We start from the raw sequence: 64,635 nt of genomic DNA, 5'->3' as shown, positions 1-64,635 counted from the left end.
CGGTACGCGGGCCTCTCACTGTTGTGGCCTCTCCCGTTGCGGAGCACAGGCTCCGGACGCGCAGGCTCAGCGGCCATGGCTCACGGGCCCAGCCGCTCCGCGGCATGTGGAATCTTCCCGGACCGGGGCACGAACCCACGTCCCCTGCATCAGCAGGCGGACTCTCAACCGCTGCACCACCAGGGAAGCCCTAAATAATGTTTGCTTTTTTTTTTTTGCCTGCTGCTAAATTTAATAATACCCTGAAAAAGTCCCTTTCAAAATTATTTTTGTTGTAGGTAAACTGTTTCGTTTTGTCTTCTCTCTGGAAGCTTTTAGGATTTTTTCTTTATACTTTGGAGTTCTAAAATTTCTCCAAGGTGTGTCTAAGTCTGAGCTTTTCCCTTCATTCTGCCTGGCTTACAGTCAGACTTTTTAATATGAAGATCCAAGTTTCCTTAGGCTCAGGGAAACTTCATCATTTCCTTGCATTTCTATATCTAGACCAGTTGTTTCCATTTGTTCATCCAGTCGTTTTATCTTTGACGTTTTATTCATTTTGGGTCACCTTTAGTTGATCCTTCCACATTTATGAATGAAAGTTCCTGTCTATGATCTGGCTTGGGATTCATCTGTAGTTATATAGATTTCTTTACATAGAAAGGCACAGAGAGAAAAACTTGACCTTGAGGCATTCACAGTCTCGTGAGGGAGGATAATGAGTAAACCAAAAATTCTGTCAGAGGGTCAAAATGCCTATAGTGCCGCTTAAGCAGAAAGAAAAGGTGGTGGTATCAGTTTGTGTGCCAGGAGATTCCAAGTGTGCCCCTCATACAACTTCAGTAGCTGCCTCTGGCTCTTCCTGGGTCGGGCTGGAAATGGAGGGGCTGGCAGAGAAAAGGTAAGGGTAGAAAGGTCAGACTTAAGAGCAACGGTTGGTGGCATGGTTCTCTGGACAAGAAGAAAGTTCAAGCCTTATTCTTTATCCCAAAGGATACTGTAAACAAAGAATGATGTCCACCATTCCAGTTCTACAGGGGTTAAGCCGTTAGCCACTGCAGTCGCCCTTAGGGGAATTCAGGATGGAGAAAAACAGGAAATATTCTGTGCTTTGGTATACTAGCCCTAGATAGTTAAGATGCACATCTAAGGAATAATTTCAATGAACCCAGCTTCTTGCACCTTCCCATACATAGAAAAGCACTAAAATCATTAATCTGAGATGTCTGTTCTTTGTGAATAGCAATAACCTTTTGACATTTGACTACATGTTTTTTTACAGCAAAAACCCTCATATATATCCTGGTTCCTCCTTTACCTCTTCAGAGCAATTCCTCAAGGCTGTCTGAGAGGCTGTTTCCTGGGCTATAGTCCTCAGTAAGGTCCATGAATGAAACTTAACTCATAACTTTTATGTTGTATGTTTCCATTTCAGTAGACAATACATATCTGAATTTCTCAAAGATTTATCACCGAGAATCTTTATCTACAACATTTGTGGCATGGGCAATGCTTTTTCTTAGAACTTTCACTTACCACTTGTAGCCTCTGAGTACTTGGTGGTTCATTCTACACAGATTCTTTTTGTTTGGGGTCCCCTCTCTCTCCCAAGTAGTCCTCTTAAGCAGACAAAAATTTAACCCAGGCCTGGTCCTTCTTCATGGACCACATTTGGTCCAGAGAAACATTTGTTCATCCTTGCATCTGTGGACATGCATTTCTCATTGCTCTGCTGTAGGTAAACTGCTCCGGCCACTACCGTGGGCCTTAATTTCTCAAGGATGAGTCAAACACCCGGGAGTCTTCAACTTCTCATAGGTCCTGGACGTAGGTAGTGAACTAAGGCTTGTAAAACTGGAGTCTGAGCACCTCCTTTGCAAGCTCTACAGAGACTATAAGCACCTTACTTTGGAAGTGGGAAAACTTGACACATTTAACTTTGTTCTCAGTTTTTGGGATCTCAGCTGAAAGGAAAGAGAAAAAGTCTCACTGTAAAAGCTTGTTTCATGCCTAGAAGAAAAGTGTAGGAGTGATGAAATATGGAATCTTCCATGCTGCTTCTAGAAAGCAGTGGGCCAGCTCCCATGATTGACTTTATTGCAACAAAGGTATGTGCCAGACAACCGCTTTAAGCCAGTTTGTGGGTCTCAAGCAGTAAACAAAACAAAACAAAATATTGGTTCTCCTGAGCAGCTGAATGGAACCAGTTGAATGTGTATCACTATGAGAAAGAACTGCCCGGCAGAGAGAGAAGTTTAGAAACATTTTTACACTAAATCTTTTACACAGAATGACCATTGAAGTCAGACAGACCTGGAGTTTATTAGCTGTGTGACCACGGGCAGACAGTTTGTCACTCTAAGCCCTTGGTTTTCTGACTTGTAAAAGGGAAATAATAGCTAACTTGAAGGATGGCTGTAGAGATCAAATGAAATGTATGTAAAAGACTGTGAAACAGACGGCCCTCTACGTGTTATCGCCACCATCACCATCCTTCCTCAGCCTAGAACTCCTTCCTCCTTCTCCCTGCCCCATTAATTCCCACTCTTCCTTAAAGATAGCTCAGAGGGCTTCCCATGGTGGCTTCCATGGCGCAGTGGTTGAGAGTCCGCCTGCCGATGCAGGGGACGCGGGTTCGTGCCCCGGTCTGGGAGGATCCCACATGCTGCGGAACGGCTGGGCCCATGAGCCATGGCCGCTGAGCCTGTGCGTCTGGAGCCTGTGCTCCACAGCGGGAGAGGCCACAGCAGTGAAAAAGATAGCTCAGAGTCAGTCACCCTTTCCAGGAGGCTTTCATGGACTCCCTTTCCCCCTCATTATGGTATAGGTGCTTCCAAAGCATCTTGTGATATCCATATTTTGGCACTAACCACACTTCACTGAAACTGTAAAGTCGCTTCCCCCATTAGAACTGTGGGCTCCTTGAATACAGAGAACACTGTACTTCTGCGAGTACAGCTCTCAGGACAGGGCCTGGAAGAACAGTCATCAATGACCTGACATTTATGACATATGTGGGCACCATCCAACCTCCGAGATAGGGCAAGAGCAGCCTATGTCACTGATTCCCTCCCTTGGGAGAAAACATATCCAATCAATCAAAATTGAGATGGCAGATCCCTGATTCCCAGTCTGGTTCTTTGAACCATATAACTCTAAGGCAGGTTTTTCCTTTAGAGAGTGCCTCATCATGGTGGGAGGGGGGAATATCTCGAGGAGCTTGTGTGCCTTAAAACATGTATTCGACATGATAAGATTATATTTGGAAAAGTCAAAGAGGGACTTCACTTCGTTGTGTTTTGGAATGGAAAACCCAAAAACCCTTGGTTGGTGGGGATATTTACACATCAGTCATATCATGGGGAAGGCAATCAGAACTGGGGCAGGGAAACATGAGGTATCTGTATCTATCAAAAGGAGGCAGGCATTACTGAAGTCTGACAAACGCTGATCTATTTTCAACCATTTATTTGCGTACATATGAGGAAACTGAGGCCCAGGGGCATAAAGAGGTGTGTCCAAGGAGACACAGCTTGTAGGCAGCAGAGGCAGGATTTGTGACCCCCAGATTAGTGTTCCCCCACTACATCTCAGCCTCACCATGGCCTTGTGTGATGAAGAAGTGGCACAGCCCTAGGGCAGGAGGACCACTGGGTTAAGGACTGAGAGGTGGAAGGCATGTGATCCTGGGAAAGCCAGTGGTCATATGCTCACATACAAAATGGGGAAGGTAATGTTCTATCACACAGGGCTGCTGAAGGGTCAAAGGAGAAGAGAAATTCCTTTATAAACTGCAAAACATTATTTAAAAGTGGCCTTTCTGGCATTTAAATCATCCACCTTGTAAAAGAACAGCACACTAAAGCTATAAATATGGACTCTCCATCACTTCAGTATAACCACAAACAAGGATTTCCAGACAAGTAGGAAAATTAATGCTAATCAAAACTTCCTGAGCACTTTTTTTTTTTTAATTATTTATTTTTGGCTGTGTTGTGTCTTCGCCGCTGTGTGCAGGCTCTCTCCAGTTGCGGCGAGCGGGGGCCACTCCTCGTCGCGATGCATGGGCTTCTCACTGCGGTGGCCTCTCCCGTTGTGGAGCACGGGCTCCAGGTGCGTGGGCTTCAGTAGTTGTGGCTCGCGGGCTCTAGAGCTCAGGCTCAGTAGCTGTGTTGCACGGGCCCAGTTGCTCCGCGGCATGTGGGATCCTCCCAGACCAGGGCTCGAACCCGTGTCCCCTGCACTGGCAGGCGGGTTCTCAACCACTGCACCACCAGGGAAGCCCAAAACTTCCTGAGCACTTTTTAATCAGGGGTAATGGTATAAATGGGTAGCCACATGGGGGAAAAAAAGGTAAAATTACATCTACTTCTCAAATTGTAAACCAGGATAAATTCTAAATAGAACAGAGACCTAAATTTTAAAAATAAAACCGTACAAGCACTAGAAGAAAACATGAATGAATTCTTGTATAACCTGGAAAAAGGGAAAACTTTCCCAACCTTGACTCAAAAATTCTGAAACAATGAGGAAAGGATTAGGATTCAATTGCAGAAAAATAATACTTCAACAAGATAAAACAAAAAATACCATAAATATAAGGAAAAGATTCAAATTAAAAAGAAAATGTGCAACTTATATCATAGGCAAGAGTTTAATAGCCTTAATATAGAGTGAGCTTCTAAAATTAAAGAATAAGGAACTTCCCTGGTGGTCCAGTGGTAAAGAATCCACCTTCCAACACAGGGGACGTGGGTTCGATCCCTGGTTGGGGAACTAAGATCCCACATGCTGCACAGCAACTAAGCTCGCACACCACAACTACTGAGCTCACGCGCCTCACCTAGAGCCTGCGTGCCACAAACTACAGAGCCCACACACTCTGGAGCCTGCGCCACAACTAGAGAAAAGCCCGTGCACCACAACGAAGAGCCCGCGTGCAGCACCTAAGACCTGACGCAGCCAAAAATAAACAACTTTTAAAAAAAGAAAGAATAAAAAGACCAAGAATCCCATATACATCCTAGAGATATAAACAAGCAGCCCACAGAAAAAGAAATGCAAATGGTCTTTAACTTATTACACTCAACCTCACTCATAAGAGAAATGCAAATTAAACTATCCTGAAAACAATGTCTTACCCATCAGACAAAAATACCCAAACTGGACGACAAAATCTGTTAGTGAGTCCATGGACATTTCCATATGTTGCTGGTGGGAAGGCCAGCAGGAGGGTAAAATGGTAAAACCCTCATGGAGGAAAATTTGGCAATATATAGTGAAATTATACATTCATTTATCTTTTGACCTAAGAATCTCACTTCTGGAAATCCACTCCAAAGATGTGATGGCAACAATACGAAAAGGCATGTGCATGAGGCTAATTGCAGCACTATTTATAGTAGCAAAAGCTTGGAACAACTCAAATGCCCATCCGTGGAGAACTGGTTGGATAAAGTTCAGTGCATCCACGTGGGAGCGATGACTCCACAATACTATTAAGTGAAATAAAAGTAATGTGTAGAAAAGTGAGTACAGTAAGCTATCATTTAACTAATGGTGCATATCTTTTTGAAAATGGATGGAGGATTCCCTGGTGGTGCAGTGGTTAAGAATCCATCTGCCAGTGCAGGGGACACGGGTTCGAGCCCTGGTTGGAGAAGATCCCACATGCTGCGGAGCAACTAAGCCCGTGTGCCAAAACTGCTGAGCCTGCGCTCTAGAGCCCACGAGCCACAACTACTGAGCCTGCGCGCCACAACTACTGAAGCCTGCATGCCTAAAGCCCATGCTTCTCAACAAGAGAAGCCACCGCAATGAGAAGCCCACGCACCGCAACGAAGAGTAGTCCCCACTTGGCGCAACTAGAGAAAGCCCAGGCGCAGCAACGAAGACCCAACGCAGCCAAAAAAAAAAGGACAGATAAACCAAAATATCCTTTTTAAATAGCTACCTGTAAGAGAAGGGATGAAACTGAATGGAGGGGACTAATACAGGAGCTAGACTTCTTTAAACATACTTTGTTTTGGACTTTGGAAACTTGTAAATATTTTACAGAATTATAAAACATAAAAAGATTTTAAGCAAACTTTAAAAATCAAAACAAAAATGAAATAAATGAACCCGTGTATCAAGTCTGTGCCACAGCCATGGAGAGATGAATCATCTCCAGTGACTTTAAAACATAGGACTTTGTTCATTCCTAGTGGATATACCATAAGGACAAAAAGAACTGTGAAACAATCTTAAACTGTAAAGTATTATATTATAGGTAGTAATGCTGGTATTGCCTTTTTGAGACTATTATGTGTGGATAGTAAGGTAAAGCAAACGAGTACTGGTGTTGGTGTCACTGAAATTTTCAGCATGGAAAAAGGAAATATGTCTATGCAATAGATGAGGTAAAAACACTGTCATCCTGAATTTGAATTGGAAGCATCAGTATAAACTCATTAAGTATACTATACTGTCTTGAAAAACAAAAATATATTTCCTTTCTCTGTCCACTGAATATGTCTAGAAACAATGATCAAACCAGTAGCAATGAGCACCTCTGACACCTGGAACATGATCCAGAGCTCTTTAGAGAAATGGATGATTCCAGATCTGGGGAAGGAAATTTGGAAGAGCCTGGAACATGTTATCATGTCAGAAACCATGGAAGGAATAAAACACTACTGAGGTCATGTCAAAAAAAACCTCAGGAGCCAATTTGAAGAGGCTCTCATTGGTCAAAATGGAACCATTTGAGTCAATAAAAGTAATTACAATGGATTAGAACATACCAAATATTCAATACTTTTACACCATAGGTTCAGTATGACACTAAAATAAAACAAAACAAACAAAAAAACCAAAGAAACAAAACCCTCATTGATCACCTTTAGAAGCAATCTGCTTGGAGATTAACTTGAAAAGTAATACATAAAAGAAAAGAAGCACTTATCCTATCATTCTTATAGTTGTAGCTTGGGTTTGATGAGGGGCACTTCTTCTAGGGTATTTCAGCCCATAAATTTTAAAAGAATGATAGAGTATCACCATTTGGACATCTCTAGGGAAATAATGAACCTAGGCAGTGGTTTCAGTGGTACTAAGGTGACAAGAGGAAATCAAACATCATACACTTCTTAACAGATGTGCACAATGACACCTATAAGTATTCTAGCCCCCCCAAATCAAACTTCAGTCCAATATTTGGTCAAGCTTCTAGAACAAACTAGCAATTCACAGGAAACACAGTGGACACAGGAATATGTTAAATGACACTACTGAGGCTGGGAGGTGAGGAATCATGAAAATGCAGATTGTGGGAAATTCTACAGGGCAAATGACCCAGTTTGCTCAACAAATACATTGGGAAAGGAAGAGGGAGAGAGGGAGAGAGGCAGAGAGAGAGACAGAAACAGAGAGAAAAACTCTAGATTAAAGGAGGTTTAAGAGCCATTATTTAATTACAACCCTGAATTGCACAGTTAAAAAGTTATCTGGGGAAATTTAAACACTGACTTGACAATGAATAATATAAGAAAATATTGTTAATTTGTTATAGGTGTGATAATGGTATGGTAGTTAGCTTTAAAGAGTCCTTATCTTTTAGATACTAAAGTTTAGAGAAACAAACAGAAGTTTATGGGTGAAATGATATGTTGGGAATTTGCTTTAAAATAATCTGGGCGTGTGGGGAGTAGATAGGAGCACAGAGTAAATAAGTTTTCTCTTTCTCCATAATAAATAAAAAGTTAAAAATAAACAAAAACAATAATGTTAAAAACAAGCCAATTTCCAGTTGATGCAGAGACCCTGTAAGGCAATCCGAGACTCTCTCAGCCCTTCAAAATAAACTTCCAAACTGTGAAGTCACCTGCCAAGAATGCCTAGTCTGAGATTCTCTGAATTTCTGAAATTTACCATAGACTAACAAAATACTTCACTATAATCATTCATTTAAAATGTCAGATCATGACACTTCTCTGCTAAAGTCTCTCAGTAGCTCCTCATAGAACTCAGAAAAATAGCTGAAGCCCTTTCAGTGGTCTACAAAGCTCCCCCTACTTGCCATCCCCTGTAGTAGCCAGCCTGAAGGTGACCCCAATGATCTCCACCTCCTGGTATGTGAACTCTTATGTAATCCCCTCCCACTCTGTTCCAAGGTAGCCCTGTGTGATCAATAGAATAAAGCAGAAGTGATGGCATGTTATTTCTGAGATTAGGTTATAGACACTGCAGTTGCCACCTTGGTTGCTTTCTCTCTCCCGTGAATCACTCATTCTGGGTAAAAACCAGCTGCCATGTCATGAACAGATCCATGTAGAGCCCACCTGGCAAGGAACTCAATTTTCCTACCAACAACCTCGGGAGGGAGCTTAGAAGCTGATCCTTGAGCTCCAGTTAAGCCTAAAAGGAAAGTTTTCCTTAAAGGGCCAGGCAGTAAATAGTTTGGTCCTTGCAGATCATATTGTCCCTACCGCAAACTACTCAACTCTACCTTTGTAAGCAAACAAAAAATAATGGGCATGGTTGTGTTCCAATACAACTTTATTTACAAAAAGAGGCAGTAGTTTGTTAACTTTTGCATGACTGCAGCCAGAGGCCCACAGCTTGACAGCAATATCGTGAAACCCTGAACGAGGACCACCCTGGTAAGCTGCTCCTTAGATTCCCGATCCTCAGAAACTGTAAGTTGACTGTTTTAATCTACTATGCTTGGCATAACGGAAATAACACACCCTCCCCTATCACCGCCCACCCCGCAACACACATACCCCTTCACCTTTCTAGTTTTACCTCATCCTTCTACTCTCCACCACACACTCAGCTCAGCAGCCCCTTTGTTGTTCCTTGAATGTAGCAGAGGCACTCCTGCCTCAGAGCCTTTGTTCTGTTATTGTGCCTGGATGCTTCTCCCCCAGGTATCTAGTTGGATCCACTAGCTCCTTCAGGTCTTTCCTCAATTGAGCCCTTCTCAGTAAAGCCTTTCCTGACCCTATAGACAAATTCAACATGCCTCCCTCCCTACATCCCTTATCTCTGATTTTCCTTCGTAACATTTACCACCATGTATCATACATTTTGCTTTGTCTTCCTCCACTGGAGTGTAAGCTTCACGAAGACAAATGTTTCTATTTTGTACTGCAGTATCCCCAATGCTAGCAAACAGTTGCTCTCAATAAATTTGTTAAATGAATGCGCTTGTCTCAACTAACCTGCCAACTCCTTAAAGGCATGCATATCTTACCTGGCATAGTGTACCCAGGTCCTAGCACACAACATCAAATGCTAAATTAACTGTTTCTGAAAGATTACTCTAGGGGAGAAATTAAGGAGGCAGCTGGTGTTTGCAACACTTGATCCTCACTCTGCGCTCTCCATAGGCGGCTTCACCCATGCCCACTGTTTAGTACTACCCGTGTGCACAAGACCAGCAGGCATCTTCACCTAGATCCTTCCTCTGAGCTCTAAAGCTACGCTATAGTCAACTTCATGCTTGACACCTTCTGGACCTCAAATTCAGCATGGCCTAAACCTACTCTTGCCTTCTTCCAATGTTACCAAACTTGGCAAATGCCACCATCTAAGCCCACTGTATGTCATCCTTGACATTTCTCCCTTTCCACCAATGTCCATCACCAAGTTCCACAAATTTTATCCTCTGAACAATCTCTAAAATCTATCTACTTCTCCCATCTCCAACACCTCTTACCTACCATCATGGATACAGCCATAAGCCTCCTGTCTCCCTGCATCCAATGACTGCCACTGAAAACCATTTTTCGTAACGCAGACACTGATCTTTTTCAAAACGCTCATCTCATTACACTCCACTTAAAATTCAGTAGCTTACCATTTCTCTCGATTCAAGGCAAGCATCAACTTCTGTCCTGCATGTGCTGGTTTCTGCTTACCTTTCCAGATTCTTCTCATAACCAATCATTCCATTCCAGATGCACTGGATGCCAACCAGATCCTCAATGTCCCAAGAATTTTACCTATGCTGTTCCCTCTGGCTAGAACACCCTTTTCTGTTTACCCAGAGATTACCTGGCCTGTTCTAGGTCAGCTCAAACACCCTCAGTTACTTTCCTTGACTGCATCAAATTCCTTTTTAAAACCCCTCTTCTTTGTTGTACTTTACATGATTATTTGGACAGTTTCCCTCACCATACCTGGAAACAGGCTGTTTTTTCTCCATTGCATCCACAATGCTCAAGAGCAAGCACATAGCAGGATGTCGGTAACTACTGGTGAAAAACATGAACAATTCAAATGGGGCAGAGTTAGGGAGTTGCTGTGTAATATTGGCGAGTACATAAAACAAGGTCTTAAGAGAATTAAACTTTTAACACTCCCAAAACCAATTATATTCATCTGTATTAGGTCGGTATACTCAAGATCTGGCAACAGGATTCTACTATCAGGACTCACAGCCCATGCCTGAGGTCCTAACACTACCTTGGGACCAATGGACAAGTAAACTCATACGGCTCCCATAATTCTCATCTACAATTTGGATTTTGACAAACCATGCTGCTTAGAGCTCTCAAAGGTTGCTTTACTTGGGATAAAGGGTCTATCTACTAAAAAGTTTTAAGCAACAGAAGACCACCATTTTTAGCATGATCAGGAGGGGGGTTGAGAGGAGAGAGAAGATTCCAACTGGCCAAGTGAATTATTATTCAGACAAGGAACACAGAAACAGTGTACTGGGCAAGATAATGAGTTCAGATTTGAAGGTTTTGAGTTTCTAGTGCCCACAGGCATCTGGACAGAGACCTCTAATAGGCAAGCTGGTTTAGAGCAGCACTATGCTCAACTCAGAGCCTTTAGGCTAATTAGGAAAGTTGCTCCTTTGAAGCAAAGGGCAGGAGTGATTCAATATTGAGCACCTATGTGCCAGAACTGTTCTAGGCACTCAGGATTTCATTTATAAACTGTACAACGATATTTGAGACTGTCAAGAGAATTTAAATACTTTATTATATAAAGTTATACCCAAAATTGTGCTTCATTTTTTCACTATATACTTTAACTCAAGGACATTTGTAAAAGTAGTACACTTCAGAAATCCTGGAAGAAATTCCACTAGCTATAGGCTATTTAAATACTGCTTACAGAAAGTATTAAAAACAACAACAGATGAGTACCAAAGAACTTGTTTACAAAACAGAAGTAGAGTAACAGATGTAGAAAACAAACTTATGGTTACCAGGGGATAAGGGCAGCGGGGGTGGGGATAAACTGGGAGATTGGGACTGACATGTACACACTACTACACATAAAACAGATAACTAATAAGAACCTGCTGTATAGCACAGGGAACTCTACTCAATACTCTGTAATGGCCTATATGGGAAAAGAATCTTAAAAAAGAAAAGGAGTGCATGTGTATAACCGATTCACTTTGCTGTACACCCGAAACCAACAAAACATTGTAAATCAACTATACTCCAATAAATTTTTTTAAAAAAAAGTATTAAAGGGGGCTTCCCTGGTGGCGCAGTGGTTGAGAGTCCACCTGCCGATGCAGGGGACACGGGTTTGTGCCCCAGTCTGGGAGGATCCCACGTGCCACGGAGCGGCTGGGAGCGGCTGGGCCCGTGGGCCATGGCCGCTGGGCCTGCGCAACTGGAGCATGCGGGAGGGGCCACAACAGTGAGAGGCCCGCGCCGAAGAAAAACAAACAAAAAAAAGTATTAAAGGAAAGCCAACACCATATAAACAGCATACACTTAAATCAAAGAGATGAATGCTTAACATACAGAGTAATGTTTTTTATTCACTGATAAACTGAAGGTCCATTTCCAGATGTTTCTCTTGTATACTTCATTTGTTTTGTTAGCAAGCAAAGCCCTGAAAGGGATGGCTTCATCTAGTCCTCAGACTCGGATCCATCTTCATCTTGACTAATCTGGAAGTAACGAAGTTCATAAGTCTCCTTGTCAGATGCAACCACACGAAGCCAATCACGAAGATTGTTCTTCTTAAGGTATTTCTTGGTGAGGTATTTCAAATACCTTTAAAATAAAGACATGAATTTCATAAAATACTGTGTAAAGGCTTATTATATAAAATATGCACTGTCATATTCGTCTTCTGTGTTCCCAGTTCCCTCCAAAATCTTTCCTTTCATTTGTATTAAGCATTAGCAAGGCTGCTAGGGATATAAATATGGCAGCATCTCAACCCCAATTAAAATCAGTTTATGCCCTATCAAAACCCTTATTTCTCCCCTCCCCAAATAAACTTTATGCTTAAGAGCGTAATAGTAGTTTCCTCTTCAGTCTTACTGCCACATTAGATTTTTTAAACAATATACGATCTTATTCTTCAAATGTTATGTACTAAAATGTCAACATTCTCTTCCTCACTATCAACCTCCCTAACCTTAATCCCACCTTGGATAAACAAGAGGCAACCCGTCAACAGCGCTGAATCCAATTCACAAGTTTAAGATTATCCAGTCTTGCAACTAGCATATGGTTCAGTCCTTATAAAAAAGCTTACAGCAGGCCTAATTTCACCATTCCAGCCATTCTCACCATTTACATTTTACAGCAATCCTGAACTCGCAAGCATTCGTCTCAAGCCTCCCTGCCCTTTGTTAACGTTGCTCCCTGTTAGAAATACTTCATTCCACTGGCAACGCTAAGCTTATTCTCAGGTTCTCTGCAAATTCTTGCTTTACCAATCTCTACCTTCAATGTAACAGTTACAGTACTGCATTTATAACAATTATCTGCATGTCTATAAGATCCTTGAAGACAGATACTTCATCTCCAAATACCTAGTGATTAATTCATGACCACAGCCAACATGCACTGCTACCACCTTAATCCAAGCCACCACTTCCTACCACAACAGGCTCCTAAGTCTTCAGTTTCCACCATCAATCTTCCTCAGCCACAACAATCAATTCCTTAATTTGCATGGCTCACTACTGCATTTCATTTAGATGAAGCTTCCCCTGACCACTTTATACATCAACCTTCTTTATGCACTTACACAGCACTTATCAACTACTTAATATTGCATTTCATTATCTCTCTTCTCCACTATAATTTAAGTTCCTTGGTAGTGGGTACTTAGTCTGCTTGGTTCACTGCTAGGCTACTCAGTCCTGCAACAGTGCTGCCATGCATTATTTACTATTTGCCAAGTAAGCTGAATAAACGAAAACTGGCTGCAACATCAACGTTAAAGACTTTACCTTTGATTGGCTGCTTCTACTAGACAACCAAAACTAAGAAAGTTGGGACGCTACTCCCAAGTTACACAACAGATATGTTTCTTCAAACGTATTCTAATATTAATGCACCCAACATTGTTAAAAAAAAAAATACCATGGAAAACAAATACCAACCTTTTAGAGAACTGTTTCTCAGAAGCAACTGTGATTTTACTCTTGAAGCGTTCAATGTGAACGACATTCCCAAGATTTCCAGTTTTTCCATTCACTTTAACCTTCTCCCGTAGAAACTGTTCCTATTTTAAAATGGAAAAAATGCCACACTAGGGAAGAAAACCCTAGATATTCACTAGGGAAGGTACCCTAGGAACAGAGCTTAGGTTAAAATCAAATATTACATACTCAATTCATTTTTAAGATGATAAAAAAACAAGCTGAGTAGAGTGATACTTACAAAATTTCCAGAATCAAAAATTCCATCTTCTACTGGATGAGTAAGGTCCAAATTAAACTTCCAGGTTGACTTCTTAGGCTTCTTGTCTTTCTTCTACAGAAAGTTAATATAATTATGGCTCTCTACAAGAATTTATTCACTTTATATACAAAATCAAAGATCTGTATCAGTGCAGTATTGTACAATGAGGCTGTATACATGAAATGGTGCAAAATTCTAAAGAAGTTGCTTAATACTTATCAGATATACCCTAACTTTTTTTTAACCAGGCTATGTGTAGGGGGAGTACACTCATTAACTTGGTTAAAATCAAGTTTCATGAAATCCGATGGAAATTTCCCGTTCGCCACATAAGTGCCTCACAAGTGCAAAGCTCAAGAAAGCGCAAAGTATATGCTGAGCTACTGCTAGTTTCCTTCATCAGAAGATTCCAAAGAATTCTATTTTGCAAATGGAAAAGAATAAGAGAATCAATCTACTTTCTACTACAAGTTAAAACTAAAAAATACAAGTTAAAACTAAAAAATACCCACCTAGCTTGGTTTGAACCGCTAACCAGGCCCATTTTGTTCAAGTTATCAAGACTTAAGTATTGTGGGCTTCTATTATTGATATTTTCCAGACCACAGATGTTCAATTTTAAATGACTAAAGGCACTACTTTAGTACTGCCATGCCCACTGCAGATGGGGAAACAGGTAGTGTACCATCTAGTCCAATCTCAGCTGCATGCCAGAATAGGATATTCTGCCCACTAATGTGTAGGGAATTCAATCCTTAATGCTGTTATGGGTGAGGAAAGGAGAAGGGAGAGATACCTTTAATCTGGTAATTTTTTTTAAAACATGTATTACTTAAGTTTTCCATACCCAAAACTTTTAGGCCAATACCGCGGAATAAGGCTACACGTAAAATCCAACCAAATGGATACCAAGCACTAAAGCCAGTTTGTTTTCTTAGGCAGTGGCATACTTTGTGCCAAAAAAATTTATCCCGAACTTACAACTGGTAAAAGAGAAGACTAGGAACTGGCCTTGCCTGGTTAATTTATACCTTTGTTGGGGCATCAGTTAACTTCAGAAAGGCAAGTAATTTATCTGGGGGGAGAGATAAGCCCAGAGGGCTTTGGACATTATCTACTTTCGTATTTAACCCAGCAATTTTACCCTAACATCAAATGTTCTTTGGACCGGCTTTAACATATTACTGGTTCCCTTATTAATAAATAAAGTCTCTGAAGCATGTTCCTTTTCTATTTAAGAGTCGTGGCTTTCACCTTTAAAAAAAAAACTCGTTATGAGATAATGAAGAAACTTCTTCCCCAACTTAGTTTTAAAGTTCTCTGAAACTTCTGCAACCGCGGCTATCCCGGGAGTTGAGTGTCTCGGGTCCCCCTCCGCCCTGGCAAGGCCATTCGACCGGGCCTGCCCAATTACCCACATTTGCTTCCTAGTGCAAATAAACAGGTTATCATCGGCGTTACCAGGCACGAGGGAGAAAAGCAATGGCCCAAATTCTGTCCCACTAGCCTCGTTCACCGTCGTGCCTCCTCCTTCCCTGCGCTCCCACGACCGCCCATCCTAACCCAATTCTGGGCCCAGCTCGAACTCCTCCGACCACATGGCAGTTGCCAGGAGTCAGAAACTTATAATCTTAACATCCTGGTTGTGTTCCTGACCCAAGTCTCCATTTTTATCCTCGACCTAGAGTTTGACGCTCCCAGCTCGCCAGCTGCAAAAATCATCTACATCGGAGTAATATTCTCCCAGCGAGACCAACGTCACTCACCACGGCCATCTTGCACGCCGGCAGCGCGATCAGAGAGAAAGCGAGGGCCGGCGGCATATATTTATAGCAAAGCGTGCTGCGTCACGCGCCGAGAACGTAAGATCGCCGCCTCCCGGAAGAGAACTTGGGAGGAGCGCGGAGGCTAGTAACCCAGGAAACCGGGGGCGTAGCCTGGAGGGCAGTAGGCAGTCACTTTTCCTGAGCGCCCACCAGCGGCGGTAGCTGAAACCATTCACGATTTTACGCTGGTGACGACAAACGCTGGTTGACCGCAGAGGTCTCTGCGGTTGCTTGCTGGGAGGCCGCTCCAGATGCACACACCCGAGGGATACAGGAAACATTTTTCACTAATCGCCTGGATCTTTTTTCCAATCAGGTCAAGGCAATGTCTCAGGTTCCTTTGGGATCTCCTGTCTTATGTTGCAATTATAATCTTCCAGCCAAAAAAAGTATTTCTGTATATATGTTTTTAAGTCTTGTTTTCTAAATGACTGTTGAGGGAAATCAGTGTTTCAGGGAGCCAAAACAAACTTGGTTCTTGAGGGGAAAAAAACCCCCAAAACCAAAAAACAACCCCAAAAAACCTTTCAGCGAAGAATACATAGTGCTCACTTGTTCACACATTGTGTGTAATTTATTCTATTTTATAGGTTTTAGAGTTAATCCTAGGACTCCTAACTTTCATCCAAAATGCCTCGCAGTTAATATTCAAGGAATATTTGCTGAGACCTAACTACTAAAATGTAAAAGACACACCAGGATGGATGTGCAGTGGTGATAGTCTTGATGACAAAAGGAAAAAAGAAGTAGTTTTTGAATTTTGAAGGATTGTAAGTTGACGTCGTTTCAGAAAAGTGGCATGCCTCTTAGCGTTTGCAATATTTTTTGGTGAGGTTAAACTGTCATGCGGGGGACCAGGGGTAGCAGATGGGGTGGACTTTTGTTGTTAATTTGGACGGTGACCCTAGAAAGCGACAGCTGTGTATTTCCTTTATGACACTGATTAGTAATAGTGAGAACTATACTTTAATGAAGCATACAACGTGTAGGTTCTAAAAAGAGGTGTTGAATTCCTAGAAGAAATACGTTTCAAGATTTTTTGCTTGTTTGCCTTAAGAACCACCATGACTTCATTTGTTTTCCAAACATTAAGGGGAAAGAAGAGCCATTGGCATTTTCTCCTTGAGGGCTGCCCAGGCTGAAAAGCAGAAATGATCCTTGTACTATTGGATGTTTTGAAAATAAGCCATTAATTGAGGCACTCATTACTTTGTTGCTTGTTTTTGGCAGGCTTCCATGTCATGACAAAAAAATCCTTGAGAACTATTAAGCCATTTGTACAGTGGGTATTAAAAACAACATGTGTTTCAAAATAACTAGTAATCCCAAAATAACTAAATGGAAGTTATAACTGAAAAAAAACCCTCTTAATTAAGAAAAAAAAAAACCTAAAAAATATATTAACCGGAAATATGCAGATAAGATAGTAAGGTTAAATATTGTAAATAACCAAATTTTACACAGAGTCTCTCTCCCTGTCTCTCTCTTTTTCTCTCTCTCTCCATGTATATATATGTATGTATATATGTATATACAATGCCTGTCAACACCCCATAGATATTTTTTATTTTGACAATAGATTCTAAAACATATGAAATAATAGGTGTCTAAAAAGAGCCAAGACAATTTAGAACAATGAAGGGAAGTTGTCTTTTCTGCAATTCAAATATAAGATCCTGTAATATATGATAGATACATTTCTGATATATTATAAACTTCAGTCATTGGATCTCTATGATAATGGAGCCTGAATAGAGCAGTAAAATAAAACATAGAAGGATATGGCAGATTAGATTCACAGGGAAACCCTCCCATATGTAGCCACCTTAAAAAACTGGCTAACATATAGTTTTATCAATAATTTCTAATGTATGGTTAAGTTGGTGGAAAAGTAAAAGAATTTTTTTGGAGACAGAAATGACCAGTCCTCATGCTCATACAAGTTTAGGGCTAGAATTAGGTCTGCTCAACTAGCATGAGAAAGCTCCAGCCTAAAAATGCAGTTTAAAAGTATGCTTGGCTTGGTAGTGCCAGGCAGAAGCAAATGCAAATAAGTATCTTTAATATATTTAAAAGCTAAAACTATTTAAAATACGATAAGGGAACCAGGGACAGTCGAAATTGGCCAGGAATTTTTTTTTAAAAAAAGAACAAAGTAGAACTTCTAGAAATTAAAAATAGAAGATCTTTAATTAGAAAAGTGGATGAGTTAAACAGGAGAGTAGACAACAACTGCAGAGAAAATTAGTGAATGGGAAATTACTTAGAATAAAACATAGAAAACCAAAGAGATAGAAAATATAACAGGCAGGTTAAGAGACAAGGATGTCAGAGTAAGAATGTTCCAGTTATGTCAAATGGGAGATCTAAAAGGACACGATAGAGAAAATGCGGGAAAGGGAAAATTTAGAGAAATAACAGCTGAATTCTTAGATTCAGGAAGCGCAATAGACCTCAAGCAGGATGACTGAAAAGAAACGCACACCTAAACACATTGTAGTGAAACTTCAAAACACAAATGCAAAATTATTTTGAAAGCATCCCGAAAGTAAAACCAAAATATTTACTAACAGGGGTTATATAAACAGCTGACTTCACATAAGCAATAATGGAAGCCAGAAGCAGAGGATTATTATCTTCAAAGTGCTAAGAGAAAATAGCTGTCTCCCTAGAACTAAAAAGTATAAAACTATCTTTCAAGAGTAAAGATGCATTTAAGACATTTTTAGATAACACAACGGAAAATCTGCTATCAGCAGACCCCCAGGAAAGGAACTCTGAGAAATATACTTCAGGATAAAGGAAAAGAATCCTAGAAAGAAGGCCTATGGGCCAAAAGAAATAGTGAGCAAAGAAAATGGCTAACTTGTGAGTGAATCTAAACAAACACCTACTGTATAAAAAAATAACATGTTTATTTTGTGGGCTTAGGGTGCTAGTAATGTTCTGTTTCTTGATCTTGGTGGCGGTTATATGAGTGTGTGTAGTTTGTGAAAATTCATCAAGCTGTAAATTTATAATCTGTGTGCTTTTCTATATATGTATATTTTACATTACAATTAAAAATGAGAATAGTTTAAATTACTGTATGCCCAATTAGAAGAAATGAATACTGAAAAATACAACTTAGAATTTACACAAGAAAAAACACACTATCTGATAGTCCTCTATCTTTTAACTAAATTGAATTTGTAATTAAAACCTTCCCACAAGAAAAACACCCATATAGCTTCACCAGTGAGTGCTACCACACATCTGAGGAAAAAATGATGCTAATTTTAATAGACACCTTTTATGCCCAAACTCACATTTGGTCAGCTTCCCTTTTTTTTTTTTTTTTAACATCTTTATTGGGGTATAATTGCTTTACAATGGCAGCTTCCCTTTTAATCCAGAAGAGGGGAGCATTTATCCACAGTTTCCTGTCCCCCACTGGTCAATGGTTATACATGGGGTGTTAACTGCCTTGTATTTCCAGGTTGTACATGTGTAAATGAGTGTTAGTAGGGAGATTCCCACGCCTCTCCTCAGAGAAGCCATAGAGATAAAAGGTGGAAAATATATGGGGAGACACTGCCAAGTTACACCTGCCCCAAATTGCCGCTCCCTTCTTCTTTCTCTTGAGTGGACAGTTCAGAAGTACATTCTAGGGCTTCCCTGGTGGTGCAGTGGTTAAGAACCCACCTGCCAATGCAGGGCACACGGGTTCAAGCCCTGGTCCCGGAAGATCCCACATGCCGCGGAGCAACTAAGCCCGTGTGCCACAACTACTGAGTCTGCGCTCTGGAGCCCGTGAGCCACAACTACTGAAGCCCGCACACCCTAGAACCCATGCTCCACAACAGGCGAAGCGAAGCCACCGCGTTGAGAAGCCCACGCACCGCAACGAAGAGTAGGCCCCGCTCGCCGCAACTAGAGAAAGCCTGCGTTCAGAAACGAAGACCCAACGCAGCCAAAAATAAATAAATAAATAAATTAATTAATTAATTAAAAAAAAAAAAAGAAGTACATTCTACATCATTGCATGGAAGATCCCAGCAGGATTAAGCCTCACTTGTCCCCAGCACATTCCTTTTCGCTTTTGCTCTTTCCCACTTCCTGGTTCCTTATTTCTGTTACCTGGGATCATTTCCCCAAATAAACCAAATGTATGAAGGCTAAGACACCAAGTTTACACAAACTCTTTAAGTCATCAACTTGTTTATATTAGTAGAAATATTTATTTTAATATACTATAATCACAGATATATTATTAATAAAACCATATCTAGCAATCTTTTATGCAGCAAGTTGGGCCATTATTTCTAGTGGATATGCAATTGCATATGTACAAAATTTAAAATAATCTGCAGATAAATTATCAGAATTAATATGTGAATTTATCAGGATTGCTGGATACAAAGTTTAGGTATAAAACTCAATTGCATATCTATAAACCAGCAATACATTAGAAGATGAAAAGTAAAGAAGATATTTTCAATAACATAAATATATCAAATACCTATGAAAAAATAAAAAATGTACAAGACCTCTACACAGAACTATAAAATATAATTGAGAAAAATTAAAGAAGACTAAATAAGTAGACATTCATTGTGCCTTGACTGGAAGAACCAATATAATAAAGATGTCAATTCTCTCCAAACTGAATTATAGGTTCAATGTGATCACAAACAGTAGCTTAACAGATGTTTCTTTCCTTCCTTCCTTCCTTCCTTCCTTCCTTCCTCCCTCCCTCCCTCCTCTTTCTCTCTCCTTTTTCCCCTTCTTTCCGTCCATCCATCTATCCATCCTTCCTTCCCTCTCTCTTGAAACCAATTTGAAAATTTGTATGGAAACACAGATACCAGAATAGCCAGAATATACTTGAAGAAGGAAAAATAAAGTGGGAGGACTTGCTCTATAGATTAAGATTATTTTAAGGATACTATAATTAAAACAATTGGATATTGTTTCATGGTTAGACTTACAGACCAATAGAATAGAGAGCCCAGAAATAAGCACACACAAATGTGTGTTTTTGCCATTTATGACAAAATGGCACTTAAGAACAGTGGGGAAAAAGTTCTCACAACCATCATTTTTTTTCTAATTATTTTTCTAATATGCAAATCCATGTACACCTGCAAAAACATAAACCTTGCAGTCAACGTAAAACTTTAAAATCCACCCTAATATTTTGTACTGGAAAGATTTTAGATATTTTAATGAATGTTTGTAATAGTCTAATAAACATTTATCCATGTAAGTACCAATATGTATTTTGAACCACACACACACACACACACACACACACACACACACACACACAATGTTATGACATTTAGGCAAACAGGCTCTGAACAGAGTTTTCTGTCATGGTGCATTAGTATTTCACACATCTGCTTTTCCTGCAGCTCTGTGTCTGTACTGGGTTTGGGCATCACACAAAATATCTTACAGGATCAGATGGTGTACCTCAGTCTTACAGCGTTCTCTTTTGGAAGACCTCAGGACTGTTAACATCACAAAGGATCACACTGTAACATAGAAAGTAGACAGTATTCTGCATATCTGAAATTTACTTATTATTAAAACTCACTTTATTTGCTAGAAGCTTATTTATGAAACTGGAATCTGTAAATTTCCCTTTATCCAAACCTACCAGTATTCAATGTTACCACCATTCAAGCATTGTATTAAAAAAAAAAAAAAGATTTTGTATATGTAGGAAAAATACCATTTCATCGTTTTTTTTATGGAATTTTTTCTTTCTGCACCATGTGCTACAAAATGGAGCATGTTGAGTGTCATGAGGCATTGCACTACCCATCTCCAAAAAAAATCCTCAAATGACATTGCAGACAAACAGTCCTCTGGAAGTAAACTGCACAGCTTTGACAAAGGATGTGCTATAGCCCTTCTGTGCAAACAACAGTCAAGTGCTGAGGAGAAACTTATTACTACTGAAGAATATTGCTTCTAACTCCTCCAACTTAAGAATGTTCTTCGTTAGATACTCATAAATGAAAGTTAAGGGTATCAGGCAGGGGAAATAGGAACTGAAGTCGCTGCTTGCCCTTTACTAATTTGATAGGAAAGCATTAAAACCTATGATTAAAAAAATGTATACTTGCTTCAATTCATCTCTTCTCTCAGTATGTATTTAGAAAAACCTAAGTAATTTTTAAATTATTTTTAACAATTGCAGTTTCAGAAGTAAGATTTTCTCGTTACACAGTGCCACAGGAATTCTGAATAGTTGATCAGCCTTTAAAATGAGAGCAAGTATCTTTTTTCATTGCTTAATTTTATTACTTGTCATTTTTAGCTTAGTCATTCACCTGTTTGTGTCCATTTGGAGTATTTCCACTTTTCACTACTATAGACAATGCTTGAGGAACTTGTAAATAACAAAATTATTATCCTCTTATGCCGAAAGAAATGCTCATGAAAGGAAATATAGAGAAGCAAAAAAGATAATGCATAAAAATATCTAAAATCCCACCTGCTTAGAAATAGCTATTTAATGCTTTGGGGCTTGAATGTTTATGAATGTGTATTTGTATATCTATATCATTTGGATTACACAAGTAATTACATACATTTGTAAATATTGGTTGGTACTATACACAGTTTTTTGAAATTTAAAAAACTTTTTATTTATAAATTATTTCAAACTTACTGAAAACTGTAAAAATAGTTCAAAACGCACACACATACATTATAAACATATAAATATAAATGCATAAAAATCTGGATAAAGAATATATAAATATATATGTGTGTGTCTATATATCCTTTAGATTTTTACCTATTGTTAGCATTTTGCTCCATTTATTATTTTTTCTTTACAGTATATCTATATATCTATAAATCTTTTTATTATATCTGCAATTTCAGTCATAGTTGAAAAGAAGTCAAGTTATAGAGAAATTCACCCATACTGCCTTCTAGGACTTAGTTTATTGTTTCCATTTGGACCACTGCTTCATTTGGAGTTTATTCTTGTGTATGTTGTATGGAATTCATTTTATTTTTTCCAAATTTATTTTTTCCCAATTGTCCCAGCACAATTTAGCTAAATCAACATTTGTCCAGTGGTTTGCAATACCACTTTTATCAAATACTAAATTTCTGTATGTATTTGGGTCTATTTCTAGACTTTATATTCCACTCTATTGGTTTGCCTGTTCATTTGCCAGTACCTCACTCTTTGCATTATAGAGACTTTGTAGTAGTTTTAATTTCTGGTAATGCTAGTCCCCACTCATAGCTCTTTCTTTTCAGTATTTTCTTAGCTATTTCTTGCATGTTTATATTTCCATAAGAACTTTTTAGCAACTTGCTTAACTCCATAAAAATGCTTGTATTTTTGAGGGGGCTGCATTAAATTTATAAATCAAAAGAGGTAGAACTACCATCTCAATAACGTTGAAATATCAGCCAAGAATAAGGAATGTCTTTCCATTTGTTTAAGTCAACTTTGTGTCTTTCAGGAGTGTTTTATAGTTTTCCTCATATACGTTTTGAACATTTCTTTGTATGTTTCTTCATTATATTTCATCTTTTTGTTGCTACTGTAAATGAGGTTTTCCTTCCATTTTATCTTCTAATTGGTTATTTTTGTTTATAAAAACTATTGATTTTTGCATGTTAATCTTATATCCTGCTACTTTAATGAATAATTTTATTTTTTGAGTTTATCATTGATTACCTGGGATTTTCCAGGTATACTATCAGATCATCTGAAAATAGAAGTTTTTTCTCTTACTTTTACAAGTCTAATGTGTCTTAACTGTTTTCTATTAGTTTTCTATTACTGTTTTCTTAACTGTCCGATAGTATTGGCTAATACTTTCAGAACAATATGATAGTGGTCAAGATAGTGGGCATTCTTGCCTAGCTAGTTCTTGACCTTACTGAGAATGCCTTTAGTGTTTTTCCATTAGGTAAAAGGCTAGCTTTTACAATTTTACAAACACACACACACGTGGGCATGCACACACATACACACATAAAATGTTATATATACCATATTATCATGTATAAACGTAGATATATTTATGTTATTCATCCACCTGCTTTTTTTTTTTGTTTTTGCGGTTCGCGGGCCTCTCACTGTTGTGGCCTCTCCCATTGCGGAGCACAGGCTCCGGACGTGCAGGCTCAGCGGCCATGGCTCACGGGCCTAGCCGCTCCGCGGCATGTGGGATCTTCCCGGACCGGGGCACGAATCCGTGTCCCCTGCATCGGCAGGCGGACTCTCAACCACTGCGCCACCAGGGAAGCCCCACCTGTTGTTTTTTGTTCCTTGTTTTCCGAGAGATGTTTTAAGGATGGGTATTGTTTTGTCCAGTTTTTTTCAGTATTTATGGAGAAAATAATATGACCTATCTCTGTAGACTCATAATATAGTGAATACTATTAAGAGAGATTTCCTAGATATTAACTTGTTTCTACGGGAGTGAATTAATAGATTTCATAATATTGAGTTATTCTTGCATCTCTGATATAAACTCCATGTGGGCATGGTATCATTTTCTTCATGTGGGGTTTGAGTCTATCACTACTAGTATAGTATATTAGGATATTTGCATAAGCATTCGTATTTATTTTGGTTAACTTTATCAAGTTTAGGTATCAATGGTATATTTGTTTTGTAAAAATAATTTAGAAGTTCTGATTTTCTATGCTCTAAAACAATCTATGTAACTTTGAAACCATCTGGTCTCCAAAAGTTTGGTAAAATTCTCCAGTGAAACAATTTGCCTGGTTTTGGTTTTTGGCTGTTGGTTTGTTTTTTGTGAACAGTTTCTCTATTTCTTTTATTAAAATTGTTCTGTTTAAACTTTGTTTCTACTGAGGTTGATTCTAATAACCATATTTTCCTTAAAAATTATATCATTTAGGTTTTCAAATTTATCTGCATAGAATTTTTTATTTTCTCTGCATTAGTCACTCCTTGTCATTTCTCATTTTTTACATTTGTGTTTTCTTCCTTTATTTACCTTAAATTAGCCAGTGGTTTGTTAATTTTTCAAGAAACCAGAATTTTATTTTTTTAATTTGCTATTTTTCTATTCACCTAATTCTGTTTTTATCATTTCTTCCCTTGTGCTCCCTTTTGGTTTATTTTGCTGTTTTTTTTCCTAGTTATTTGATTTAGGAATTTAATTCATTTATGTTCATTCTTTCATTTTTATTGATATAGGTGTTAAGGCTACAAATTTTCATCTATACTGCTTTACATGGATTCTGATATATAGTGTTTTCATTATCTTTCAGGAATTCTTTGTTTGTAGTACCCCTTTCATCATAGAATTACATAATAGGTTTTAAAATTTCCAGGTAGAAGAGTCTTTTTATTTTCTAGTTTTTTTTTACTTTAAAATATTTTGAAATAAATTTAACAAGGTACAAAACCTACATCTAGTTTTGTTTTTAATTTCACTTAGGACTGGTATCAGGGTGTTATTTTTAATATTTCCACTTTATAGAAACTGTTTTGTGTCCTAAATGTCCTTTTTTTTCTGAAGGTTCCATGTATATATTTTTTTCTCCAAGATTTACCTCACTGAATGTATAGGAATTACAACGAACTAGAGTGACAATAATTTAAGTGAAACACACACATAAACTGTGAACCAAAAAAGGCAGACACACTATCATTATTAGGTAGATAAACCTCCATTCTCCCAGTTAGGATCTTTGTTGCGAATCTGATAGCAAATGTGGTTGCCGAGCCTTTGGGGCCCTCCTAAACACTGGAACACAAGTCATTGTGATGCCAGGTAGTACCCGTGGGTGGCAGGAAATTATTTTGAATGGACTCAGAAATAACTCTCAAATTGGAAAATGGATTGATAAAACCTTGTAGGTGGGTTCTTTTGAGCTGATACACATCCAGTGATTGTAACTGATCCTGCTGAATGTACTGTGGCAATGGATACTTTAAGCTCCCAGTGGAACACACACTTTAGACAAGCAGTAGGGTTTTTAAAGTGGCAATTCCATAGGACACCTCCTGTTTGGATAGAATGTTTAAATATGAGGTTGGGGTGGTGGGAAGAAGAAACTCAGACAGGCTGATACATAACATACAATTAGTCCCTTTTCACTCTTCCTTTACCCTTCTCATGCCTACTTCTGGGAAACAAGCTACTGGTATTTGCAAGTGGCAAAAAAGAGTGGGGCTGACGGGTGGAAGACTTTAATTTGGTGCTTCTCCCACTGCCCAATTATGCTTGCTGGATATGGAAGATTATGGGTAACAGTGATACTGATCATGGATACGAGGTGACAACTACACTGGAAGTCTTGGTATGGTCCACAAGTCAGGAAGTGACAGAGATGTTCTAGAATAGTACAGTGTGTAAAAGGAAGAAACTGCTGAGCCCCTGAGGATGAATCTGTCCAGATGGTGTTGATTAGATATGGTGAGGATTGGGAAAAGGGTGAAGAGTTTGCTTCAGGGACTCATCACACCATTCACATCGCTGTGGAAAGAGAACAGCAACTCTCGTAAAGAAGGAACACTTCAGATCCTGGGAGATCAGGGGTGGGGAAGGGACCACTAAACTCTCTTGCATTGTATATCTCTGGAAGAATGCACAGAAAGAGGACGAAGATGGGAAGATGCATTTATTCTTGTACCTATAGAATTTTGAACCATGTATTTTATGTATTCTTAAAAACTATTAAAAATTTAAAGATTAAAAGAAGTGTACCTAAATCTGGAACTAAAATCTAGAAATTAACATTCCCAGCTGTAAAGCTAGGGTGCTGTATAGTAAGAACCTAAAATATAAAAAAAATAAAAATACAAGTTAGATTTTCTTTTAACAGTAATATACAAATTAATTTCTAGTATGAAAATGTTTCTAGGAATGTATATATACAAGAATAGTGTAAGCTGTTAAATTAACTTTATTTTTATTTAATATAACTGATGATGTTAACAGACAAATATATTTTAATGTAACAAAAATTATAATTGCTAAGTTTACCATCTATATTTTAAAGGATTTCACAATTATTTTAATATAGACAAAGGCTTAATATTTTAATTTTACCCATTTTTGAAATGTAAAATACATGATTATAATAATACCCATACTACATATCTTACAGTTTTAAAGTTTTAGCTAAAACATATAAGTCTCTGCAGGTAAAAGCATAAGTTCTCTTATACCTATGACAAATAAAATGTATTACTAATAAAGTGCCACTGGATTAGACAATGCCATTTCAACTATTTTCTTTTTGGAGAGGAGGACAAAAACAGTATAGAGCTAGTAATTTGCACTATACTTTGTAACAAGCACAAGAGTGCTTATTTATAGTAGATATTAACCACAATAAAGAATTCCTTTCAAGAATGGTCACAACTATGACTTATGACAAGCTGTATAGTCATCACTGAATAAAGTTTATATCCAGAGCTTTAAAAATGTGCAATCTTGAACTAAGATAAACTTAAGTCTACCAATATCAAGACACAGTTTTAGGGACTTTATATAAATAAAGCAATCTCTCTCAATTGTAAAATAGGTTTCGACCTGTTCTAAGGAGACAGAGATAGTGGTGGATGGTAAAGTTTGGCAAGTATGTTTTTAGGTGAAAGCCTGATATGCATTGCTATAAGATGCATCTTTCATGAAAGGAAAACATGCTAATTAGATGTATACAGCACTTTTCAGGCACTTGACCTCACTTGGTAGTTACCTTGATGTTCAGATGGTTATTTAATGAAAAAACATTATATAGAACTTCAAGTCATGTTCCCACAGAACATCTGTGTTCCGTAAGCTAAATCCAAATGTTCCCTGCTAAAATCAAATAATGCCATATACCCAATTCAGAGAAAAAAATTTAATAAAGTTAATAGATTGAATTTTCTCAATTTTAAGATTTTCCACAATAAATTTTTCTTAAGCTTTTGTTGCCTGTTACTTGTCTGAATGGTAGGGAAAAAAAAAGGCTTGAAAACTATAAAGTACTCTGCTTAGATGATATCAGAAAATTTTAAACTGTTGACCAGTTCAATATAATATACTGTTTATGGAAATATGCTTATAGTTCACACATTTTCTGCTTAAGAGCCATATTTTCTCATAATAAATTTGTTCCTAGGTCGTATTACAGAATTCAATATGTAAACATTTTAGTGTACCCAAAAAAGTACTATGAATTTTTGTTCTGTTGTCCCTAAATATGTTTGAGAATCACATCAAAGTTTGGCTCTAAAACTATCTCTGGGTTCTGGGCCAAAGGAATGCTTTCAGATATATCATTAAGGATAAGGGTCTAAGATAAGACTACCAAATTCTTTTCTAAAATGAAAAAAAATATGGCAAGATTCCAGTATAGATGTTACTAATGTTCTCATTTTTTTCTTGAATATTTAGTATATGGTTTAAGTATGTTGATATTATGGATTTTTGTTTGTATGTATCACTCTATTATAATTTGGAAAAAATTTGTAATATACTTTCAGGCAGTTAGCTTTGAAATAATGAAACTTCAGCACTTAGCACAAAGAGCCCTGAGAACAATGCATTCAAATTACAGTTCAACTAGAAATAATCTAATTGAGAAACTTTAAAGTACAAAAACAAATTCTGGAAAAGCTGTAAATTAAAAAAAAAAAACAGTTACCAACATTTGAGGCAGTACTAGACTACAGTACTTTTAAGAGTTGGAATGACGTTGTAAAAAGAACAAACATACAAAGCTATGTGTGCACATGCACACTAATTGTGCTATAATGAAAAGTTGTGTCCCCAAATTTTATAGCCTAAACATTTTATTGCAGCATCTCCTATTAAAGATTTCATGCTCTGGCTGCGGGAGAGTTCTGATAATTGTTATAAAGCATTGGTACAGAATTTTGTACCATAAATGGAAACGTATTCAAGAGCTTGGTTAGCAATAATTTCAAGTGACTGACAGCCCTTGGAGGGGAGCATAAAAGAAACATCATAATTATGTTTATGATGCAAATGCTAAGTCAAAGTAGCAATAATTTGATCTATTTCAGAGGGTATACAACTTTGTAGCAAATAAGGTAAAACAAAGTCTTCACAGTAGAAATAAAATATGTTGTTCTAGAAAGAAACAAATATTCCACTTGTTACTATAATATTGTATATAAATTGGTGAAATGCCTACAGACAAAAAGGTATCACTGTATAATCTATCAATGTGACAGTCTACATTCTATATATGGTAACTTTGACATTTAACACATTTGCTACAAAAAAGTACAACAAATACTAGGAATCAACTTTTAACATTTCTGATGTCAAAAAAGAATGAAGTCACTTCTGTTCTGTTAAAAAATATGTTTCCTGCTTCCTTTTAATACAATTTATAAAGCTTTTCTAAATGAAATATATTGTTCTAGAGAAACATGTACTGACTTATGTGAAAATAAACAGTCCCATATCTTTAAAATCTATACTTATAATTAATTATATGACAGAAGAGTATTTATACTCATTATAGTAATTAAAATGAAATATTTAAGCATAAATAGCTTTTGCCATTCAAGATATGAAGGTACAGATGCATTATTATAATTTATATACACTTACCTCACAATTGAAAATATATTTATGTGAAGTTTGACAAATTATGAAGAACAAGGGCATGCCAATCCAGAATTAATACTAAACCAGAACATCAGTGTGGTTAACTGAGGTCATATGAATGACCAGCAAGTAACACAGACTGATAACTTTTTGGAGCTCCTGTGGGTAACAATGCCAACCAGTCCCAAGTAAGATACATATTACAGAGTACTAAAAAACTAGAGCAGTATGTAGTAGATACTTAAATGGAATACTGGAAAGAATTTAGTCTAGTTACTAACTGTGCTTTGGATGGGAAAAACTAAAATGTTACACTAAAAATGATTAACTACAACCTCAATATTTCTTGTGCTTTAGAATTCCTCTTGCATTTCCTTAAAGTATCTTGCTTCTTCTCCAAATGGGTTTGCTGAGGCCAATACAAGATTTAAAAGTGTGTGCAAACTAAGTAACTAAAACTTTGGGATCTTCTGTTCCTAATGCTATTTCCAGTCACTGAGTAGACCAGTTACAGCATCATACATATTTTCCTCTAGATGATAGGTACAAAGGCCTTTTAGAAGTCAAAGTATGATGGGAGAGGTCTCATAATGAGTCTTAGAGAATGAAGTTATTACTGAAATGGTGATTTTGTTCTAAGTTTCACTGCAATATAATGACTGGTATTGAGTCAAAGGTCCTCACAAACCCTGTGACAATGCCTAGAATTCTGGAAATATAGATATATGATCCAAAAGACTAAACAGAAATGTAGCAGAATCACCTAAAATACTTTTTAAAATAATTGTTTATAGAATTCTTTCCTAGATATATTTCACACCAGTAACTGAATTAAGTCACATGACAATCAGATAAAATACATATACTTCTTAAGTTAAATAATAATTATCACATAAAGTGACTTTTCTTCTATGATTCACTTTCATGTTAGAAAAAATATACATAAATTTAACAAATGTTCCAAATCAATTTAAAGTAAGAATTTCCAGTTTTGTCTAACAAATATTTTGATGTCAAAAAAGTCTACTTAAAAATGGCTGAAAAGGAGTGACTACTACAAATACCAACATTTATTCGACATAATTGATAAAAAGTGCTACATAGTAACCTGTAAAGCAGGTCACTCCCTTTAATAAAGAGAGAAAACAAGAGTTAAAGGCAAAAACACAAATGGAAACTTCCTATTTTTATGTTGAATACAAAGGCCACAAATAAAAACCTATAGTTTTAACCAACATCCTTTGCCACTGTCCTTTGTGTCTTCCTTACAATATGACTTGCTAACTATCACAAAACAGTTTAATGCCTCTGTCAACCACAAGAAAGTACTAAAATCCCCATAATATAGGTTATATTAAGTCTACCAGCAATTTGGCAAAGAACAGAATGACTGAGGTAATACAGGTGGGCTGCACATGGTTACTAAGATAGCTGGCACTCTTTGATAACATGATTTTTGTTTAAGGATCTGTACTTGCCACACCCATGCTGAAACTGACAATTCCAATCCATAATCTACTTATTCTATGATATTAAGTTCGAAATTAATGCAGAGCAATTCAACTTAAATGTGGTGCTTCCATACCACTAGATGCTACATTGTTTGATTTAAAACCCTGGTTTATTTATCATTTAACTAAAATTTAGGAACGATTTGCTCAGACAAATCACATCTGCTGAAGCTATCTTGTCTGTTTCTTAGACTTACATACTGAAAACCACAGGAAAGTTATAGGAAAGACACCTACAAAATTTAAAAAAAAGAATTATACATCTTGATCATTTTTTTAAATTACGAATTGCCTGCAAAACTAACTCAGCACAATTTCAAAACAATTAAAAAAGAAATGAGGTTGCTTATGAACGCCATAGCTTTGGTGACAACTTAGAACCAAACTTTAGATCTGCAGTTGATCCAGACCTAAACATTTTGCTCATGCCTGATGTTCCCGTTTATTTGCAGGGCTTTATGGCTACAGCACATTCTTCACTCATTGCACACATGACAGACACCTAGAAGGAAAAAAATGCAGGTAAAAATGTATTCAAAAGGCAATACATATATAAGATATAGTTAATTCATCATACATTGGATATTTGTGGATATTTTATACATTCTGATTTTGTAAAGAGGTATTCCAAGATCAAATAATCTACCTTTTTTTACAGTTTTCTAAAGCTAAATTTCTCAAATTGTGGTTTTTAAGAAAACTTTCAGGGAACAGGAGAATAAGAACTATAAATGTTTCAATACTTATTAGACGTTATACTTCTGAGAGTTACAACAAGATAAAGTAAGCCACCTTCACTCTTTAGTATTCCCATAACATCCTTTCTCATCCTTAAGAATAGTTCAGGCTGATCTTCAAAACAAATTTGGGATTGACAGTGTCTATGTAGTAAAAAATGAACTTTGATACTTTCTTTGGTAATGGCCATGGTAAAAGGTATCATGGGAAAACTGCCTAGTTCTAGAGATCATTTTCAACATTTCAGCAGTATTTAAAAGCTGTATTTCACATATAGTATTTTATGCTAACTAGTTTAGGTCAAAGTTTTTATAAAATGATTTAAAAAAACAATCTCTCCATAAGTCTTTACCTGTACATCTTCACCTGCATTATATTTTCCTTCTATTTCTTTGCCTAGTTCACCTTCTGGCAGCTTAAGATCCTCACGAACTTCACCAGTTTCTGTCAGCAGGGAAAGGTAACCATCCTGAATGCATATCAGCTATTGAAAGAAATTATATCATTTGCACTGATTAGATTACACCCACTCCTTTGTAATTTTTACATAAATTGCCAATTATATTAATTTTTATCAGTACACAGTAATACATTAATACATTTTGGTGCTTAAGAATGCTACACATACAAAAGCATAAAATAGGTACAGACAAAAAATATAAGTTCATTCCTTCCTGCACTCTCCCCTCCCGCAAATCTCTAGGTTATTAAACAGTTTAGGCTTTTTTATAGAGTATCCTGAAGTTATGTACACAATATATAGTTGCTTTAAAAAATAAATGAGATATTACAAGTATTTTTCAGCAAGTTGTTTTCACTTAATATATCTTAGAAATCTTTCCGTTTTGGAAAATATGGACCTACCTTAGTCTCTCTAATCACTTCACAACTGCAAAGTTATACTGTAACTGATTTAACCATTTTTTGTATTAGTGGGCATAAAAGCTATTTTCAGTTTTTCATGATTACAAACAATGTGTTTTATAATTTGATTATGAACAAACTGAAGTGGAAAATTTTTGGTCTCCAGCTCACTGCTAACAACACTAGATTTTTTAAAAAAGAAAAACATTAGCTTGCTGATGACATTAATGAAACAAAACCAGTCATCAACCTAACCTGCAAAAAAGCACAGTATTGATATCACTGAATTTCTTTCATTACAGGTATGAGGAAACAGCCAGGCCACATTAATTTATTCTAAAAGCATGTACACCATCAGTGTGCCTAGAATTTTAAGGTTTTTTTTTTAAAATTGGGGTATTATTGCTTTACCATGTTGTGTTAGTTTCTACTACACAACGAAGTGGAGTTCCCTGTGCTATACAGCAGGTTCTCAGTAGTTACCTATTTTATACATATTAGTTAGTGTATATATGTCAATCCCAATCTCCCAATTCATCCCACCTGCCCTTTCCCCACTTGGTGTCCGTACATTTGTTCTCTACATCTGTGTCTCTATTTCTGTCTTGCAAACAGGTTCATCTGTACCATTTTTCTAGATTCCACATATATGCGTTAATATATGATATTTAGTTTTCTCTTTCTGACTTATTTCACTCTGTATGACAGTCTCTAGGTCCATCCACATCTCTACAAATGACCCAATTTCGTTCCTTTCTGTGGCTGAGTAATATTCCATTGTATATACGTACCACATCTTCTTCATCCATTCGTCTGTCAATGGGCCTTTAGGTTGCTTCCATGACCTGGCTATTGTAAATAGGGCTGCAATGAACATTGGGGTGCATGTGTCTTTTTGAGTTATAGTTTTCTCTGGGTATATGCCCAGTAGTGGGATTGCTGGGTCATATGGTAATTTTATTTTTAGTTTTTTAAGGAACCTCCATACTGTTCTCCATAGTGGCTGTATCAATTTACACTCCCACCAACAGTGCAAGAGGGTTCCCCTTTCTCCACACCCTCTCTGGCATTTATTGTTTGTAGATTTTGTGATGATGGCCATTTTGACCAGTGTGAGGTGATACCTCACTGTAGTTTTGATTTGCTTTTCTCTAATAATTAGCGATGTTGAGCATCTTTTCATGTGCCTCTTGGCCATCTGTATGTCTTCTTTGGAGAAATGTCTATTTAGGTCTTCTGCCCATTTTTTGATTGCATTGTTTGTTTTTGTGATATTGAGCTGCATGAGCTGTTTGTATATTTTGGAGATTAATCCTTTGTCTGTTGATTCGTTTGCAATTATTTTCTCCCGTTCTGGGAGTGGTCTTTTTTTTTTTTTTTTCTGGGAGTTGTTTTTTTGTCTTGTTTATGGTTTCCTTTGCTGTGCAGAAGCTTTTAAGTTTCATTAGGTCCCATTTGTCTAACAGGTTTTATAAAAGGCAATCACCCAGCATACCAGATGCTACCATTGACATACACAAAAAGAGTTAAAGACATGGTCCCTGGTCCCCTTTAGCCCCTATGACATAACACAGGCATACCACAGAGGTAGAGTTTCAAAGCTCTCCTCTATGGCACTACCAACTCTGGCAATGGCTTTCCACAGAAACCCCACCTACCACCGGAGATTTCAGTTTTTACACATGTCTACAATCTCAAAAACAAAAAACCATCCTACTGAGCCACCACAAACACTTTTAATTAATCTTTTGGTCACTCAAACATTTGTGAGGTAGTTGGCAGAAAAGCGGGAAGCAAGGAGGTTGAGTTGAGACAGAAGTGTAATTTTTAAACAATTAACCACAGGCTCATCTTTTTTTATTTCAGCTCTTTTAACAATTCCCTGAAGTAGAACTTGTCAATTTCAAGAGTTAAAGGTTCCCACTCCACTAGTGACTGAACCACATAAACCAAATAATAATACTGATATTTTGGTATTTATATGGTATTTTATTTTTTAAAGGGAATTAATAAAATAAGCCATGGGATGAAATATAAAGCATTTCAAATACAAAAAGATACAGACATATTATAAAACATCTAAAATATATATTTATAAATATTAAATATTAAAATAAATTGCTATAAGAAATAAAATTTAAAATTTCAAAAATAAGCTAAGCTACAGAAAAGTAAAATTAAATAATAAAAATGAATTATTTGATCTTAAATGAATTTAAAATTTTTCAGATATTGAGAAAAGTTGCAAAAATAATGCAATAAAATCCTTTATCTTTTACCTAGATTTACTCTTTGTTAACATTTAACCACATGTGCTGTTTTTCCCTCTCTGTATATATGGAATATATAAAATGCATACCATACACATTCTTATTCTTTTCTTATTTTTGCTGAACCATTTGAGAGTAAGTTTCAAACATCATGACTCTTCAGCAATAATATTTCAGTGTGTTCTTCCCAAGAACAAGGACATATTCTTACATAGCCACAGTTTATTTTTCAAAATCAGGAAATTCAATATTGCTAACATATTATTCAATATATAGTCCATATTCAAATTTGCCAATTGTCCCAATATTGTCTTCGATAACAATTTTTCCCTTTCAACTCCAGGATCATGCCTTGTATTTATTTGGCTGTCATGTCAGTTTAGTCTCTTAATTTGGAACAGTTCCTGACCCTTTGTGTTGCATGACATTGACATTTTTGACGAGTACAGGTTTACTGTATTATAGAATGTTGCTCAGTTTGAGTTTGTTTTCTAATGAGTCAGCTAGCGCATTTTTGGAAGGATTACTACATATATGATGTGTCCTCAGAGTATCACATCAAGAGACAAATTATGTCACTATGTCCTATTACTGGTGATATTAACTTTGATCACCTGGCTAAGGTAGTATCTGCAAGACTTTTCCTCTCTCAAGGTATCACTTCCCCTTTTGTAATTTTCAATCTTGAAAAAAAAAGCTAACGGTGTCATTTTTTTGTTTCAAGCATATTTTTGTGCAACTTTTTCAATCTTCCCTCAAAGCCCTCTCTGACGCTGTAGAGCTGGAAGGAGAGGATGGTAAGAAAACAGTTATAAGTCAATTCTAAATATTTCCTTCTGATTCTTCACCTGTAAGCAATCTACTTATTTGATAACTTTGAGATGTTTATGAACAATTTTTTTTTTGGTAGAGAGAGTAATCATTTTGCTAATAGAAAGCAAGGAGACAGGAGAGGGCAGAGTCAGAAAACTTGTAATAGAGGATTCAGGCATGCAGTGGTGTAGCAAGCTGCTGAATGACATTTGAAATTATACCATACACCCAAAATAGTAGTACCAGAATGTGGTATCTGTCATTTCCTACTAAAAGAATCCAATGTATGGTGCTATTTCTCTCCATAGGGCTCCTGGGAAAATGGATAATTCCAGGTCCACAGTAGGAAGTATACAAGATCAGAAAGCATGGTGCTATTAAAGACCACTAGGTCCATATCAAAGGGATTCAGGAGCTAACCAGAATAAGGTCTGGAATAAAGAAAGAACAATTTGATAATCAATAATGATAATAACTACAATGGATTGAAACATAAATGTGTTTAAATGCTTGAGTTCATAGTGAAAAAAAAATTTCACTGGTCATCTTCAGTAGATACCAGGAAACCAACTAATTTTGAAAACTGGTACTTAAAGGGAAAGAATCAAGTATTTATATTGGCTTTCCTATTATACACTGTACCACAGGGTAAACAAAAAAGCTGAAGGAAACCTTCTCTTATAGAAGTGTTCTGGCTTTTAAAGAAAAAAAAAGTAACAGATGATTACTTTGTCTCCTTTAATAAATTAATGGATTAAGGCAATTATATATCTAATAACATCACACAAAAAAAAAACCATCAGGGGCTTCCCTCATGGTGCAGTGGTTAAGAATCTGCCTGCCAGTGCAGGGGACATGGGTTTGAGCCCTGGTCCAGGAAGGTCTCACATGCTGCAGAGCAACTAAGCCCTTGTGCCACAACTACTGAGCCTGCGCTTTAGAGCCCACAAGCCACAACTACTGAGCCCACGTGCCACAACTACTGATGCCCGTGCGCCTAGAGCCTGTGCTCTGCAACAAGAGCAGCCACAACGAGAAGCCTGCGCACAGCAACGCAGAGTAGCCTCCGCTCACCACAACTAGAGAAAGCCCACACACAGCAACGAAGACTCAATGCAGCCAAAAATAAATTTAAAAAAATTAAAAAAAAAAAAAGACACCATCAGACTCATTTACTTGATGGTTGCACAGAATATCACCTATGGAGTAATTTTTGTTAAAGAAAAGAAGAAGAAAATAAAAATCTAAACTGGATCTGATCAAGTCTGTACATCTAATTATCAATTTTCAGGAAATACGTGGGACAAAGGAAATGCAATTAGCAAAATACAGACTGCGTGAAAGTCTACAGAACAACTTATCTAGTTTCTTCATCAAAAATGGAGGGGAAGAGAGAGAGAGAGAGGGAGAAAGAAGGGAGGAAAGAGAGGGAAGAGAGGCTCAAATGCATGTCTGAGAGAGGAGAACCTATAAAGTAGATTTAAGAGATACCTCAACCAATTTCAATGCGTGGACTTTTATTTAGGTCCTGATTTAGAAAAACTGTAAAACAAAAACAGTAACTATCACATCTGAAAAAGCAAAACGCAAACAAAAAAACAAAGACAATTAGGAAAATGTAGATATTGATTGGATATTTGAAGATATTAAGGAATTACTAATTTTGGGGGTGCCACAGTATGCTGTTTTTTACAGCCCATACCTTTTAAAAATGTGTAGCAAAATATTTGCAGATGAAATGATAAATGATATAATATCTGGGATTAGCATCAAAATAACCAAGAGGTAGAGGGTACAGCAAATAAAAATAGATGGTGGGGTACAGATGAAACAAGATTGGTTATGTACTGATAATTGTGGAAGGTGGATGATGGGTACGTGAGGTTCATCAGATTTTGAAAATGTTCACAATAAAAAGTAAAAAAGAAAAATGCTATAGTATATCAGAATTCTAGAAAGAGCACTGTAACCACTAAATAGTGGGGGGTACAGGGAGCTGAGGAAGCAAAGCATGAACTGAAAGGAAGGATATGGGGAGAGTAAGTGACTGCAGATTCTATCCATGATGTGGTCTGGTAAGAAAGAACATGAAAAAGGAGAATTATGGGGGAACTTTTTTGCTTGTATTTGTATTATTGGTATACAACAGAAGAAGGCTGGAGAAGGAATAGCATCATTACAGGTGGCTTAGCCCTAATTTCTGAATTTAATTTTATTTCTCAATCTATTTCAAAACAGTCAGACTTTTAGGTGAGACCTCCTCCTTTCTCCTTCTTCCTTTTCCTCTTCCGGCAGCACTCTTAAACTACTTCTTTAGAGCTGCTGGTCCCTGGGGGGAACTGAATGTTTGATCATTGTTATCAGACAACACAAGGAAATAACACTATCATCAACTAGAGTGTTATCTGACACACCAAGCCATAAAGTTGGGTATGCACAGCAGCACTCCATCATTAAGTAGAAGCTGCATATGTGAGATCAACTTGAGCAGCTCCTGAAAGCACCAACAAGTTGTATGAGACTTGGAAGCACCTTCTTCTGCAACATCCACAATTTCTCCCTCAACTTGTACCGATGACTTTGTGGGGAGTTCCCTATTACCACCTGACTGAAAAACAAAATTCAGAATGGTTTCTAGATGGTTATGCGTAGTCTGATGAAACTATTCAGAGGTGGCCCTGAAAGACAGTGGGGATGAGAACTTCATGTACTGGACTTGAAAGAAGAGAGAACCAAAGGTTTGGATTTACACTGATTATGGGCAAGGGCTAAGAGTATGGATGGAAGGTCAACAAAACTGAAAGAAAAAGATGGGAAAATTGCTGACAATAAGGTCTGGGAAAGTGGTACGCGGAGGGTCCTCTCCAAATAGTTAGAGAATGTGTCCATATAAATGCTTACCAAGGGGACATGCTACTGAGGAGGCAGACAATTAGGTGACAAGATGATTCTACCTGTGAATGTCATTCAGCTTCTTTTTGTAGTCTTCCCAGTCCTTGTTCAATTGGCTCACGAACAACTGGCCACAGTGGCATGGGCTCGATGACACCGGTTTTCTCTCACCAAGGCTGATCTGACTACAGCCACTGCTGGTACCTCATAGCAGAGACCAATACAGAGTCCCTGATACGGCACCATTTCCCCGGGGGAAGAGCCAGCTACCTGGTAACATCGTACTCCCTCCCTCATGGAAGAGGCAGCAGTTTGTGCTCACTGTAATAGATCCTTACTCCACATATAAACTTGCCTTTGCTGCCTGCAGTGCTTCTGCTAAAATCTCATGTGTGGATTTGTAAACTGTCACATTACTGTCAGTACCTCACATAGTATCATTTCTGGCTAAAAAATTCATTTAACAGGCAAAATAAAAAGACAACAGGACAATGCTCAGAGAATTCACTGGTCCACGTCCTCCATCATTCTAAGACAGTTTGCCTGTGTGCATTTGCCTATTGAAGACTCATCTTTGCCTCCTGCTGAATGACACACTCTGGGCCTGGGTGCTATTTTACAGGTTAAATATATTCCAATATATGGTACTATTTCTCCCATAGGTAGAATACACAGGTCTAGGAACCAAAGGTAGGAGACTCTTCTCACTATTACCCTCAATGATACTGTAGCAAAATATCTGTTTCTTGTCCCTGCAGTACTGGGATCTGCTGGTTTACAGGTTTTCTACTCCAAAGAAAGACTGCTTTTACCAGGGAACACAAAGATTCCACAGAACAGGTATAAATTATAAAAAGACTTTAGGCACAAGGAATTCATAGCATCATTATTTTCTTTGTTGTTCTATTTTAGTTGCAACAACAAAATTCAACTCCATATCCAAAAGACATACCACTTATTTGAAGAATATACTAGGATTTAATATTCACAGTTTTGGCAATTCATCAATAATCCAAAGATGCACAATATACACTTTAACATGTCCTGTAGTGATTAGTTTTCCTTCTGAAAAGTGGTCTTTAAATGACAGGTTAAACTTTAGTAAATGCAGAAAAGGCATTCAACTTGTGTTGTAGTGCACAGGAACACAGAACTTTCTAAAGAAATATGACTCAAGTGTGTACCAGAGTTTGAACAAGTGTTTCTATATTTAAGAGTCTGGGGATTCCCAAAGGTGTCTGGGTGTATTTGTATTTTACACCATCAGTGAGCCCCAGATAACCATAACTACTTTGGGGAGAAGTGATGGAAATTAGCAATTCCAATCCAAGCTACATCTTGGAATGGAATTCAGGAGACAATTTTCCTTTCATTCTGAACTTATGTTAAAATATGTAAAATTAAAATTGTAAATATTGATACATTTCTTTTCCTAAACAAAGACTTACTTTTTAATTATTATAATGAACAGATATATATATTTCACTTTAGCTGTCAAACTGGCACTTGAAATACTGAATTCAGCAAATACAAAGGACTACATGTAGCTAAATAATAAGTAGAAATTTAATCAAGGCACTTGGAAAGGTGAGTGAAGACCACCATAGGACAATAAATATAACTGGAAAGGCTCATGGCTAAAAAAAGGCTAATTTTTTTTAATGAACAGAAATAAGTATTCTATGGTGACTTGATAATGAAGGGATGTGATCACTGAGTGCTCACTCTGCAAGGCACTATTCTACGAATTAACTAATTAAACCTCACAGTGATTCCATGAGGAGTTTATTATTCTTATCCTTATTTTATAAAGAAAGGCAGGTGAGAGATTAAATAACTTGCCAACCAAGGTCATGCAGTTAGTAAGTGCCAAAGCAAGGATCTGGACCCAGACTGTTAGGCTTGAGTCATTCTCTGATCCGCTCTGGAACACAGACTACATACCAAAGGCTGGGACTACGGCGAGGCAAGTGAGGCACTTGTCTTGGGTACAAAATTTAAGGTGGCACGCGCACACACACACACACACCCCTCAGTGATCAGGTTAATGTAATATTTTTAAAAATTAGAATTAATGCATAAATTCTATAATGAACAAAATATCAGACAGGATCAGGCCCCTGTGTGGCTTGGCATTGTTTCTGGTACTGTCTTTATTTAAAATTTTATGCTTGAGGCAAGGGCCTCACTCATCTTATACCCCTCATCCTAGTCCAGGTCCTGCTTTATCTCAAAATAAAACCCAAACCAAAATTTTCCTTTATGTTAAATCTTGAGCTCCAATCAATGACTGGCTAATTTGATCACTGTAGTAGTCATCTGAACTACTTATACCATCTTTCTGAAACACTCAAGGGTAAAAGCTTTGTATATTGAATGAATATTAATGAATATTGAATATTCAAAGCATTCACACGTTAAGGATGAAAACAGAAATCTATTTTTGGCAAAAGAAAATTCTATGCTTAGCTTTAGTTGGCTGTACTATCTTTACCTCATTGAGTAATCATGTATGCATTTAACAAACGTTTATTGAGCATCCACTATATGCCATGTCTAAATTAGGTGCTCCAAGAATAATGGAATGATTAAGTGAAGTTTTTATACAGAAAAAGGGGAAGCAGAAAAAAAAAACTACTTTGAGGGAATTATGGAGTACATTTTCTCATTAATCTTCATATTATCCCTCCTTTGTAGATGAGAAGACTGAGGCTCAGAGAGGTTGCATAATTTGTCCAACATCACCCAGCTTGAAAGTGGCAGAACTAGATCAAAACTCAGATCTGCCTGACTTAAAAAAAATCTTGCTATTATTATACTAAGACAATTCAAATTTCTATGAAGACTTCAAAGCAACCTAGAAAACATTTGTAGGTGGGAAAATGAAAACATAAAACTGCTTACTAGATTAAAACTGTGCAAAAATATGTTTACATTTGGACAAAAAGTAAAAGGAAATCATTGGATAATTGCAGTTAATGGTGACATTCTTTAAAAATTATACAACACAATATGAGGTATAGAAAGGAACAAGTTTAAATTGGGTAAAACGAATTCGAGTGTCACACTTGTATTTTTCACTATGTAAAATGAAAAGAGTTCTATATATAATATGCTTGATAAAGAAATTGCAGACTTTCAAGAAAGACTTTAGTTGTGATTAATCTGAGCTCCCACATTCTATGAGGTCAGTGGTTTGGTTACCATCAATACTCCAAACAAGAAAATGCTATCATTAAACATGACTTATCCAAATGCATAATTGGAACTAAAACTTGCAGTTTATATCTATAATTTAACAAAAGGTCACAGCATGGTCACTGAATACGAATAAAACAATTACGAAGTTTTTGTATTTTCTTCACCATATTCAGTGACCATACACTTTATCCTTTGTATTTATGGCTTTCAACTTATTTCCCTATTTAAGAATACCAAATTCTGACACACATTCACTAATACACACAAATTTGGTTGGTGGAACATGAATTCCAACAATTTCTTGAGTCTTAGGTCTGGTAAGGGAAAAGAAATACCTGGAAAGTATTTACAACAAAGAGAAATAATTTACAACATGGAAAATAGTAATTTTACTAAACATTGGACTCACAATATGGAGTCACTTGATTTGAGAAATAATAAGTGTTCAAGTTTTTTAAAATGCAAGAATGTTAAAAAGTGGCAAACTAGCAGTCATCCTAGATAAGGTACCAAGTGTTAAATAGCACTATCTATTTCTCCAATTTCGAAAATAAGTGGTACTTAACAATTGGTTAGAAAAACCTACAAAACTACTTGTGGGTTTTATTAAATTACAATGGACAGTAGAAAGTATTTGCACCTTCAGGAAACAAGCAGCATTCTAAAGGAAATTAGTACTTACTTGATAATCATTTCTCTTAATATTTGGAACATCCATGTTGTGAGTAGAAGGGCAAATATCTTCATATTTTTTGCCCGTGAAAATATCAATTCCAACAAGGTGAACCTAACAGAGACGGGAGAACAGGAAACTGTTTAATCTTTGCCAAGATATCACTCATTACATACACAGACGCATAATACTAAAGCTGATTATGACAGATTCTTTCTCCTTCCAAGGTCATCTAATTTTACTTTCTTAAAAAAAAAATGTAGTGGTCATACAACTGAGAAGCAGTGAACAACCAAACAGTATCATGACATATCAAGACCCAATATCATATAGTCTAGTAATTCAATCATAAGAGTGATTAAGAACAATGAATTTAGGTTCGTTAGAATGTAGAACAGGTTTTCTCATTTGTAAACTGAATAGATTGTCTAAGTCACTAGGATTCAGGAAAGTTTCAGTTCCCAGTTAATGAAACATTATAAGGGCCCAAGAAGGAAATGTTACCTTTCAGTATTCAAATAGCTGATCACCCAGTAATTGTGGGAAGAAAAAAAAAAGTGTCATTATACACTTATAACTACAGAAACCTCATGTTCTGTAATGGAATACAAATGATCAAAACCCCAACACCAAGAAAGACCTGGAAGGGCATTTACCTTCGCATGACCGTGCTTTCCAGTTTTGGAAGTTGACATCTCCACTATTTTGCATGGTCGTCCTTTGAGCACCACGAAGCCGTTTTTGCGCAGGGCCGAACACTGCATAGGGTAAGTGCTGGAAGCCCCAGCATCTCCAGTAGTGAAATCAATTTCGTCCGCCATGGTGGGCTGGGGAGATGGTTGCTTTTCTGAGGGTACTATGCAAAAAGTTTGTTTGCTTTTTAACAACTGGCATGCAGGCAGGGAAACGCCTCATTTCGGAGAGGTTACGAGCCACGCATCATGGATCTATTATTTTTGCATTTATAGAACACCCACCCAGAATAGTGGGGACTTTCTAACTCCGGCCTTACAAACTTTTCCATCCTTCGGTGGGGAGGTGGGAGGGAAGTCGCAGAAGAGCTCGTTGAAGGGGGGGGAATACCCGCCCAGGGCGCTCACCCGCGCTGGGGGCAGCAAATCCCGGCCCCACCGTCCCACTGCAGGAGGAGCCGGTGACTTTCCCGCACCGCGCCGCGCCTCCCGGCCCTCCGCCGCCGCCCGGATCCTCACTGCGGGGGGCCCAGCCCAGGCCTCATGTCCCCACGAAGGATGGAGATAACAGGACCTGGCCAGCAGCACCTGGCCCTCGGGCAACGGGAGAGCACTTCTCCCCCCAGCCCGCAGCGCCGTCACTTCGACCTCTCAGACGCCCCCTGTCCTGCCGGCATCCCCGGCCCGGCCCGGCGCCTCACGGGCCTGAGCCTTGGCGGGTCCCCCGCTCGCCTCGGTCCCCCTTCCATCCTTCCTCCTCTCCACGGTCGGGGCTCGGCTCCGGCCGCCTTCCCCGGCCCTGCCTCGCTCCGGTCGCAGCCCCACCACCTTTTCCCAGAGTCTTCACCTTTCAGCAGGGAAAGAGCGCCTTTCGCCTGCGTAACCGCGCCAGTCTCCCACAGCTGCGGCGGCGGCAGCGGTGTCGACCTCGGCAGTTCCAAGACACGGGGCGGGGCCGCCACACTTCCCACACCCCGGCCTCCCCGCCCTTTCCCGCCCCCACATCAGCCCTACTTCCGGGATAGGTCCCGGCGCGTCATAGGCACCGCCCTCTCGCGCTACCATTGGCTACAAGGTTCCCGAGGCCCCTCCCAGTCACGTGAAGAGCGCCCTGGCAACCCCACGTGCTGCGGATTAGTGCACTTCCGGCGTGAAGAGCACTTTCTGGAGTTCGGTTGCTGAGGGTAAACTAGCCGGCAAGGAAACTTGCTCCCTCAAACTTTTAGGTTCGTTACGTTCAGGTCCCAGTCGAAGTTAATGGGAACCAAGCCACGCACTCGGTGGCCCTTGACGTCAGGTGCGTGGCGGTTGTCATGTGACGGCTGCCAGAACTCGCGACACATGGGCCTTCAACGGTTGTGCCTCGTGACTGTGGAGGGAACTTTGTGTTCCAACTTCTGGCCCAACTTGCAGCCATACTTGTCATTGAAAACCATGCTTGTTCCTCGAGGAAGAGCGCGAGTGCAGTATTTTATTACGTGGCTCCTGCTGTGGGTTTTGCGGGGGACCCTAGCCACCCATGATGAGATTCCAGCAGCCACTGCCGCTGCCGCTCCGCCAGGATCCACCACGCTCCCAGGGGTGGGAACTCCTGAGACGTCCACGACCTAAAAAGCAGCGGTGAAATGACCTAACTCACTCTTCACATCAGAGGCTGTTACGGAGTTTTGGAGGCGAATGGGTGTCTGACTCCTACTGCATTGTCCAGACGAAAGATGTTCTGCCAGACGCAGCTCTTCCTTCCTCCTGGCATTGGCATTCCTTTGAGTTTGAGGTATGTCCGTACCTCATTAGACCAGTTGGGTTGTCTTGGAATCAATGTGGAGCCAATAGCGACTTGAATAGGATCAGGATCAAGATTCTTAGAAAGAGATGCGTTCTCCTTTTCTCAGTGGTTTCACAACCCACCACATTCTCCTACCTTGGAGAGGTGACCTTTACCCCAGTTTATGTGGCCCTGTGACTTTGTATTGCTGTCTCATGAAAAATCCCATTTCTCACTTTCCTATGTGGCTCTAAGTTTTTTCACAGGTATTTCACACATGTTGTCTAATCTAACCTTTACAATAAGTAAGTGAACTCTCTAAACTGAGCTCAGCCTTTACCTAATATGTGAAAGAGCCAGATTAGAACCCTGGTTCATGAGTCCACTCTGCTTTTCCTTACACCACCTAACCTTTCCCTATTATTATTAGGACAGTTACAAATATTTAAAGAGTATTTATGTAAGCAGGTAGTGCATTATTCCTTTAATTTTGACTGTTACTCCTTTTTTAACTTCAAATTTACTAAGTTATAACTTATACAAAGTGGAATTTACCCTTTTTAGTTCTATGAGTTTTGAAAAACATAGGCAGCTAAGTAACTACCACTATAATCCTATAAACAAGATATAGGATATTTCCCTCATTTCAGAAGTTTCTTTGTGCCTCTTTGTGGTCAGTCCCCTCCCGCCACACCCAGCCCCTGGCAACCATTAGCAACTACTCTTTAGTCTACATTTTCAGTTGTGGAAAAAGGCAGAGAAAAGTTGAGTAATTTGCCCCAAATTACACAGCTAGCGAGTCAGAGAGCCAGGATTGAACTCTAAGGCAGTTTGGCTCCACAATCACTGCTACCACCGTATACTACCACTTGCTGCCTGTATACCACCATATATTGCATTCACACAAGATTTGGATTTGGTCGAATGATCCAGCGTCATTCATTCAATATAGCTGATTCTAGTAAAGTTGCTGGAACATTGAATTAGCAAATACTGCACTATTGCTACTAGAGGAAGTACATAGTACGTTCCTGTGAGCATGACAACATTTTGGTCAGCTAATATATAATCTTGCTTTATGTGTGTTTCTGTTTGAAGACACTTTATTTAATATATATTGGTTCATTAACATTTAACTTGCAGCCAACAGCACTGTAATTCATACCGAAAGGAAGCTTATCTAACACATATTTGTTCTTTGTAAGGCACATCACAGCCTTCACGTGCTTAGAAACACTAGACAGCACTTCAGTACTATGCTTGGGGACCATTTTATATAGCCAAGTCATCAACAGAAGTCACAAAAATGTGAAAAGTGGCACTAATAGACTGTGAAAAGAGCACTTGTTTACAGTTTGATAGCTCAAACAAGAAGGCACAGCATTGCCTTGTTTGACCTGGCTAGGAAAATGTGTATTGGATGACTCAAATCTTCTGCTATTCTGTGAATGTCCACAAATGACCACGAAAGCACAGTGAGTATTGATTTTGGGGTTACAAGTAAATTTTAGTGACTAGGCATATTCACAAATATGGAATCTATGAAAAATGAGGATTGACTTTTTATCTTAGCGCTCTCAGCACTGGAATTACTCTGTGGACCAAGATAGCCCCTTGTTCATTAGATGCTTGCCAACCAGTGCACGATACCATCTAGCAATTTTAACAGATAGAATACTGCTAAAGAAATAACTACAGGGTGCTGGAATAAAGGGCTTGGTCGTCCTCATCTGGTCTAGGTATTGTCCAATTGAAGTATAATGCAAGCAACATGTAATTTTGAGTTTTATTGTAGCCACATAAAAAAGTATAAAAGGTGAAATTAATTTCAATAATATATTTTATTTAAGCCAATACATTCAAAATATTATTTCACATATCACCAATATAAAAATTATTAATAAGATAATTTTACATTTCTTATACTAAGCCTTCAAAATCTGCTATAGATTACATCTCAATTAAGACTAGCCATATTCAAGTGCACAATAGCTATGTGTGACTGGTGGCTACCATATCGAACATCACAGGTCTAGAAGATTTAAAGATTACTTCTCTGGGGGTGATACCTTAATTTGAGATCTGAAAAATGAGTGAAAGCAATGAGGAGGAGTTTGGAAATGTCATTTTAGGCAAAAGGATTGGGAGTACAAAGGCCTATAGGTGTCAGAATTGTGGCATCATCCTGGACTGCATGTGGTTTAGTGTGACTGGTGTGTACTCTAAAAAGAAATGGGTGAATTTGGATTTTCTCCCAAAGGCAATAGAGAAACAGTGAAATGGTACATAAGAAAATGACAAGAACATATTTTTTATTTAGAAAGACCATTCTGATTGTGATAAGGTGAATTTTTAAGGAGGAGAAAATATTGGAAATATGAAACCAATTAGGAAGAAATAGTTAATGTTGGTGAACAAAGGTGGTGGCTATGAGAATATAGAGAAGACAGATTCAAGAGAATTGTAAGAGAAAATGGAAAGAATGTCATAATTAATTGAATGTTGAGGGTCAAAAGGGAAGGGAGACACAGGATGTGAAGAAGAGGAAAGAGTCAAATTAAAAACTGGAAAGATGGTGGCACCATTTGTTGAGATAGAAAATATAAGAGAAAAAACAAGTTTCCAGGGAAAATTGAGTTCACTTTTAGGTAGATCAAGTTTAAGGTTCCTGTGGGAGAGAGTTATATGTTAAATAGAGATGGACGTATGTGAATCATCAGTATATAGATGGTGATTAATGCTAAAGCAAGAGACTCACAGCTTTAAGGACACAGACTGAAAGTGAAGGGATGGAGAAAGATATTCCATGAAAATGGAAACCAAAATAAATCTGGGGTAGCTGTACTTAGACAAAATAGACTTTAAGACGAAGACTGTAATAAGAGGAAAAGAAAGTCATATAAGGATATCAGAGTCAATCCCAGAAAATGGATTAACGTTGGTAAATATTTATGCACCCAGCATGGGAGCACCTAAATATATAAGACAAATATTAACAGACCTAAAGGGAGGAGTAGACAGCAATACAATAATAGTAGGGGACTTCAATATCCCACTTTCACAGTGGATAGATGATCCAGACAGAAAACAAATAAGGAAACATTGGACTAAAACTACACGTTTGGGGCTTCCCTGGTGGCGCAGTGGTTGAGACTCTGCCTGTCGATGCAGGGGACACAGGTTCGTGACCCGGTCCAGGAGGATCCCACATGCCGCGGAGCGGCTGGGCCCGTGGGCCATGGCCGCTGAGCCTGCGCATCCGGAGCCTGTGCTCCGCAACGGGAGAGGCCACAACAGTGAGAGGCCCATGTACCACAAAAAAAACAAAACAAAAACAAAAAAAACTACATGTTGGACCCGATGGACTTAACAGTTACAAAACATTCCACCTGATAGCAGCAGAAAACACATTCTTCTCAAGAACACGTGGACCATTCCTCAGGATGGATAAACATATCCATCAAAGGCCACAAAACAAATCTTAATAAATTTAAAATTGAAATTATATCAAGCAACATTTCCAACCACAGTGGTATGAAACTAGAAATCAATTGCAGTAAAACTGGAAAATTCACAAGTATGTGGAGATTAAACATGCTACTGAACAACCAATGGATCACAGAAGAAATCGAAAGAAAAATAACAAATATCTTGAGGCAAATGAAAATGGAAACACAACATACCCAAACTTATGTCATGCCACAAGTGTAGTCCTAGGAAGGAAGTTATACTGATAAGTGCCTTAATTAAGAAGAAAAGAAGATCCCAAGTAAACAGCCTAAGTTTACACCTCAAGAATCCAGAAAAAAAACCCAAAGTTACTAGAGGGAGGAAATAACAGATTAGAGCAGAAATAAATGAAACAGAGGGTAGAAGGACAATAGAAAAGGTCAGTGAAAATAAGCAGGGTTTTTAAAGAAGATGAACAATATAGACAAAGCTTTAGCTACACTTACCAAGAAAAAGAGAGATAAAACTCAAAATTATAAGCAAAAGAGGAGACATTACAACTGATACCACAGAAATACAAAGGATCATGAGAGACTACTATGAACAGTTGTATGCCAACAAATTGGGCAACCTAGAAAAAATGGATGAATTACTGGAAACATACAACCTACCAAGACTGAATCATGAAAAATAGAAAATCTGAACAGATCAATTACTAGTAAGGAGATTAAATCAGTAATCAAAACCTCCCAACAAAGAAAAGTCCAGAACCAGATGGCTCCACTGGTGAAGTATACCAAACATTTAAGAAGAATTAATACCAATTCTTCATAAACTTTCCCAACATATTGAAGAGGAGGGATCACATCTAGACTCATTTTATGAGGCCTGCATTACTCTGATAACCAAAACCAGACAAGGACACTACAATAAAGGAAAATAACATAGTGCAAAAATCCTCCACAAAAATATTAGCAAGATGAATTCAGTACATTAGAAAGATCTATTCCAGGGGTGCAAGGATGGTTCAACATCTGCAAATCAATCTATGTGATACATCACATTAACAAAATGAAAGATAAAAATCATGTGATCATCTCAATAGGCACAGAGAAAGCATTTGACAAAATTCAACATCCATCATGATAAAAACTCTCAACAAACTGTTTATAGTGGGAATGTACCTCAATATAATAAAGGCCACATATGACAAACCCACAGTTAACATTATACTCAATGGTAAAAAGCTACAAGCTTTTCCTCTAAGATCAGGAACGAGACAAGGATGCCCACTCTTGCTACTTTTATTCGACATAGTACTGGAAGTTCTAACCAGAGAAATTAGGCAAGAAATAGAAATAAAAGACATTCAAATTGAAAAGGAAGAAGTAAAATTGTCTCTATTTGCAGGTGGCATTATATTACATGGAGAAAACCCTAAACTCCACCAAAAAAACTGTTAGAACTAGTAGACAAATTCAATAAAGTTGCAGGATGCATATTCAAAAACAGTTGTGTTTCTACACTCTAACAACGGACTATCAAAAAGGGAAACTAAAACAACAATCTCCAAAGCAACCCAGTGTCTGTCAACAGGTGGTTGAATTGAGACAATATGGCATTACACACACACACACACACACACACACACACACACACACACTGGAATGTTACACAGCTATAAAAATGAAATACTGCTATTTGCAGCAATATGGATGGACCTAGAGAATATTAATGCTTATTGAAATAAGTCAGACAGAGGAAGACAAATACTGTATAATATCACTTGTATATGGAATCTAAAAAAATAATACAAATTAATGTATATGCAAAACAGAAACAGACTCACATATAGAAAACAAACTTGTGGTTATCAAAGTGGTGGGGAAGGGACAAATTTGGGGTATGGGATTAACAGATTAAAAACTACTGTACATAAAATAGATAAGCAGCAAGGATATACTATATAGCACAGGGAATTATACCCATTACCTGTAATAATCTATAATGGAGTATAATCTGCCAAAATACTGAATCTGTGCTGTACACCTGAAACTAACATAATAATGTAAATCAGCTATACTTTAATAAAATAATAAAACAATCCCATTTATAATTGCATCAAAAAGAATAAAATTCTAAGGAATATATTTAACCAAGGAGATGAAAGACATGTACATGGAAAACTCTTAAGACTTTGAAATTGAAGAAGACACAGATAAAATATTTTCCATGCTCCTGGATTGGAAGAATTAATATTGTTAAAATGTCCATACTACCCAAACCAATCTGCAGATTCAATACAGTTCCTGTTAAAATTCCAATGGCATTTTTCACATAAATAGAAAATCCTAAAATTTGTGTGGAAATATCCCAAATAGCCAAAATAATCTAAAGAAAGAAGAACAAAGCCAGAGACATCATGTTTCCTGATTTCAAACCATATTACAAAGCTATAGTAATCCAAACGGTATGGTATTGGTACAAAAACAGACACATAGATCAATGGACTAGAAAAGTAGCCCAGAAAATAACCCATGCTATATGGCCAATTAAGTTATGACAGAGGAGCCAGGAATGTACAATGGGGAAAGGATAGTCTCTTCAATAAATGGTGTTGAAAAAACTGGATAGCCAGATGCAAAAGAATGGAATTAGACCCCTATCTTATACCATACACAAAAATCAACTCAAAATAGATTAAAGATGTGAACATAAGACCCAAAACCATAAAACTCCTAGAAGAAAACATAAGGGGTAAGCTTCTTGAAGTTGGTCTTGGCAATGATTGTTTTTGCATATTTCATCAAAAGCAAAAATAACAAAAGAAAAAATAAACAAGTAGGACTACATCAAACTAAAAAGCTTCTGGACAGCAAAGGAAACCATCAACAACATGAAAAGACAACCTGTGGGATGGAAGAAAATATGTATGCAAATTGTACATCTGATAAGGGGTTAGTATCCAAAATATATAAAGAATCCACACAATTCAATAGCAAAAAACCCAAACAATCTGATTTTAAAATAGGCAGAGGAACAGAATAGACAACGTGTGGGATGGAAAAAATATGTATGCAAATCATACATCTGTTAAGGGGTTAGTATCCAAAATATATAAAGAATCCACACAATTCCAAATTTGTAGTAAAACAAACAAACAAACAAACTAACTGATTTTAAAATAGGCAGAGGAACAGAATAGACACTTTTCCAAAGAAGACATACAGATGGCCCACAAGTACATAAAAAGGTTCTTAACATCACTGATCATCAGCGAAATGCAAGTCAGAATCACTAGAGTATCACCTCACACTTGTTAAAATGGCCATCATAAAAAAGACAAGAGATAACGAGTGTTAGCAGGATGTGGAGAAAAGGGAACCTTTGTGCACAGTTTTGGGGAATGTAAAATGGTGCAGCTGCTGTGGAAAACATCATGGAGGTGCCACAAAAAATTAAAAATGGAACTACCATGTGATCTAGTAATCCCACTTTTGTGGATATACCCAAAGGAAATGAAAACAGGATACTGAAGAGATATCTGCACTCCCATGTTCATTGCAGTATTATTCGCATATTCAAGGTATGGAAATAACCTAAGTGTTTGTCAGTGGGTGAATGGATAATGAATAAAATATTATTCAGTCATGCAAAAGAAGGATATCCTGCCACTTTTGACACATAGATAAACCTTGAGGGCATCATGCTAAGTGAAATAAGCCAGATGTAGAAAGAAAACTACTGCATTTAGGTTTCATTATACATGGAATATTAAAAAAAAAAAGATAAATGTATGACGTATGACATGATGGATGTGCCAATTAACTAGATGAAGGGAATCTTCTCACAACATATACATGTATCAAATCGTCATGATGGACACTTTAATTTTCTTACAACTTTGTCAATTATACCTCAATATAAAGTTTTTAGAAGAATGTAAAATATCTCATTAATAATTTCTTATACTGATTACATGTTGAAATGATATTTTGGATATGTTAGATTAAAAATATATTATCAGTGTCAAATAATTAGATAGGGCAAATAGAAAACAAATAGCAAAAAGAGAGAACTAAATTTAACCTTATCAATGATGACATTAAATATAAATGGATTAAACATTCCAGTTAAAAGGCAGCGATTGTAAGACTGGAGAATCACACAATACATGCTAACGACATTAAATATAAATGGATTAAATATTCCAGTTAAAAGGCAGAGATTGTCAGACTGGAGAATCACAAAATACATGCCATCTACAAGAAATACGTTAAAAATAAAGACACAGGGCTTCCCTGGTGGTGCAGTGGTTGAGAATCTACCTGCGTATGCAGGGGACACGGGTTCAAGCCCTGGTCTGGGAGGATCCCACATGCCGCGGAGCAACTAGGCCCGTGAGCCACAACTACTGAGCCTGTGCGTCTGGAGCCTGTGCTCTGCAACAAGAGAGGCTGCGATAGGAAGAGGCCCGCACACCACGATGAAGAGTGGCCCCGGCTCGCCACAACTAGAGAAAGCCCTCGCACAGCAACGAAGACCCAACACAGCCAAAAATAAATTAATTAATTAATAAACTCCTACCCCCAACATCTAAAAAAAAAAAAAAAAAAAGAAATGCTCTATTTAAAAATAAAGACACATACAGGTGAATGTAAAGGGATGAAAAACTAGATGCCATTCAGACAGTTAGCATTAAAATGTAGGAGTGACTATATTGATATCAGATAAAGTAGACCTCAAGACAAAAAGTATTACCAAAGGAAAAGAGACATTTCATAATGATAAAAGGATTGCATCTTTAGGAAAATCTGTAATTTAAGTGTGTATATGCCTAATAACAGAGCTTAAAAATCCATGAAGCAAAAACTAATAGAACTAAATGGAAACATAGACAGGTTCACAATCACAGTTGGGTATTTTTAAATACCTCTCACAGCAATTTGTGAGAGGTTGGCTAGATTTGTCCTGTGGGTTGTAGTTCACAAATCCATGATCTAGAGTAAGTAAAAGGCAGGAAAGAATAAATACAAACACAGGATCAATGAGGTACTTTAAAAATAGAGAAAATAGCCAATGCTGAACCCTAGATAGAGTTCTAAACAACAAAAAAAGAGAATACACAAATGACCAACATCAGGAATGAAAGAAGGGCTAGTGCCATAGATTCTTCAAAATAAATGGGTAATATAGACGTACAATGAACAACTTATGGCAATAATTTTAACAAATTAGGTGAAATGAACACATCCTTAAAACAATGCAACATGGATGCAAGGTGAAACAGAAAATCAGAATAACCCTACATCTATTTTTAAAAATTGAACTCATCATCAAAAATATTTCCAGAGGGCTTCCCTGGTGGCGCAGTGGTTGAGAGTCCACCTGCCGATGCAGGGGACACGGGTTCGTGCCCTGGTCCAGGAAGATCCCACATGCCGCAGAGCGGCTAGGCCCATAAGCCATGGCCGCTGAGCCAGCATGTCCAGAGCCTGTGCTCCGCAACGAGAGAGGCCACGACAGTGAGAGGCCCACATAACGCAAAAAAAAACAAAACAAAACAAAAAAAAAAATATTTCCAGAAAGAAATCCAGACGTTTTCTGCTGAATTCTATCAAAATTTTAAGAAAGAAATAGCACCAATTTCACACAAACTCTTTTAGATATTAGAGAAAAGTACATTCCACAAATCATTTTTTGAGGCCAGCATAATCCTGTTTCCAACTCCTGACAATTACAAGAAAATTATAATCTAATATTCCTTATGAAAATAGATGTCAAAATCCTTAACAAAATATTAGCAAGTTGAATTCACCATATATATACGAAAGGGTAATAACATCATGATCAAGAAGTCAAGAGGGTTTCACTTTGGGAATGCAAAGGCTGTTCAACATTTAAAAATCAACAAATGTAGGAGTAAATGGATTTTCATGACATTGAATTAGGTGATGGTTTCTTAGATGTGGCACCAACAGCACAAGGAATAAAAGAAAAAGAGACAGATAAATTGGACTTCATCAGTATTAAAAACATTTGTACTTCAAAGGACACCATCAAGAAAGTGAAAAGAAAACCATGCAATGGGAGAAAATATTTGCAAATCATATATTTGATAAGGGATTTGTATATGGAATATATAAAGATCACTTACAACTCAAAAATAAACAGACAAATAACCCAATTTTAAAAATTGACAAAATATTTCTCCAAAGAAGATATAAAGGGCTTCCCTGGTGGCGCAGTGGTTGAGAGTCCCCCTGCCGATGCAGGGGACGCGGGTTCGTGCCCCGGTCCGGGAAGATCCCACATGCCGCGGAGCGGCTGGGCCTTTGAGCCATGGCCGCTGAGCCTGCGCGTCCGGAGCCCGTGCCCCGCAATGGGAGAGGCCACAACAGTGAGAGGCCCGCATACCGCAAAAAAAAAAAAGATATAGAAATGGCCATTAAGCACATAAAAAGATTATCAACATCACTATTTATTAGGGAAATGCATATCAAAACCACAATGAGATACCACTTTATACCCACTAGGATGGCTGAAATAAAAATGCAGACAATAACAATTGTTGGCAAAGATGTAGAAAAATTGGAACCGTCATACATTGCTGGTGGGATAGTAAAGTAGCGCAGCTGCTTTGGAAAACAGTTTGGCAGTTTCTCAAAATATCAAACATAGAGACAGCATGTGACCTAACAGTTCTACATCTAGTTATATCCCCAAGAGAATTGAAAATGTACATCGCCCCCCAAAAACTTGTACATTAATGTTCATAACAGCATTATTCATCATAGTAAAAACTGTAAACAACTTAATTGTTCATCAGCTGATGAATGGATAAGCAAAATATGCTATTATATATAATGGAGTATTCAACAATAAAAAAGGAATGAAGTATTGGTTGGCCAAAACGTTCGTTCAGTTTTTTTCCATAAGATGGCTCTAGTAGCACTTAGTTGTCTTTAACTTCATTTGAAACAATTTTGTTAGACTGTATTGTGACAGCTGTCATATCAGCATGCATTAAAAAAAAAAAAACTGAAGAAAATTGGTGAATTTTTGAGTAGCCATTTTAATATTGAAGATGGAAGAAAAAAAAGCAATATTTTCAGCATATTGTGCTTTATTATTTTAAGAAAGGTAAAAATGCAACTGAAACGCAAAAAAAGATTTGTGCAGTGTGGGGAGAAGGTGCTGTGACTGATCGAACGTGTCAAAAGTTGTTTGAGAAGTTTTGTGCTGGAGATTTCTCACTGGATGATGCTCCACTGTCGGGTAGACAGGTGAAGTTGATAGTGATCAAATCAAGACATTAACTGAGAACAATCAGCGTTATACCATGTAGGAGATAGCCGACATACTCAAAATATCCAAATCGAGCATTGAAAATTGTTTGCACCAGCTTGGTTATATTAATTGCTTTGATGTTTGGGTTCCACATAAGTTAAACAAAAGAAACCTTCTTGACCGTATTTCCACATGCGATTTTCTACTTAAACGTAACGAAAACGTTCCATTTTTAAAACAAATTGTGATGGGCAGTGAAAAGTGGATACTGTACAATGCTGTGGAATGGAAGAGAACCACCACCAACCACACCAAAGGCTGGTCTTCATCTAAAGAAGGTAATGTTGTGTATATGGTGGGATTGGAAGGGAGTCGTCTATTATGAGCTCCTTCTGGAAAACCAAATGATTAATTCCAACAAGTACTGCTCCCAGTTAGACCAACTGAAGGCAGCACTTGATGAAAAACGTCCACAATTAGTCAACAGAAAATGCATAATCTTCCATCACTGTAACGCAAGACCCAATGTTTCTTTGATGACCAGGCAAAAACTGTTACAGCTTGGCTGGGAAGTTCTGATTCATCTGCTGTATTCACCAGACATTGCACCTTCGGATTTCCATTTATTTTGGTCTTTACCAAATTCTCTTGATGGAAAAAATTTCAATTCCCTGGAAGCTGTAAAAAAGCACCTGGCACAGTTCTTTGCTCAAAAAGATACAAAGTTTTGGGAAGATGGAATTATGAAGTTGCCTGAAAAATGGCAGAAGGTAGTGGAACAAAATGGTGAATATTTTGTTCCATAAACTTCCTGGTGAAAATGAAAAATATGTCTTTTATTTTTACTTAAAAAGAAGGAACTTTTTGATCAACCCAATATAAATAGTAAATGTGGATAAGCCTTAAAGATTTGCTACATGAAAAAAAGCCAGCCACAAAGGCTCCATATTGAATGACTTCATTTATATGAAATGCCTAGAATAGGCAAATACATAGAATCAGACAATAGATTAGTGGTTGCCAGGGCCTGGGTGGAGGGGAGAATGAGAAATGAATGCTAATAGGCACAGGGTTTCCTTTGGGGTGATGAAAATGTACTGAAAATAGATAATATGATGGTTGTACAACTCTGAATATACTAAAAATCACTGAATGGTGTACTTTAAAGGGGGAATTAAATGGTATATGAATTATACCTCAATAAAGCTGTTACTTAAGAAAAGATAAAAAGTAGGGATTAATACTCATCCACTCAGCATAAATAATTTTGCCATACCATAGTGAGGGTCCTTTTGTAAGCCTACTCCTTTGTATGCCTAACATGAAAAACTCCATTTATTATCATGACTTTCCTGAATATTAATAAAAAGGGCATAGAAAAAAATCAATATAATTAACCAAATTAACAGAAAAATGTTGAAAAACATATGCTTATCTTAATGGATGCAGAAAAAGCATTTGACAAAATTCAATACCCTTTCCTGAAAGAAACAGCAAACTAAAAATGTAAAGGAACTTCTTCAACCCAATAAAGGACACCTGTGGGGTGGGGGTGGACAACTAACATCATATTCAACGGTGAAAGACTGAATGTATTCTCTCTGTATTTCTTTTCTATTGTGCAGTAACAAATTGCCACAAATTTAGTGCCCTAAAATAACACCCATTTTAAAATCATACAGTTCTGTACATCAGAAGTACATGCACAGTGTGGCTCTGCACAGTTTTTTCTCTGGATTTTAGCAGGCCAAATTCAAGGTTTCAGCAGAGCTGTGTTTTTTTTCTGGAGGCTCTAAGGATGAATCCACTTCCAGGCTCATTCAGTTGGCAGAATTCAGTTCTATGCAGTTTTAGTACTGGAGTCCCTATTTCTTTGATGGCTGTCAGATGGAGATTGTTCTCAGCTTGTAGAGGTCACTTGTGTTCCTTGGCTCATGGCTCCCTTTCTCCATCTTCAAAACCAGCAATGGCAAGTCAAGTCCTTCTTATGCTTTGAATCTCTTTGACCACCCATTCTTCTTCGTCTTTCATCTACTGCTCCTTCAGCATCTCTCTGACTGACTTTTCTGCCGCCTTCTACTTTTAAAGGCATATGTAATTACATTGGGCCCAACAGAATAATCTTCCTAATTTAAGGTTAAGCTGATTAGTAACCTTAATTCCATCTTCAGAGTCCTACACAGCAGTACCTAGGTTAGTACAGACATGCATACATACCTTGGAGATATTGTAGGGTTGGTCCCAGACCACTGCAATAAAGTGAATATCACAATAAAGCAAGTCACACAAATTTTTTTGGTTTCCCAGTGTATGTAAAAGTTATATTTACACTATACTATAGTCTAGTAAGTGTGCAATAGCACTACATCTTAAAAAATGTGCATACCTTAATTAAAAAATACTTCATTGCTAAAAAATTCCAGCCATCATCTGAGCCCTCAGCAAGTTGTAGTGACATCAAAGATCACTGATTACACATCACCATAACAAATATAATAATAATGAAAAGTTTGAAATATTGCAAGAATTATCAAAATGTGACATAGAGACATGAAGTGAGCAAGGCTGTTAGAAAAATGACACCAATAGACTTGCTCAACACAGTGTTGCCACAAACCTTCAATTTGTAAAAAGTGCGATATCTGCAAAGGGTGATAAAATGAGGCACAATAAACCAAGGTATGCTTGTATTTGATTCAATAATCAGGGGATGGGAATCTTGGGGGACATTTTTAGAATTCTGCCTACCATGTCCTCCAAGAACAGGAACAAGACAAGGATGTCCACTATAATCACTTATATTCAACATTGTATTGGAGATCCTACCCAGTGCAACAAGATAAGAAAAAGTATACAGATCAGAAGTTACTTTATTCATGATATCATGATCGTCTAGTTGAAAATTCCACATAATATATAAAAAGAGGACTACATGAGTTTACTAGAATTAATAAGTGAGGGTACAAGGCCAATAGGAAAATCAATTATATTTCCATGTTAGTGACAAACAACTAGAAATTAAATATTTTTAAAAAGGGAACCATTTATAATAGCATCAAAAAGATGAATACTTACTTATAAATAAAATAGGTATAAGACCTATATGTTGAAGACTATAAAATAATAAAAATATTCTGGAGATAAGCTAAAGAAGACTTAAATAATTGGAGGCATATACCATGCTCATGGATTGGAAGACACAATATTGTTAAGATGTCTGTACTTCCTAAATTGATCTATAGGTTAAATGCAATCCTAATAAAAATTCCAGTAGGTTTTTGTATAGAAAGTGACAAACTTATTCTAAAATTTTATTGGAAATTCCAAGGACCTAGAATAACCAAAATAATTTATAAAAAGAACAAAGAATACAAAATAAATTAAAAAATAAAAGACATCAGAATACAAGGAATAATATAGTGTAGGGCTTCTCAAAGTATGGTCTGGGGAATCCTTGAAAGTCCCCAAACCCTTTCCAGGGGTCTGCAGGATCAAAGCTATCTTCATAAAAATACCACAACAAAATTCCTACATTATTTGCCTTTTTCATTCTCATTTTCTCACAGTATGTAGTGAAGTTTTCCAGAGGCTCTGTGACATGTGACTGTAACAGACTGAATGCAGAAGCAGATAAAAGGATCCAGCTATCTTATATTAAGTCTAAAATTAGAGAGGTTTACAAAAATACAAAACAATGCCACTCTTCTTACTATTGGGAGGAAAATATAGTTTTAAAAAATGTTATGTATGGGGGCTTCCCTGGTGGTGCAGTGGTTGAGAGTCCGCCTGCCGATGCAGGGGACACGGGTTTGTGCCCCGGTCCGGGAAGATCCCACATGCCGCGGAGCGGCTAGACCCGTGAGCCATGGCCGCTGGGCCTGCACATCCGGAGCCTGTGCTCCGCAATGGGAGAGGCCACAACAGTGAGAGGCCCGTGTACAACACACACACACACACACACACAAAAACTATCAACGGAGACGTTAGAAAAAAATTCAAGATTAGAAAGTTTTCTCCAGAGATTTTTGCTAAGAAAAGGAGAGAAATATAATAACAGAGTCAGATGTGAAGTCAAGGGAAATTTATTTTACTTTTTTATATGTAAGCTTTCTACTTTGAATGAATTTTAGATTTATAGAAGTGTTACAAAGATAGAATAAAGAGTTTCCATATACCCTTCACTGAGTTTCCCCTAATATTTATCTTACATAACCATATTATCTATACATTTATCTAAACTAAGAAATTAACATTAGTACAATATTATTACTAAAATAGAAATTTTATTGAGATTCCATCAATTTTTCCATTGATTTTCTTTTTCTGTTCCAAGATCCAATTCTGGATATCACACCATTTTATTTCATTAGTTTCCTCTAAGATGTAACAGTTTCTCAGTGTTTCCTTGTTTTTCATGATTTAGTTTTGAAGAGTACTGCTCAAGGTATTTTGAAAAATGTTCCTCAGTATGAGTTTATGTGATGTTTTCTGTTCTGTGTTTTCTTAGATTCTGTATTCATCTATTTGGCATCCATTAATCACAGAGCCAAGTGAATGGCCAAACTTCTTTGCATCTCCACTGTGATTCAGCATTCACAGGCACATGAAAATCATTTTATAAACCTTGGAACCAATCTGGGTGCATACCCTGAGCCACCTCCTTTATCTAGCTCTCATATACCAATCCAATATTTCCCCTGCCTAAAATCACCCAAGGCCAGGTACCAGACATCCTATAGCTCAGAGCCTATTGACATCATTCAAACTAGGCAACCCATTATTCAAACTAGTTTCCCTTGCCCTGCCTTGCCTTTTCCATGGAAAACACAATGAAGATTTTAGGCCATGTTTTCTATATTCCATTCAGTGGAGGCAGATCACTAAATCCAGCATATCCTCAAGAAGAGGAGTTAATGTCCACCTCTTGGTGGGAGAAATATCAAAGAATTTATGGACATATGTTAAAAATGCACCACAATTATTAATAAATACATTGGGGTAGATATTTCAAGGCTATGCACTTTGGTCTCTCCTTAAAGCTTCTCCTACAAATTATAGCATTCGTCTGTGGATCTTGCCTGCAACAATTATTACTGTGGTATTCTGATGGTGGTGATTTTCTATTTCCCTCATCCCTTCTTAACTTATTACTTGAAATTCTTCTGTAAAGATTTGTCCCTTCTATTTGTTTGCTTATTTTCATCAATATGGACTCATGGATATTTATTTTTTTCTTTGGTATATAATCAACAATATTACTATTTTGTAGTTTAAATTTTTCCAGCTTTGGCTATTGAGAGCCTATGTCCTTTTGACATGCCCCCATGTACTTTTTTTTAAAATAAGTACTTCCTCACTTTCTGGGATATACGATGCACCAGGCTTATCTTCTATTTTTCCTGCTTGGCCCTAGAATCAAATTGTATTTATTTACAAATCAGGATCTTGTTTCTATTAGGTACGCTTGCTGCTTTTAGGCTTTAGACAAAACTAGGAAATAAATGTATATATACTAACTCGTGTATACACTGTGTGTGTGTGCATGTGTGTGTGTGTGTATACATATATATTTTTTTCTGTATGTTTCATTTTAGTTTCTATTGCTATTCCTTCAAATTCATTAATCTTTCTTCTACAATGTCAAATCTGCCGTTAATCCCATTCATTGAAATTCATCACAGTGATCCTAAGTTTGATTTGGATCTTTTTTGTATTTCTAAGTGTCTACTCAACTTTTTGAACATATGGAATTCAGTTGTAAAAGCTGTTTGAATGTCTATGCTAATTATAGCATCTTTATCAGTTCTGAATCTGTTTCTAGCGATTGATTATTTTCCTTTTTATGTGTTGTGTTTTCTTGCTCCTATGCATGACTGGTAACTTCTGATTGGATGCCAGACATTGTAAACTTTTCCTTGTTAGGTCCTGTAAACCTTCGTGAGTTTTTCTCTGGGATGCAGTTAAATTACTTGGAAACAATTTGATCCTTTCAAGCCTTGCTCTCATGATTTACTACCTGGGTCAGAGCAGTGCTCAGTCTAGAGCTAATTATTCCCACTACTGAGACAGCACCTTCCTGAGTGCTTTACCCAGTGCCCCGAATTACGAAATTTTTGCAGTCTGGCTGGTGGGAACAGTCACTATTTCCAGGTCTATGTAAGTTTCAGGCAGTTTTTTCCCTTTAATCCTTTCATATGGTTCTTTCCATGGCTTCAGGTAGTTTCCCTACACACATGCACTGAATACCGATGGGAATCCTCAATGGGATCTCTGGGGCTTTTTCTCTGTGCAACATTCTCTTCTCCAATATTTTGTCCTTTGAACTCTAGCTGCTGTGGCCTCTTTGTACTCTCAGCTCCATCTTCTCAACTTAGGAAGACTGCTGGGCTCTGACTTTTTCCCTTAGTTTCCCTTGTTTGTTTTCTGTCTGTTGGGGACTACTGTTCTCTGTTTTCTACTATCTAATACCTTGAAAACTGTTGTTTGATGTATTTTGTCTGGGTGGTTTTCGTTGTTGTTGTCATTAAGGCAGAGAGTAAATCTCATCCTTTTTACAAAATTTTGACTGGAGGCAGAAGTCTAGATCAAAATTTTTAAAGGAATAAAAGAAAAACACTGTCATACTAGAATTCTCTCTCTAGTAAAAATGTTCTTGAGAAATGAAGGTAAAATAGAATTTTTTACATGCAGACCTAAGTAGATCAAGAAAAGTTAAGGAAGTATATTGTAATCCCTATAGTAACCACTGAAAACTTAATGCAGAAATGTGAAAGGAAGTTCTATAGGCTGAAGGGAAATAAAACCAGAAAGAAACTCAGATTTTCAGAAAGGAATAGTAGCATCAGAAAAGGTAATATGTATGTAAACACAAGATTTTTTTTTCCTCTTATTTTAAAATATACATATACACAAGTATACATATATACAATATATGTACACATAAGCACATATTTAAAGTACATATAACTGTTTAAAGCAAACATTATAATACTCTTTTGTAGTTTAGAACATATGTAAATATAATGCATTACATATTACAACTATAGCCTAAAGGATGAGAGGTTTTATGAAGCAACTGATTGCATAGTTACCACATTTTATGTGGAGTAATATTAACTCTAAGTAGACTGAGAAAATTTAAGGATATATATTGTAATCTTTATAGTGACTACTAAATATTTAAGGCAACTAAAAAGCAGCAGGTAAATTAAATTTTTAAAATTAAAATATTTCACTAAAAAAAAAGGAAAAGGAAGAATGGAGGAACAAAAACCAGGTAGCACAAGTAGAAAGCAAAATAGTGAAATGATAGACTTAAACTATATTAATAATTACATTTCATTATTATAATAAGGCACCTAGAAACACTCCAACTTACATGCAGAGATGATCAAATTGGATAAAAAAAGCAAGACCCAACTCTATGCTATCTATAAGAGAGGCACTAAAGTGCTACTTAAGCAACCATCAACTTAAAATAGACTATTGTATACATATATTGCTATACATGACCCTCATGGTAACCACAAACCAAAACCCTATGACAGATACAAAAAGAAGAAAAGAGAGAGAGAGAGAAAGAATACAGACAACACTAAACAAAGTTATCAAATCACAGCAGGAGAGAACAGGAGAAGAAGAAAGGAACAGAGAAAAACTACAGAACAACCAGAAAACAATGAACAAAATGGCAATAAATATACCTATCCATAATTACTTTAAATGTCAATGGACTAAATACTCCAATCAAAAGACATAGGGTGGCTGAATAGATTAAAAAAAACAAGACCCATGTATATGCTGAGAAGAGACTCACTTTAGATAAAAATAGATGTGGTATATATTTACAATGAAATACCATTCAGCCATAAAAAAGAATGAAATCTTGCCATTTGTAACAACATGGATGGAACTTCAGGGCATTATGCTAAATGAAGTAAGTTTAGACAGAGAAAAACAAATACTGTATAGTTTCACTTATATGTGGAATCTAAAAAACAAAACAAACAAACAAAACAGAAACAGACTTACAGATACAGAAAACAAACTGATGATCTCCAGATGGGAGGGGGGTTGGTGGGTGAGGGAGATAGGTGAAGGGGATTAAGAGGCACAAACTTCCAGTTATAAATTAGTCACGGGGATGTAATGTACAGCATAGGGAATGTAGTCAATAATACTCTATGATGATAGATGGTTATTAGACATATTGTGGTGATCAATTTGTAATGCATATAAATGTCAAATTGCTATGTTGTACAACTAAAACTGATATACTGTATGTCAACTACAATTTAAAAAAAAAGGAAAGGCTGTCAGTGTCAGTGTGGTCGCGTCGGGGGCCGGGCTGGGGTGCAGTAAATGGCGGTGGAGGGAGGTGGAGCGGCGTCCGTGCTCATCCCAGAGCCCCCGAAACTTAAAAAAAATAAAAATAAAATTTTAAAAAAGGAAAAAACTTACGTTCCTAAAAATTTATTTTGACATTTAATGTTTGTTTTATGGTAGTCAACAAATGTGAAATATCTAAACAAAGTTGGAGATGATTAAGCACTTGATGGTATTTAATAAAAGATGTACATCCAAAATTTTATTTTACATAGACCATAGACTTATACATAAAAAGTAAAATTATAAAGCTTTTAGAAGAGAATATAAGAAGAATATCTGTGACTTACTGGTAGGCAAAGGTTTTTTGGGAAGGACACATAAAAGCGTAATTATAAAAGAAGAAAAATGTATGAATTTCACTTCATCATAATTAAAAGCTGCTCATTAAGAAAATAAATAATACAGGGACTTCCCTGGTGGCGCGGTGGTTAAGAATCCGCCTGCCAATGCAGGGGACATGGGTTCGAGCCCTGGTCCGGGAAGATCCCACATGCCGTGGATCAACTAAGTCCGTGCGCCACAACTACTGAGCCTGTGCTCTAGAGGCCGCGAGCCACAGCTACTGAAGCCTGGGCACCTAGAGCCTGTGCTCCACAACAAGAGAAGCCCCCGCTCACTGCAAGTAGAGAAAGCCCGTGAGCAGCAGCAAAGGCATAACACAGCCAAAAATAAATAAATTAAAATAAAATAAAATATAAGGATACAAAAAGATTAAATATAAATAAACAAAAATGATGTATCATGAAAATATTAAAGAGCATCACTGAGATAGAGGACCACTTCACAGTGACAGAAGTTTTAATCCACCAGGAAGGTATAATGTTACAAAATATTTTCCCCCTATTAACATAGCCTCAAAAAATATAAAGCAAAATTTCATGGAAGTAAAAGGAAAAAAATTTTAATCCATGATCATAATGGGATACTTTAGCCTGCTTCTTTCAATAATTGAGAGGACTATTAGACCAAAAGAAAACCGAAGAGTAATCCCTGCTAGCTGCAACTACAGAAAGCCCGCGCAGCAACGAAGACCCAATGCAGCCAAAAA

The 64,635-nt window shown here is 37.4% G+C and overlaps 2 protein-coding genes across 2 annotated transcripts; both read right to left on the bottom strand.

Moving 5' to 3' along the window:
• Positions 1-11,735: 11,735 nt before the first annotated feature.
• Positions 11,736-15,478, bottom strand: RPL22L1 (ribosomal protein L22 like 1). Its single transcript, XM_027111896.1, has 4 exons — positions 15,407-15,478; positions 13,620-13,712; positions 13,340-13,461; positions 11,736-11,993 (listed from the first exon to the last, which is right to left on the bottom strand). Exons 1-4 carry the CDS (start codon positions 15,461-15,463, stop codon positions 11,849-11,851), a joined length of 417 nt encoding a protein of 138 aa, XP_026967697.1. The 5' UTR covers positions 15,464-15,478; the 3' UTR covers positions 11,736-11,848.
• Positions 15,479-26,363: 10,885 nt separating this feature from the next.
• Positions 26,364-43,655, bottom strand: EIF5A2 (eukaryotic translation initiation factor 5A2). The gene is made up of 5 exons (XM_027111882.1): positions 43,542-43,655; positions 42,659-42,858; positions 42,012-42,116; positions 31,642-31,773; positions 26,364-31,053 (listed from the first exon to the last, which is right to left on the bottom strand). The coding sequence occupies exons 2-5, from the start codon at positions 42,821-42,823 to the stop codon at positions 30,994-30,996; spliced, it is 462 nt and encodes a 153-aa protein (XP_026967683.1). The 5' UTR covers positions 42,824-42,858; positions 43,542-43,655; the 3' UTR covers positions 26,364-30,993.
• Between the last annotated feature and the right edge of the window lie 20,980 nt (positions 43,656-64,635).

The sequence above is a fragment of the Aethalodelphis obliquidens genome, unplaced genomic scaffold (genome assembly GCF_003676395.1).
Source record: "Aethalodelphis obliquidens isolate GAN/ISIS:26980383/991018 unplaced genomic scaffold, ASM367639v1 scaffold1, whole genome shotgun sequence".
Lineage (NCBI taxonomy): Eukaryota > Metazoa > Chordata > Mammalia > Artiodactyla > Delphinidae > Aethalodelphis > Aethalodelphis obliquidens.
This window is presented reverse-complemented; position numbering and strand designations above follow the sequence as displayed.

Bases quoted from the DNA above. Each gene is read 5' to 3' on its own strand.
- RPL22L1 (XM_027111896.1), bottom strand. From the start codon at position 15,463: ATGCCGCCGGCCCTCGCTTTCTCTCTGATCGCGCTGCCGGCGTGCAAG. The intron at 13,713-15,406 runs GTGAGTGACGTT...AACTTTCTGTAG, and splicing joins CGGCGTGCAAGATGGCCGTG to AAGAAAGACAAGAAGCCTAA. The intron at 11,994-13,339 runs GTTGGTATTTGT...TTTATTTTAAAG, and splicing joins GAGAAACAGTTCTCTAAAAG to GTATTTGAAATACCTCACCA.
- EIF5A2 (XM_027111882.1), bottom strand. From the start codon at position 42,823: ATGGCGGACGAAATTGATTTCACTACTGGAGATGCTGGGGCTTCCAGC. The intron at 42,117-42,658 runs GTAAATGCCCTT...CGTCTCTGTTAG, and splicing joins GAAAGCACGGTCATGCGAAG to GTTCACCTTGTTGGAATTGA. The intron at 31,054-31,641 runs GTAAAGACTTAT...TTTTCCTTCTAG, and splicing joins ATGCAGGTGAAGATGTACAG to GTGTCTGTCATGTGTGCAAT.